This window comes from Octopus sinensis, linkage group LG2 (genome assembly GCF_006345805.1).
Source record: "Octopus sinensis linkage group LG2, ASM634580v1, whole genome shotgun sequence".
Classification (NCBI taxonomy): Eukaryota; Metazoa; Mollusca; class Cephalopoda; order Octopoda; family Octopodidae; genus Octopus; species Octopus sinensis.
The window spans coordinates 68,420,466-68,481,413 of record NC_042998.1 but is presented as its reverse complement, the minus strand read 5'-3'; the positions used below and the strand labels follow the sequence as shown (position 1 = coordinate 68,481,413).

The 60,948-nt window shown below is 37.7% G+C and overlaps 2 protein-coding genes across 3 annotated transcripts in view; both read left to right on the top strand.

The window, feature by feature from the left end:
* The first annotated feature begins 1,058 nt into the window (after positions 1-1,058).
* LOC115224844 (centrosomal protein of 290 kDa-like) lies at positions 1,059-42,561 on the top strand. 2 transcript variants are annotated; one of them, XM_036513863.1, is made up of 15 exons: positions 1,065-1,169; positions 4,274-4,415; positions 10,117-10,151; positions 10,958-11,104; positions 13,880-13,933; positions 15,804-15,959; positions 21,810-21,923; positions 23,637-23,705; positions 28,916-29,005; positions 31,428-31,550; positions 34,263-34,380; positions 35,960-36,051; positions 38,987-39,055; positions 41,943-42,013; positions 42,407-42,561. In XM_036513863.1, exons 1-15 carry the CDS (start codon positions 1,080-1,082, stop codon positions 42,480-42,482), a joined length of 1,446 nt encoding a protein of 481 aa, XP_036369756.1. In that variant the 5' UTR covers positions 1,065-1,079; the 3' UTR covers positions 42,483-42,561. The 2 variants fall into 2 exon arrangements, with proteins under 2 accessions (XP_036369761.1, XP_036369756.1); XM_036513868.1 differs by lacking the exon at positions 10,117-10,151 and having other exon boundaries at positions 1,059-1,169.
* A 5,278-nt stretch (positions 42,562-47,839) lies between these two features.
* LOC115229996 (thymidine phosphorylase) overlaps positions 47,840-60,948 on the top strand; it is a 27,873-nt gene continuing 14,764 nt past the window's right edge. The window contains exon 1 of the mRNA XM_029800249.2: positions 47,840-48,021. Coding sequence (XP_029656109.1) covers positions 47,895-48,021 — 127 coding nt within the window. The 5' untranslated portion in view covers positions 47,840-47,894. The remainder of the gene's footprint in view (positions 48,022-60,948) is intronic.

Genomic DNA, 60,948 nt, shown 5'->3' with positions numbered 1-60,948 from the left:
ATTAAAAACGGTTTAATGGAATTATGAGACATGTTTGCGCTATAGCCTGACACCAACAGAAAATTATGAAAGACTGAATTAGTCGGCAAATATACCCCGATGATGTTCGTATAATTTCCAATGCTTTTGAGAATTTTGATGGTCTTCATTAAATTTTGGTGATATTTCGGTTAGTATAAATAATTTGTGTTACTTTTATATCTAAATACAACTCAAAACGTTTACTTTTACCTTTGTGAAATGTTCATATTTATACTTCGAGGAAATTTCTCTGCACAGTTGTTCGATCTGTTAGCAATGGCAGTCCAAATATCCTCCATATCAAAATGTCAGCCCCTGACCCTTTCCATGCACACGCATGCATACATACGCGCTCACACACGAATTCATACACACACATATTCACATATATGTGTATGTGCACATATATGTATGTATGTATGTATGTATGTATGTATGTATATATATATATGTATACACACACACACACACATATCGTTTGTGGAAATACATAAATCCAGAGGAGAAATACACACTAAGCTGTAGAGGCAGGGAGAGAGAGGAGGAGAGAGAGTGGGGAGAAGGAGAGAGTGGGGAAGAAGAGAGAGAGACAGAGGTGTGAGAAAGTAGGGAGAAAGACATGAGGGGGAGAAAGAGAGAGTATTTCGTTCAGTTGTTCTAGATTGTGAGTTGAGGTCCAGCCAAGGACCAATTTAATTTTCATCTTCCTGGGACTGATAGAAGAGGTACCAGTAATACGCTGTATGGACTGACTACACATAATTTTTTACTTCCTACAATCATTCAATTACAGTCATAACGGAGATATCGTTTCCTCGGTTTTATCTATTTTATGGAAGATAATCCAAAGTGTTTTTACCAGAGTTATTTCCCTTGGTTAAAGCTTATCCATAACTATAACAAAGTATAGCACATTATATCGGCATTCATAAAAAGAAATACATGCACCCCCCCCCCCTATTTTTTAAGGGAGACTTCTGAGTCAGATTTCTCATAGATGTATATAAATCTCCTTTCAGAATCTAAAACAAAAAAAAAAAAAAGAAAGGAAAGAAAAAATGTATCCCGTGAAATTGGATGCGTTATTGTCGGTGGATAAACGTACTATAGAAAGCGATGCAGACACTTATTTTGAAATTATTCAAGATGTAAGTAATATTCTTTCACATGCATACATTCAAACATATTCTGTATATATATATATATATCCTTTCTGGTTTTCTCTCCTACCCTTCCCTATTCTTCTTCTCTCCTCTTCACCGTTCCCTCTCTCTCGCTCTTCCTCCTTGACTCTCTCGTCACTGACACGTGACGAAAGGGAATCTATCTTTCTGTCCATTTCCTTCCTAAAGACAAGATGTGCTTATACCAGTCTCCTCTCATAAGCTCGTCTTCCTAGCGTTCATAATAATTTTTCTATCGTCTTGGCTTAACAGAACTCACTGCTTGTTTTTACTGTCTTGGTCTCACTGTCCTATTCTTGTTACCACTTTCACTTACTGAAAAAAATCCCAAATTTTATTTAATTTGCTTTGCAGGAAGGACTGTTTCAATGAAATCGCGTTTTGTCCTATATATATATATATATATATATATATATATATATATGTGTGTGTGTGTGTGTGTGTGTTGTGTGTGTGTGTGTTTGTGTGTGAGTGTGTGTATATATATATATATATATATATATATATATATATATATAATAAACCTTTACATAAATAAATAACGTGAAATACACGAAGGGACGAACATAACAGACAACGGGTCATTCAAAGCCTTCGTTCTTCAGTCAGAAACTGATTCCTCATCGCAGATTTCGGCTGTTTAATTCTGAGATCCGCTCTGAATCAGCCAGCCACAGAAGGAAAGAATGCAACGCAACGGAGATGAACATGGAACGAAAAAAACTTTTTTGGAGACAGTAACGGTTAAAAACATGGATGACACAGGCGCCCTACGGCTTTGAGACAAAAAGAGACACAAAAACAATATCAACAAGCGTGGAAAAATAATTACCTTTTCGGTGATGAGACATGTTGTGTGTGTGTGTGCATGTATATATGAATGTATCTATTTATAAAATTTTATTTCTTAATAGCCTTATTGAAAAACCCTACCTTGAATATATTAAATACTGGTTCCAAATATCATGCCTCCTAGCATTTTGCTCAGCGTGCTAATGGCTCTACCAGTGCACTGTTTTAAGTATATTGGCTTTATATTTTGATCCAAAGTAGCAGTTTCCGGGGTGGAGATAAATTGATTACATCGACCTCAGTGCTCAGCTGGTACTTATTTTATCAGTCCTGAAAGGTAAAGCGATCCTCGGCAGGATTTGAACTCGGAACATTGCAACGGGTGAAATACCACTAAGCACTTTGGCCTAGTGAGCTAATGATTCTGCTAGCTCACTGCTTTTGCTACCTTAAATATATTAAATATCAAGTTATGATTTATTTAGTCTTGTTTTGTGTTTATTTAAAGCCATTCATCCTTTCAGGGTTGATTAAATAAGTACCAGTTACGCACTGCGGTTGATGCAATTGACTTAATCCCTTTGTTTGTCCTTGTTTGTCCCCTCTGTGCTTAGCTCCTTGTGGGCAATAAAGAAATAAATATAATGTTTGTGTACTCTTCTGTGCTTGCATGGATCAGATAGAATTTGCTGGGGTAGATTTTCTATGCTTGGGTGCCTTCTTGTCACCAACCCATATCTATTTGCAAGCAAGATAATATTTCTCCATGACATGATATCACAGAATTTTGTAAAATAACAATATTGTTAATTAATTAATCTGTTGTTTGGAACATAAATTAACATGAAATTTTGATGGGAGGTTTTAATTTCGATCATTTTAAAACCAGAAACTTCTGATGCCATCTCACATATGAGTTGGCATCAGAAAAGTGAACCCTTTTGTTACCATATTTCCATTGAAATATTCTTTGTTTCAATTAATTTTGAAAATAGTGAAGAATTTAGTAAAATAATATATGTCTTAACCCATTGCCTGCTATGAACCCCATTTGGGGATCTGCTAAAAATAGTCTCACTGCCAGTTGTTCGTTGTATTTAAAGTGAATTGCTTATGTACATTGCATATGCAGAGGTGTGTTTAACAATATTTAGTTGTTAAAGTTTGTCATTATTAGCTCTGGCTAATTCTAGAGGACATTTTATGTCATAAATCACAATTTTTGAACTACAAAAATATTAACTGTTTTGAAAATGTTGTTCTTTTATTTACATTTCCTGTCTATATCATTCATCGATATTTCATATACATTCGTATTTGATACCATAGTTTAAAAAAAAAGTAAAATGTTTATTACAATTGAATAGAAAAGGAAAAAGGATAAATACGCTTTTTTTCTGCGATCCCCATTTGGGACTTTTCAAAAAGTTTATCATAATTTCCAAAATAATTCACATATGAAGAAAACTTAAATACTATATATTATTTTGACTCATAAGACCCCTGGCCAAACCCAAAAATATAAATAGAAAAATTTGGCAGTTAATGGATTAATATAAAAGAGGCATAGGGTGGTGAGCTGGCAGATTCTTTAGCATGCCGGGCAAATGCTTAGCGGCATATTGTCTGTCTTTACCTTCTGAGTTCAAATTCCGTCGAGGTAGACTTTGACTTTTATTCGTTCAGAGTCGATAAAATAAGTATCAGTTGTGTGCTGGGGGTCGATGTAATCGACTTACTTCCTCCCCTCAAATTTCAGGCCTTGTGCCAAAATTTGAAACCAATATAAAGATAACGTAACAGACAAGAGACACCAATCATTGCAGCGTATCTGCTTAAGCTATAGAAAATTGTTTGGTACCTTTTAGTTATCTCACCCCCATTAAAAAATTGCCATTAAAAAACTGGGTTATCTCCCCTCTAAAAAATTGAGTTAATGCGGCGACAAGAGATTAGATTAAAAGATTCAATACTTTAGATTCAATACTTCAACACATTGTTGACGCTTGGCCTCCTCAATAGGAATGGTATGGTTTATTATAAAAATATTATCAGATTCAATAAGATGTTTCATCTTTTCACTTTTGTTTTTTCTATCTTTGTTTTATCAAGGATTAAACAATCTTTTTAGTTGAGGGAGATAACCAACAGTACCGATATTTCCCATAAACCGTGGGGAGATAACCCAATTTTTAAAAACCAAAAAGTACCAACTGGTATTCCTGTAAGTTGACGGTGTTTGGTTCCATTGTGTTTATTTACCATTCTTTATTTAGGTGAAACCTAGAGAGATTTCTGATGTCAAACAATTGAGGCAGCTTTTCATAATAACCCGAATTTTAGCAACCATCAAGGAATGCCAACTGGATGAAGCTATAAAAATCACATTACAAGATGCTAAAGACGGAGCTAAAAGAGGTATGAACTTACATTTTGTTCTTTATACATTGTCTTTCTTGCCTTTCATAATTTTCTTTTACTTGTGTCAGTCAGTAGACTGCAGACATGGGGCACCATTTTGAAGGGTTTAGTTGTACAAACCGTCCCTGCACTTATTTTAGGCCTGGTGGTCTCTTTTCCTGAATAGCAAAGTTATGGGGGATGTAAACAAAGCAACGTTGGTTTTGAAGTAGTGGTGGGACTGACAAGCGCCGAAGCATATAGACATATTAATAGATAGACAGATTGTTTCTGTCTACCAAATCCCTGTGCTGCAGTGGAAGACACTTGTCCAAAGTGCCACATAAAGGGAGTGAACTGGAAACAACGTGGTTAGAAAGCAATGTCTAGAAATAATTTTGTAATAATGAATCATGAGATACATGTAGGACAGTAAAAGACCAACCAAGTGATGAATGAATGTATGTATGTATGTATGTATGTATGTATGTATGTATGTGTGTGTGTGTATGTATGTATGTATGTATGTATATGTGTGTGTGTGTATGCATGTGTGTGTATGTATGTATGCATGTGTGTATGTAGGTATGCATGCATGTATGCATGTATGTATGTATGTGCATGTGTGTGTATGTATGTATGTATGTATGTATGTATGTATGTGTGTATGCATGTATGTATGTATGTATGTATGTATGTATGTATGTATGTATGTATGTATGTATGTATGTGTGTGTGTATGTATGTATGTATACATGTATGCCATTATTCGGTTTATTTCAAGATTTCTTGCTAATAGAGAAGGAGCTAGTTTCTAACCTAGATCCAAGGCTCCTTCATTGGAATTTCAACATCAGCAACAGGGTATTTTTGATTGTATGTCTGTCTGTCTGTATGTACGTACGTACGTATGTATGTATGTACGTACATACGTATGTATGTATGTATGTATGTATGTATGTATGTATGTATGTATGTATGTATGTATGTATATGTGCAGATTTGTATGTTTTATGCATGTATTCTCATGCATAAAGTTGCATATCTAGACATGCTCATATATTTAGTTTCCTGCTACCAAATCCACTCACAAGGCTTTGATCGGTTCAAGTTTATAGAAGATGCTTGCCATGCAGTGAGACTGAACCCGGAGTCATGTGGTTTGGAAGCAAGCTTCTTACCACACAACTATGCCTGTGCCAAGACCGAAAAGGCGGGTTAGGCTATGTAAGTGCTATGGAAGGAGCGCTGTTAAGCTCCCGGTCCACTAATAACAAGAGTGAGGAGGCTAAGGCAGGTCAAGTGTGGGCATGTGTATGGTGAATAAAATGAAATGAGATAACAAGGCAAAGGCTATTGGATACTGCTAGGAATATCAAATTGCCTTGGCCTTGTTATCTCATTTTATTTAACACACACACACACACAAACACACACACTGACACACACACAGACACACACAGACAGACACACACACACACACACACACAACACATAATGCAGATACAGACTGAGACACATGCACACACAGACACAGGCACACACACACATGCACACACACACACACACATACACACAGATACTGACAGAGACACATGCACACATAGACACAGGCACACACACACACACATGCACACACACACACAAACACATACACACAGATACAGACAGAGACACATGCACACACAGACACAGGCACACACACACATGCACACACACACACACACACATACACACAGATACTGACAGAGACACATGCACACATAGACACAGGCACACACACACACATGCACACACACACACAAACACATACACACAGATACAGACAGAGACACATGCACACACAGACACAGGCACACACACACATGCACACACACACACAAACACAGACACACACACACATGCATACGTACATACATGCATACAAGTTCAGGCTCATACCTGTAATTATTGGGGCCCTGGGATATATAACACACTGCCTAAAATATCAATCTTAAGAAATTAGGCTTCTCAAAACCAGAAAAGAGAAAGCTGATTCGAAGACTACAGATCCAGTCCATCACTGGAACTGTAAAAATCTGTAAAACTTTCAAGAAGTTTATCATTTAAATATATATGAGCATGTCTAGATATGCAACTATATGCATGAGAATACATACATAAAACAAAACATACAAATCTGCACATACATACATACATACATACATACATAGATATGATGATGGCTGCCTCCTCGTTATCAGGTATGGACATTGCAAGAGGCTTAACTGTTAATGGTGCTGTGACTGAATGTGACTTTTTAGCCCATTTAAAGATCTACAATGTCTTGGATGGAATTGGCTGCTAAAGCCTTTACTGGCAATAGCCAGCTGCAGTTGTAATTGGGCTTCATGTACCTTTGCATGTCGTTTAAATCCTCCCACCGAATCACACTCACTTCCACATGCCTGACAGATATGATTAGTATGGTGTGTAGCTCCACCACCGGCAGCCTGGTAGTCAATCATTGGTCTCGCTTTATGACTACGAAGGTGACTCTTGAGTCTAGCTTTACTGAGGCAGAGTCTTGCACAGACACTGCATGTTGATGACATACATACATACATAGATACACACATACATACATACATACATACATACATACATACATACACACACACACACACCCACACTCACACACACACACACACACATGCACACACACACAAATGAAAAATGTATAAACAAACAACATAATGTATATTGAATGTAAAAATGATCGGGAGATAAACAGAAGGTCCATAATTCTTCATCAGTTATTGACCAATGGTACTGTTCAGTTTTGAACCTTTAACGATAAGACTGAGTGCCTTCCAATTGGTGATGCCCGCAAACTCCGCACCAAAAAAAAAACAGTTTCTTGCAGAGATGTATTATGTATGCATGTATTATTCTTTTATTTGTTTCAGTCATGCTGGAGCATCGCCTTTAGTTGAACAAATCGACCCTAGGACTTATTCTTTGTAAGCCTAGTACTTATTCTATCGGTCCCTTTTGCTGAACTGCTAAGTTACTGAGGACGTAAACACACCAGCATCAGATGTCAAGTGATATTTGGGGGACAAACTCACACACACAAACACACACACACATATATATATGGCAGGCTTCATTCAGTTTCCATCTACCAAATCCACTCATACGGCTATGGTTGGCCCAAGGCTATAGTAGAAGATACTTGCCCAAGGTGCCATGCAGTGGGACTGAACCTGAAACCATGTGGTTGGTAAGCAAGCTACTTACCACACAACCACTCGTATGCATGTATCTATGTATTCTTTTTCCTCTGAATGTACTTATGTTGTTATCAGTCACATGGGTGATCAAGCTTTGGTAGTACAATATCAAATGCATTCTCTTTGAGTAGAGGATACTAATAACACAATATCCACAGGATATCTAATACCGGATTATGGTTGCTTTTCACCTGTCTAAGCACCTGGTTATATTCGTTTCACACCCAGATCGTTTTACCTATTTGCCTTCTCTACAGGTGCAATATATACCTACAAGGCTGTGAACTGGATAGATCAATTCATTTAAAGGATTTTGTGGTCCTTTTTAACCCATTAAGTCCCAGAGTACTTAAATTTCTGAATATTACTTTTAAATTTCTACAAATGATTAAAAATAGGTTAAAAGGAAAAAAATAATTAATAAAACTCCTGGAAATACTCGGTGTCCTATAAATAGGACACTGAGACAATGTGATATAGCTTATTTAATGTTCTCATTTAGTGTCCTATTTATAGGACAGTGTGACTTAATGGGTTAATGTACCCTGATATAATTACTGTCTGTTTCAGTGTTTGTGTATATGCAGACACACATGCATATGCTTGTGTCTGTATGTTGATGCATGTGTACTTGGCCTGATCAATATGTATTGGGACTGTTACCATAGTAACGAACTAAACTATGCAGAGTGAAGCCACTTGGCACAGATTGACCTTGAACATACATACACACATAAATAAATACATATATACATACATACAAAAATACCCTGTTGTTGATGTTGAAATTCCAATGAAAGAGCCTTGGGTCTAGGTTAGAAACCAGTCCTTTTTCTATTGGCAAGAAATCTTGAAATAAACTGAATAATAACATACATATATACAAACATACATACAAACGCATATACAACATCCAAGCCTATATCTTTTTCCTCTGAAGATATGCTCAGCTTATCTCTCTCTATATAAACGGCAGTTTGTCTGTGTGTGTTTCTGTGTGTCTGTTAGGTTGTACCCTCACCCTGACCACGGCTTTCAACCGATTCTGATGAAACTTGACACACACATAGCCCAATGTCATAATTCAAAACTAACGCAGCGAAAATTTTGAAAAGTTCCCCCAGTTCTGAAAAAAATCGATAAATTCGACATGGGGTTGAGAATTAGAAACACAAACCACAGACTGTCTAGGGGACGCAACTCGACCTTTTTTAACTAAAAAAAAATTTACCATGATTTTTTTCCCATTTTTTGGCTATTTTTTGGCTATAACTCTCTAAAAATGCTTTATAGTTATTTCCCTTACAAACCTGAGCAACGCCAGGCGATACTGCTAGTATAAATATAAATCTAATATTTACTGAGTATTAATTGAAACAGCTGTTTGTGAAGATGATTAATTTGCTGTTAATAATAAACAATTATTAACTTCCCAATCTCCATTTTCTTTTTTTTTTTCTTTTAAATGAATAGAAACTATATGTTTTTATATTTTTACCTATTATTTTAAGGAAATTAATTCCCCCAAAATATTAGACCAGGATGAAACCATCCTCTCATGAGGTTAACATAACCTCTGATTTAATATATATATGCATGTGTGTGTGTGTGTGTGTATACACAAACACACACACGCATATATATATATATATATATATATATATATATATATATAATATATATATATATATATATATATATATATCGTCTGGCACCTGTGTCGGTGGCACATAAAATCACCCACTACACTCTCGGAGTGGTTGGCGTTAGGAAGGGCATCCAGCTGTAGAAACACTGCCAGATCTGACTGGCCTGGTCAGCCTTCGGGCTCCCCAGACCCCAGTTGAACCGTCCAACCCATGCTAGCATGGAAAGCGGACGTTAAACGATGATGATGATGATGATGATGATGATATATATACATATATACGACGGGCTTCTTTCAGTTTTTGTCTGCCAAATCCACTCATAAGGCCTTGGTCGGCCTGAGGCTATATTAGAAGACACTTGCCCGAGGTGCCTCGCAGTGGGACTGAACCCGGAACCAAGTGGTTGTGAAGTGTGCTTATGTGCTTGTATGCGTGTGCATGATGACATTCATGCGTGTACATGCAAGTAGATATATTTTATATATGTGTTTGTATATGTATCTTTAATCGATATATTTTACTAGTTTCAATCACTACACTGCGGTCATGCTGGAGCACTGCTTCGAAGAATTTTTAGTCAAACGAATCAACCCCAGTATTTATTTCTATTTTAAGCCTGACACTTATTCTACTGGTTTCTTTTGCTGAACCATTAAGTCATAGGGACATAAACAAACCAACACCAGTTGTCTGACCAGGAAGTGGAAAAAAATATAAGATTTTTTGTTCTCTCATAATTTTTCAAAATGAACGACAGCCGTATTAATTTGATTAATGTATATATATATATTACAGTAATTAAAGAACAGAAACACAAGGAGCTTCATGCGGTATCTATCTATCTATCTATCTATCTATCTATCTATCTATCTAATCGCCTGTTCTCTCGCTTTGTCTGTCAGTCTCTGTCTCCCTATCTATCTATCTATCTATCTATCTATCTATCTATCTATCTATCTATCTACCAACCTACATCTATCTATCTAGCTGTCTGTCTGTCTGTCAGGGTTCTCATTCCTAAGGTATTTTTTGATATTATTATTATTATTATTGTTATTGTTCAAGTCACTGCTTGGAATCGAACTCGGAATCTTGGGGTTAGTAGCCCGTACTCTTAAACACTATGCCATGGGCATATGGCGTAATGGTTAAGAGCGCAGGCTACTAACCCCAAGATTCTGAGTTTGATTCCAAGCAGTGACTTGAACAATAACATAAACAACAACAACAACAATAATAATAATAACAATAATAATATTAATAGTAATAATGATGATAATAATAATAACATAAAAAAATACCTTAGGAATATTATTATTATTATTATTATTATTATTATTATTATTATAATTCAGGTCAAGATTCCGCGTTCGATTCCAGGCAATGACCTGAATAATAATAATAATAATAATAATAATATAATATCGAAAAATACCTTAGGAATGAGAACCTAGGTTAAAAATTTTCCCCAAGACACCTGATGAAGGCTGGAAGGTATATCAGCCAAAACGTTGTGTTAACAACAAACGAGATGAGGACAACTATCTGTCAAATGTAAATAATGTTTTTTTTTTTACTTCATAAATACAAAGAAAGAACCATAACTGATGTGTGTTTCTCTACTTAATTTATTCAGCAATTTGAACCTTTCATCAGGCAAGCAGACTCGGTGTCATTAATTAGCAGTACTGATTACAATGTGGAAAGTCATATTAGCAAATTGAATCAGGAAAACCTACAACTTGAGCGGGAACTGAAATTACAGAGAGAAATTGCTGAAAAGGTTAAGGGAAAATTTATTCCTAGAATTTTTAATTAACTTGTACTGGATTAAAATGTTTGGTTATTGGCTTGGATCAGTGGTCCTCAACTTTTTTTTTTACCCTATCGAGCACCTTGAATCCCCATTTTACTCAGATGCACCCCTTATAACCGTTTGATTTCTTTCCTTTTATTTCTTTTACTTGTTTTAGTCATTTGACTGTGGCCATGATGGAGCACTGCCTTTAGTCGAACAGATCAACCCCCAAGACTTATTCTTTGCACGCCTAGTACTTATTCTATCAGTTGCATTTACCGAACCACTAAATTATGGGGACATAAGCATGCCAACATCTGTTGTCAAACACACACATACACACACACACACAAACATATGATGGGCTTCTTTCAGTTTCCCTCTACCAAATCCACTCAAGGCTTTGGTCAGTCTGAGGCTATAGTAGAAGGCACTTGCCCAAGGGGCTGGACATGGAGCCATGTGATTGGGAAGCAAGCTTCTTATTTCTTTATTGCCCACATGGAGCTAAACATAGAGGGGACAAACAAGGACAGACAAAGGGATTAAGTTGATTACATCGACCCCGGTGTGTAAATGGTACTTAATTTATCGACCCCGAAAGGATGAAAGGCAAAGTCGACCTCAGCAGAATTTGCACTTAGAACCTAAAGACAGATGAAATACCACTAAGCATTTCGCCTGGTGTGCTAACGTTTCTGCCAGCTCGCACACAAGTGGCTTGCACACTTCTGTGCCTATGCATACACATATTGTTTTCTTCTGTTGCTTATTTCAGTCATTTGACTGTGGCCATGCTGGAGCACCACTCTTAGTCAAACAACTCAACCCCAAGACTTATTCTTTGCAAGCCTAGTACTTATTCTATCGGTCTCGTTTACTGCTAAGTTACGGGGATGTAAACACGCCAACATCTGTTGTCAATCGATGGTGGAGGGACAAACACACATACACACACATGCACACGCACACACATAAAAGGCTTCCTTCAGTTTCCATCTACCAAATCCACTCACAAGGCTTTGATCAGCTTGAGGCTATAGTAGAAGACACTTGCCCAAGGTGCCACACAGTGGGACTGAACCCTGAACCATGTGGTTGGTGAACAAGCTACTTACCACACAACCACTCTAGTTTGATGTTTAAAAAACCCTTTTATCATTAAATATTATCAGGAATTGAATTAAAAGATTGTTAAAATATTTTGCATAGAAATATAAGCAATTTATTGCAGCTAAACTTTAACAATAAAATTTTATATGGATCCCTAAGGTCCATACGAACCCAAAGGATCATATGGACCTCAGCTGAGAACCACTAGCATAGAATATGAATGCATATAGTCTAGTTACTCTTTACTTGTTTCAGTCATTTGACTGTGGCCATGCTGGAGCACTGCCTTTAGTTGAGCAAATCGACCCCAAGACTTATTGTTTGTAAGCCTAGTACTTATTCTATCGGTCTCTTTTGCCGAACTGCTAAGTTACAGAGACATAAGCACACCACCATCGGTTGTCAAGCAATGTTGTGGGGGACAAACACAGACACGCAAACTTATACACACATATACATATACATATATATATATATAATGGTATTTTAATATAAGCTTATGGCGATGATTGTGCAATGACTAAGGAAAATATTCTAATAAAGAGGCATACAAGCCCTCAACAGAAACTAAGAAGACGGATAGGAAAGCCTTTTTTCTGTTGAGGGCTTATACGAACCCTTATTAGACCATTTTCCTTAGTCATTGCACAGTCATTGCCATAAACTTTAATCTTATATAAAAAAACCATTGTTATTATTTACAGGATTATAAAAACGGCATCATATAAAAAAGAATTCGCACCAATATATATATATATATATATATATATATATATATATATACACCAAGTAAGTTAGGGGCTGTGGATCCAATCCACTAAGGGATAATACCCAATTATTATGCAGAATAATAATGTAATAACTCTTTATTAATTGTATGATATATGACTATATTGACTGTGATTATAAAATTAATAAGCTTATATTTTTCATAAATATCTGTTTATATTATATTATAGTATATTCTATATTTGAATTTCTTATACTATGTTTTGTGAATAGATGAATACACAGAATCTAATATTGTTAATAATGATAATAATAATAACAATAATATTAGTAATAATTAAATATTATATGTGTACTCATGGATAAGGATGTATATGTATGCTCCAGTATATATAATTAATTGTCTATATGCTTGTATATATGTATAATTATGTCTATTTATATATTTATGTAATTTATGTACACGTATATGTGTATATATATGTTTATGTATGTATATGTATATATATATATGTGTATATATATATATATGTGTGTGTGTGTGTGTTTATATATATATTAAATTGTGCGTGTATTTTATTTCATCTATATATTTATATTTTTATGATTGTACTTTATAATCTCTGACGAGGCCTAGGGATATATATAAATACCTCATTTTCAACTGCTTACCACCTCAATACACCTGACTAATATAGGCACAATGTATTTCTATTATCCATAGGCTGAAACAGCTGTAATTGATTTTAATAATTTACGAGATTCAGGTTTTTTAATAACTACTTGTATTCTTATCTTATATGCATTGAATAATATACTATATGTATGTTGTTATGATGGTTGTCGTTTTGATAAATATATATATATATATATATCGTAGCAACACACTTCTTACCTGTTGTCTGTTCTAACTTGCAGTATAGCAACGAAATCACTCAATTGAGTCGGACTAAAGAAGCTATTAGACAGGAGGTAGGTTGATATCGTTCCCAGTATCTTATCTTTCAAATGAAACCAAAAGAAGCTTAAAGGATTTACTTATCTTTTATATCTTTTACTTGATTCAGTCATTAGACCGTGGCCATGCTGGAGCATCACCTTGAAGAATTTTAGTTGAATAGGTCAATACCAGTACTTATTTTCATTGTAAGCCTGAGACTTATTCTATCGGCCTGTTTTGTTGAACTGCTATGTTACGGAGACAAAAACACACCAATACTCGATGTCAGTCTGTGGTGCGACCAACCACATGGTTCCTGGTTCAGTCCCACTGCGTGGCACCTTGGGCAAGTGTCATCTGCTATAGCCTCGGGCCGACCAAAGTCTTGTGAGTGGATTTGGTAGACGGAAACTGAAAGAAGCTTGTCATATGTATATATATATGTGTGTGTGTGTTTGTCCCCAACATCACTTGATAACCGATGCTGGTGTGTTTACATCCCCGTAACTTAGCAGTTCATCAAAAGAGACTGATAGAATAAGTACTAGGCTTGCAAAGAATAAGTCCTGGGGTGGATTTACTCGACTAAAGGCGGTGCTCCAGCATGGCCAAAGTCCAATAACTGAAACAAGTAAAAGAGTGTGTGTGTGTGTGTGTATATATATATATATATATATATATATATATATCATCATCATCATCATCGTTTAGTGTCCGTTTTCCATGCTAGCATGGGCTGGACGGTTCAACCGGGGTTCTGTCTGATCTGGCATTTGATTTTTTGATGTTGATGGTGATGTACTTGATTCAATAGGTCTCCTCAAGCACAGCAAGTCGCCCTCCAATCCAAGGTAAGTACAGCAGGCGATCCTGCGATCTAAGGCACTTTGGAAGGGCTGGGGCTTTTATGTGAAGCCGGTGCAGGAAACAGCCACAAACTCACATTATTTGTCGGGTCTTCGCAGTCACAGCATATCTCCAGAGGTCTCAGTCTTTTGTCATTGCCTCTGTGAGACCCAACGTTCGAAGGTCATTCTTATTTCAATTTAAAATTATTGAAATCTTTGTGCTGATGACGAGAATGTTGGAATAGAGATGTAATTCTTGCATCTCTATATCTAACTAACTCAGAAACGCGTCCACAAGTAATCAAATGCTGGGTGAACTTTCGTTATTTTTCTCTCTATGCCTACGTGTATTGTTTTTAAGTATACATTGTCTGGGAGAATATTCTTATAGTAGAAGAAATAGCTAAGTTCTTTGGCTGCTATTTCTAAAAGTTTGGTATGTGGCAAAGCAAATTTTTTTGCTGAACCCTAATTATAATTATATTCATAATTATATAAAGTAATATATATATAATATATATATATATATATATTATATATATATATATATATACGAAAGTTCAAAAAGGTCATATTTTGGTGGTATATATATATATATATACCACCAAAATGTGACCTTTTTGAACTTATAATTTTCTGTGTATATATACATAGATACCTCCAAACAAACATGATTTTTAATGAAATCCTAATATTTTTAACGAACTTTTTAATATTTTTTCAGAATTTTTCCTGTAAACTGTTTTTAACATTTTCTTATTATTATCAAAGAATGTATATATGCATTGTAATATTTTGTGACAACCACTCTTAATACAACAAAGCTTTTACATTTTACTTTTGACAATCTTTTTCTAAAAAAAGTGAATCCGGTCAAGTGAATAAATATCTTTTAAAATTGCATTTTCAAACCTTCTTTCATACATATTTCCACTCGTGCAGTACCTTACAACTTCACTTTGTTATATATATATATATATATATATATATATATATATACATTCATCATACCTTCTTAATGATTCTATTTTGTATTCACCTTTCTCTCTCCCAGAAAAACCTGATGCGTGTTGAGATCACTGAATACAAGTCCCAAGTGCATCTACAATGGGAGCACTTTTTACACAAAATGTCTGAAGATCTGAAGGAATGTAAGGAGAATCTCATATTTAAGGAAAAATTGTTGAAGGTTTCTACAGCTGAAATTGAGGTATTATTTTATTCATTTAAGCCATTAGCTCCCCATGGTGCATAGTTCATTGACGACTTTTCTCTACTTTTCTCAGCTCTGGGCTGTTTTTACTGCTTCTCTCCAACTGAATCCAGGCTTTTCCAGTTCTACCACTTTACGTCACATGTTGCATTAGGTCACATGTTTACCTGCGAAAAGGTTTTTCTTTCTCAGATCTTGTTGGTTTTGAATTGATATTGATGCTAGTGAAACTGCTTTTTTCTAGGTAGGGGTGTTGGTCCTATGCAAACCAGCCTTTTACTCTCATTTGAAACATGGACCATACCCATCATTTTTTTTTCTTGAGTCAGTTAGGCCATTTTGTGGCGAGGGAGATGTCACCGCTTGGCTACAAAAAATTAAGTTGGTGGCAAGACTCCAATGTATAGATGACTTAGCGAGTTTCATATTGTTGTATATCAATGGATCAGCATTGGCGCTATGCCTGGAAATGGTGAAAAAGGATGGAAGCGAAGAGAGAATTGTGGTAGCCTTACCTGTCAGTTTGGAAAAAGGGTCACTTTTAACGACCACGTGTTCTGTCTCGATCTCCAAGATTCAATGTCCACGTGCACGTTCCATCGCTGTACAGTGTGACACATGTCTGCTCTGATGTGCTGTTTGCCACCGACTGCCTCCTTGCACTTCACTGACCCCGCATGCCACCCGTGGCCATTTTAGCGGGATCCACAGGCCCACATGCCTACTCCCTCACTTCCGATCCTTCCCTACAACACAGACTGGCTCATAACACCAAATAGAATTGAAATTAAAGGGCTCAATAGGTACAGAATGGTTGGTCTATTCTTTTTCCACTGAGTGGTGTTCTACTTCATATTTGTGACGTTCTATATTTTTCCTAATTAGGTCAGACTTTTGCATGTAACTTTTGGTACTTTTTGGTTGTCTCACCCCCATTAAAAAATTGCCATTAAAAAATTGAGTTACCTCCCCTCTAAAAAATCGAGTTAATGTGGCGACAAGAGATTGGATTAAAAGAGTTAGATCCTTTTGATTCAATACTTCGACACATTGTTGATGTTTGGCCTCCTCAACAGGCCTGGTATGGTTTGTTATAAAAATGTTATCATATAGGCACAGGAGTGGCTGTGTGGTAAGTAGCTTGCTTACCAACCACATGGTTCCGGGTTCTGTCCCAATGTGTGGCACCTTGGGCAGGTGTCTTCTACTATAGTCTTGGGCTGACCAAAGCCTTATGAGTGGATTTGGTAGACGGAAACTGAGAGAAGCCCGTCGCATATATATATATATATATATATATATATATATATATATATCTATATTATATATATCTGTGTGTGTTTGTGTGTCTGTATTTGTCCCCAACATCGCTTGACAACCGATGCTGATGTGTTTATGTCCCCTTAACTTAGCGATTTGGCAAAAAGTGACCGATAGAATAAGTACTGGGCTTACAAAGAATAAGTCCTGGGGTCGATTTGCTCGACTAAAAGGTGGTGCTCCAGTATGGCCGCAGTCAAATGACTGAAACAAGTAAAAGAATGGTGTAAAAGAAGATGTTTAAGTTTTTCAAATTTCATATTTTATTAATTTTTTCTTTTGAGGGTTAAACAATTTTTTTTAGTTGAAGGAGATTACCAAAAGTACCAATATTTCTAGTATCACTAGTATGTTTCCATAGTTGTATTTTTGAAGGAAGGACTTGATTTTGTTGAGGCATTCTTCAAAGCACTTTAGAGGTGCTTGGGGAGGCCTGTAAAGACCAACAATGATTATGTCTTTGGCCTTGTTGAAAAGTGATATAGATTCACAATAGCCATTGGAAAATATGTCCTTGGCATCAACTGAAAAGGAGTCATGGATAAAGATGGCTGCCCCCCCCCCTTTATTTCGGTATGTGCGATCTGCACGGACGATGGTGAAATCTGTTATTTTCACCTCGGCATCCATATGTGTGCTATTTAGGTGAGTTTCAGTAAGGATAAAGAAAGGGAAGTAATGTTCCATTTCGGCAAGCAAACTCTCTATATATGGGATCTTCCATTTTGGGACAATGATTGATGGGTTGATGCCACATACATTTAACAAGAATGTCGAGGTAAGGGTAGTTTGATGTTTGCATTGTCCTATGTTTTATGTTGTTCATGGTAGCAATGAGGGTAGTTCTTGTATGGAGCTGTGTGTGTATGGTTTTCTATTTGGTAGTGGGTGTGTGTTCCTTGTGATTTGCATAAATGGTTGCTGATAGCTCATTGGATCTCCTGGCTTAGGTCGGCCTTCATATTTTCTAGATAAGTTAGTAAAAAAGAGTTACCTCTTTGGTTTGTCACTTGGTCTGAGGATACATAGTTCATGTTTATGTTATTTGGTGTTATGGTTTTTTCCATAGTTCTGTCTTCGCTGTTTGGTTGTATTTTGTTTTTGTTGTTGTCGTAGGTCTCCTCTATTGCTGTTTATATTTATCTTTCGATCGTTTTGTGCCCTTCAGATGGTGGTGGTTGCATTCTGGGCTCAAGCACATCCTTAGTAACACAGAAGTTTGGCACAGTTTAGGATGGAAGAAGGTGCATCCATTGCCTTTTGAGCATCCATATTTAGGATCAGGGCCATGGACTCTGTATTTAGGACAGTATTTGGGGTGGAGGTGAGGGAAGTTTTTTCTCCGTTATACCATATGGACAGGTGCCCTTAACAAGTCTACGGCATAAGGTTGTATGGAAAAAAGCCCAGCGTCCCTTGTTATTGGTGCCGCTGGGGCCAAATTTACAGTTGCCTTGAGAATGATAATGACAGGGTTTTTGATGTGGGTATAGTAGAGGTTTTTCTAAGGTCAGATAGCGATTTCAATGAGGATGTTGTTTGTTGCTAGCTAGCGGGTTGCTGAAGTGACCCCTGACCTGTTAGAATTGAGTCAGTTGGTGCACTACATCCGTTGACAAGTATGGCTTCTAGTGTTGCCATGTGCGAGTGTAAAGTATGAAATGATCTTGTGATTTCTTTTATTTTATTTTCGAGCTGTTTTATAGATCTGTAAAAGGATTGTGACGCTAATTTTTCAACGATTTTACCGTAGACATTAGCTTTTACACAATCGTTATGGTGAGTGTACCAAACCTGATTTCGTTTTCTACCCAGTGGCGTTTTAGAATATTATTGGCCATATTCAGTGGGACAGTATTATATACTGTACGTCAGTTGTTGATGACTTGATGTATAATAGTGAATGCACCACTGAAAAGTTTGTGTCGATATAATCGGAAATGCATAGCTATATCTGGGTGTGTGTGGAAGAGTTCAGTGTATTTAGGACAAATCAGAATGAGCGGTGTGTTTAATACAAATCAAGAGAAAAGTATTGTACTCACGGGACTAGTTTTACAACTAATCTTGGGTTTAGTTTTGGTTTATATTTGTTTCTCCAGGTTGTATATAAATTTGTGTAAATAAAAGTAAATAACACTACTACTACTACAACTACTACTACTACTACTACTAATTTATTCTTTTATCAGCCACAAGGGCTCACTTACAAAAATATTAAAAGACATACAACAACGTAAAAGACAAAAACAGGATGATACAAAGGGTTTCACAGTGTGTACACAAATTAAAACTTCCAATAAGGGAGGCACTTTTCCTTTCTTCCATAGGCACAAGGCTTCAAATTTAGGGGAGGAGTACTTAATTTATCAGCCACGAAAGGATGAAAGACAAAGTCGATCTCAGTGGGATTTGAACTCAGGATGTAAAGACAAGTGAAATACTGCTAAGTATTTTGTCCGGCGTGCTAACGATATAATAATAATAATAATAATAAATGCCCTGATGCAGTACCAGACAGTGGCTCTCATGGCTTCTGTTTTTAACTGATTGGAAGTGTTATCATGTACATTGTTTTGTCTTGGTATAAAATATGGGCTACAGCAAATATTCTGTTCAATATCACAGATTTGCTTGTCAGTTGTTTGACCTTAACCAGTTGACTATGTCCCTTAATGGCTGACGATATGTGCATCTCTGATCACAAGCAGAAGTAGTGGGGGAGCATCATAGCCATGTGTTGAGAGGAATTCTTTGGGGTTTGAATAATTCACCTTTGGAAACATGGAAACATCCTTAAACAACCCTTATTCAGGGACCTTTTGAGCGGGATGGGTTACTCGACCAAAAGAAAATTCTAACTGCTGTTAATCTTGATATGAGATCACCATGTGGTGCACATATGGTTGTGATGCATGTGCTTAGTGTACCCTTATCAGACGGGTAGTCATGATGAGTATATTTGTACCCAGATGTCACTTTGATGGCGTGCACTGCTCTCTCACTCAATAATAATAATAATAATATAATAATAATAATGAAGAAGAAAGAAAAGTCGATAGATATAACAGATTAGCTTGGGAGGTCAAGCAGTTGTCGCTGAAAAAAGTGGTAGTAGTACCAATAATTGTTGGAGCCATGGGAATAGTGAGTAAAGATCTTGAGAAGTACATGGAACAAATAGGGGCTGCAATAAGAGTGGAGCACTTTCAGAAAACAGCACTGCTTGGGACCGCTCGATACTTCGGAAGGTGCTTGAAAAATAAGTGATGTTACCTTAGTTCACTGGTAGTTAACAGCTGGCACCGTAGTACACTCCCAGCGTCAGAAGCTGGGCAAAGACAATAATAATAATAATAATAATAATAATGATAAGTGGTCCGTAGCAAACAATCTGATGTAGACCAGAAGCGCAATCATCAGTGGCTACAGAGCTCAGTGCTAAAGGCAGAGAGTGAAGGCTTTATTTGGGCTGCTCAAGATCAGAGCTTATTGACCCAGAACTATCAAGTCAATGTGATAAAAATAGAGTAGACCCGAAGTACCGATACTGCAACGATGAGATTGAAACAGTGGACCACCTAATCTATGGCTGTAAGGTTTTAGCCACTGTAGAGTATAAATCAATACATGACAGAGTTGACCAATATCTACAATGGGTGATGTATCGGCATTATAAAATCAAAACTGCTAACAAATGCTACAAGCACTATCCTGAGGCTGTAAATGAGGGAGAGAATGTAATGATTCTTTGAGACTTTTCAGTATGTACAGATCAGACAATCAAAGCTAATAAACCAGATATTGTTGTGAAGGACCAAAACAATAAAGTCTGTTTATTGATTGATATGAGCATACCCTGTGACCATAATATCTCGGCAAACGAATTTGATAAGTTCAGAAAATATTATAAAGATTTGCTAAAAGAAATTGGAATGATGTAGCATCTCAAGATGGTTACAATACCTGTGATTGCTGGAGTACTTGGAATGATAAAAAAAGGAACTGAAAATTATTTAAGACTGGTTCATCACACGTACTGAGAAGAGCATTGTTGCTGTGAATTTTCTTTCCCTTTCTCCCTTTATTTTATTTATCTACTTTTTTCTTTGGCTTTTTTAACATTTTTCTCTCTGTCTTTCTTCCCCCTTTTCTCTATTACATGACTTTATAAATCTGGTATGTTTATTTTAATGGCCAAGCAATCTATACAGTGAGTTTCTCTGCCTTAGGTGTCAGGAAGACACTCGGCAAGAGGGGACGTCACTAAAACCACCCAAACGGCCAATTGTCGATGTTAAACGGGGCAGCGATCAAGTCCACTAACTAACAATGAAGCATCTGCTCATTTTCGGGTTATTTCCCTTCATCAGCACAGAATAATTGTTCGGCTAGAGGTGGCGCTGCCAAATTCCCATTCGAAAATTATTAAATGATTTGAAATTTGGTAAATCTTGTGGTTAAATTTAAAGCGTTTTAAACCATTTTCTCTTTTCTTTCATAAATGTAAAACAACAACAACAACAGAACCTGAACAGTATAATTCAGCAACAAGGAAAGATGAAACAAAAGCAGGTAGCTGAGATGAAAGAAATGAAAGCAAAACTAAATTCGATAAAAGAATGCAATATGAAGCTAGAGGTGAATGGAAGCATGTTACGTTAGGCTCTTTGAAACACTCAGATTTATCTCTCGCATAAAATCACTCTCTCTCTCTCTCTCTCTCTTACACACTCTCCCTCATTTCAGTTATTTGCTTTCCTATCACATTATCACTTTTGCCCTCTCACTCTCTTCCCCCCATTATACTATTTTATTATTCAATCCCTTTACTAACAACAGATGAATAGGTGCACCTCACTGTATCTCTTCCATTACTCCTTCTATCTTCTCACCCTATCAACCCTGTTCTCTACATCATAATATCTCTTCCGTCACTCTCTCCCACCCTGGTTCCCCACTCTCTTTTTCTCTTTCTCTTTCATACCATCTCAACTGTATAAATTATAACTTACTTTCCTCAATGGAATTCCTGTTTACAGACTTTTACCATTCTCTCTCTATTTTTCCCTTTTTCACCTTCTCTCTCTCTCTCTCTATACATACATACATACATACATACATACATGCATACATGCATACATACATACATACATACATACACACACATACACTTTCATACAAATGCATATGTATGTCATTATTCAGTTTTATTTCAAGATTTCTTGCCAATGGAGAAAGAATCGGTTTCTAACCTAAATCCAAGTTACCTTCATTGGAATTTCAGCATCAACAACAGGGTATGTATGTATGTATGTATGTATGTATGTATGTGCAGATTTGTATGTTTTATGTATGCATTCTCATGCATATAGTCGCATATCTAAACATGCATATATATATATATATATATATATATATATATATATATATATATATATTTGAATGATAAACTTCTGAAAAGTTTTACAGATTTTTACAATTCCAATGATGGATTGGCTCTGTAGTCTTCGAATTAACTTTCTCCTTTCTGGTTTTGAGAAAACTAATTTCTCAATTAGAAAATTACTATTTTAAAATCTCACAACGTGAGATATTCATCGACAGTAATTTGTAGTAAAGATTGTTTGCCAACATAACATGGCAGTCCTTGTTTAGGACGAATGTTGCTGTAATTTAGCCCCAGGAGACATCGTCTCCAACTGGCTATACGACACGATCTGTGTCCATATATTTTTGAACAAGGGAATCTAGCACCCCCACTCAGCTCAAAACAATATCTGTGTGTCGCGATTTCCGAGTTATTTCTCTTCATCAGCACAGAATAATTGTTCAGCTAGAGATGGCGCTGCATAATTCCCATTCGAAATATATAGTTTTCAAAGTGACAACTAATTACTGATTTATAAATTAGAAAATTACTATTTTTATATCTCACAATGTGAGATATTACAGCAACATTCGTCCTAATCCAGGACTGCCATGTTATGTTGGCAAACAATCTTAACTGCTAATTTCTCAAGATTGGTATTTAGGCAGTTTGTTACATATCCCAGTGCCCAAATAATTACAGATATAAACCTGAACTCGTAATCTAGATAGAGTAACTGCAGTTTTTTCAACAGTTCAGATAGGTGTATGTAAGTATGTATGTATGCGTATATATAAAAAGGAATACAAAGAATGGGACAAGAACGCAAAACATCCAGACAGATGATAGAAAAAAGGGACAAGAAAAAACAAGGACGGGTCATTCGGAGTTTTCTTTCCTCAGTCGAGTTCCAGATTATCTTTGCAATTTCGGTTATGTATGTATGTGTATAAATATATGCATTTCTAATTTCGTTTTCATAGCAACTGCTGCAGGAGGAAGATGCCAGCAATAAAGAACTGAAGAAAGAAAATAACAGGTTAAAGGAGGAGGTTAGAGTTTGCTACCAAAACATTTCGGGTGCTAATGTTGACATTCATATTTATTTGACTTTTGGAATAAATGCCAGCTTTTGTTTAGTCCTAAAGCAGCCCTGGTCAAGCATACCTATAATCGAAAGGTATTCTGTACGGAACTGTCTCGCCTTTTATGTTTTTTCTTTAATATAATATATCAAGGATCACAATATCCATGTGTTACTATTTTAAGGTAGGGAGTGATTTGAAGGAACGAGATTCGTTTGTTTTTCTAAGCTGGTTGAACGACCATCTGGAACCTTCCATGCCGACTCATACACATACCAGTAATACCAAGCGATCGAATTAACCAGCTATAGATAAATATTATATATATATATATATATATATATATATATATATATATATTATATATATATATATATATATATATATATATGTATATATATATTATTTTCTCTCCCTGTTTATTTCTGCGTTCCTTTTTGTCGAAGAGCATAGGCTCGAAACATAAAAGACTTTCTTATATCCCGAGCGTTAAACTAATACATCTGTTTGTTATTTACACACCAGTCTTCGTCTTTTGTTTTTTGTAAATTCTCACTATATATATATATATATATATATATATAAGAATCCGGACTGTTGCTATATTAACGAAGTTAAAGCATGCCGAGTAAAGCCACTTGACACAGATTGACCTGAGACTCTGCTGTGCACGACCACAAACTTTTAACGTTCTAGCTCACTTCTACTGTTTATAGTAATGCTTGGAAGGAAGGTGTGTAGCGTGTGATCGTTGCAATGATCACAGCAGTGAGAGCTGAACAGAGAATCTGCATTAAATTTGACCAAAAGCTTGGCGATACCTGCTCAGAGGCCTGCGCAAAGTTTTAAAAAGTCTTCATCGTTCTTGACACAATCAAGGAGACCTTGTGCAGCTGAAACTTGGGTGTCTCTTTGTTCAGCTGAAAGCAGTTTTGGCACAAATTTGGCAGACACGCGTCTCATACCCAAATTTTCACAGATAATGGACTGAACAGAGCCGAACTAATCTGCACATCCTCAGATAATGCACGGATGGTGATTCGACGATTTCCCCTCACAGCTGCACGCACATCTGCGATGTTTTTCTCAGTTATGCTGCTTGCAGGTCTGCCAGAACGTTCGTCAGTATCGACATTTTTCTGTCATCTTGGAAACGTCTGAACCACTCGTACACTTGTGTGCGGCTCATACACTCTTCTCCATACACTTTCTGTAACTTTGCGTAGGCCTCTGAGTAGGTATCGCCATGACAACTTTTCTGTCATGGTCAATGATACGATCACATGCTACACACGCTCCTTCCAAGCACTGCTGTAAATAGTGGATTTGAGATAGAACGTTAAAACTTAAGTGCGCATGCACAGCAGTGTTCATGGTCAATCTGTGCCAAGTGGATTTACTCTGCATGTTTCAGCTTCATTGCTATGTCAAAAGTCCGGATACGTATTGATCAGACCTCGTGTGTGTGTATATATATATATATTATATATATATATATATAATATATATATATATATACACATATATATAGTTACTCCAAACATGAACAAAGAGAAAACACAACAACGTGAGGACGTGGAACAAGTATAGTGTTATTGGACGCTAAGGAAAGGAAAGAAAGAACGAGGATTTAACGTTTCGAGCGGAGCTCTTCGTCAGAAACAGAAAAAGGAAAGGTCCAAGGAAGGGGAGACGGAGAAAGAAAATCGCTAACGATACACATGCGGTCACATATTGAACTGACCGGAAAGGAATGGGTGAAAAAAACTTCTTTCAAAGAAGGAGAGTGCAAGAGAAGGAGGTATGTGTGTGTAACGAACTTGGTGTGAATATCTTTTGTACTTTCGGGGTACAAGAAAGCAATCACTCGCCGTTGCTTTAATAATCCAGAATTCTACTAGTCAGAAACAACAAGACGCAGACGTAAAATATATATATACTACTTTATTCTCTTTCTTGGTAACAGTAACAATAAGTGGTTATCTGATGTCCTTGGTTCTGGGCGCGCAGGGCTGAAAGTTAATCGATTGTAATATTTACAATGTTCAGCCGCTAAAAACAGAACGGGTTAAAGATGGCGTCGAACAATGGAGACGATGTTGCTCTGCAACAATTTGGTTAAAGGCCTTTTGGTAAGGACTGCTAGAAGCAAGTTCGAACGGAGAGAAAATATGCGTGACCGTCGCCTTCAGTCGCTAAATCTCAAGTCCCCGCTGACTGCTGCTAGTGGTCAAACGTTCTACGACCCCCTTGCCTTGGCTAACTACCACGTAGGCAAAAGGGTCGTGCTTCCGGTGGTTCGCGCATGCGCGAGAGGGCCCTTCCTTTCTGTGCCTTGGTGAAGGCACCAACACTCGCACGCGCGAAATAGAAAATGGACGGTGCGCGCGCGCGCACCGTTATAGGATCACTACATGTGTGTATGTGTGGGTATGTGCGTGCGCACAGGTCTGTGTGTGTGTGATGATAGCACGTGTGTGTGTGTGTGTGTGTGTGTGTGTGTTTGTGGCTGTTTATCTATGTGCGTAGTTGGGCTTAGTATCGTTTAAGGTCATAGGAAGAATTTATAGTAGGAGTGGCTCTTGTGTGTCTATTTACACATGTGCGTAGGAGAATGGTCAGTGGAAGGTACTGGTAGTTTGAAGTGTGTGTGTGTATGTATATGTAGTGCGTGTGTGTTTTGTTTGCTGTGAGTGTGTGTATATGTATGTTTGTGTGTGTTCGTGTGTGTATGTGTGAATGAGTAGGGGTATGTGTCGGCAGTAACTGTACTTTACTTTGTGTATGGGTAGGTGTGTGCTTGTATGTGCGTATGTTTGTGTACATGTATGTATAATTGTGTAAGTGTATGTATGAATGTGTGCTGTGTGTGTATGGGAGGTATGTGTGGGTTCATTTGCGTGTGCGCGTATGTATATACTCGTGTGTGCGTGTGAGTGTACGTGCGAGTGTACACGTGTGAGTATGTGCGTGTGTATTTTTTTTGTGCATGTACATGTGTGTGTGAACGAGGGATTGTGTAGGGGTATAGGTGCGTTTTTGCGCGTGTATGCATGTGCGCGTGTGTGTGTGTGTATATGTGCGTGTGTATGTGTGTGCGTATATGAGTGTATATACGTGTATGCGTGGGGTTGTGAGTGTTAGTATGTGAGCATTCGTGTGCGTATGTCTGCGCATGTTTGTGTGTGCGTGTGTGTGTCTGTGTCTATATGTGTATGTGTGTGTGTGTGCGTGTACGCATATATTGTGTGTATGTATATGTATGGGTGTGTATGTAAATTTGTGTGTGCGCGGGTTGTATGGGCTTTTATGTGGAGTTTGTGTAGGCGTATATGTGCGTACCTGTATGTATGTGCGTGCGTGTGTTTGTGTGCGTGTGCTTACGCGCGTGTGTGCGTGTATGTGCGTGTGTGTTTGTGCCCATGTGGGTGTAATTGGGTACGTGTCTGTATGTGTACTGTGTGTTCGAGGTATATGTGCGAACCTGTGCTAGTGTGTGTGTGTGTGTGTATGTACGTGTGTATATGTGTGTGTGCGTGTATTATGTGCGTATGTATGTGTGTATGTGTGTGTGAACGTGGAGATGTGTGTCGGGTTGTGTGCATTTTGTTGCGTGTATGCGCGTCTGCATGAGTATGTATGCGTATGTGGTTGTGTGTACGTTTATGTGTGTATATAAAGGTATGTGTGTCTGTGTACGCGCATATGTGTGTGTGTGTGCGCGTGGGTGTATGTGTGTGTGTATGTATGCGTATGTGGTTGTGTGTGGAAGTATTTGTGTGCATATGTGTATGTATGTGTGTGGTGTGTGTGGAAGATATATGTGCGTTCCTGGATATGTACGTATGTGTGCATGTGTGCGTGTATATAGAAATAACAACAATAATTTATAAAAACAATAAATTATAAACAATAAAAAAAACAAAAAAATTATAAAAACAATAAAATATAAAAATTAAGGTTGAAAGGAGATAAAGAAGTTAAGGCAATATAAAAGACGCAATTACAAGTAAAAATGAATAATAAGAAAAGAAATTAAGTTGCTTGTTGCGGGAGGTGTAGAGGCAGTCAATAGGAGGAGGGGGTTGTGTTTAGTCCGTGGGGATAGTTGTCTGTAAATTAAAGATATAGTGCTCTTCCAGGCGGAGTCGAGAGTATATATATATATATATATATATATATTATATATATATATATATATATATAATATATATATATATATATATATAATCCTCATCATTGTCGTCGTCATCATCGTCGTTTAACGTCCGCTTTCCATGCTGGCATAGATTGGACGGTTTGACTGAGGGCTGGCGAGCCAGAAGGCTGCACCAGGCTCCAATCGATCTGGCAATGTTTCTATAGCTGAATGCCCTTCCTAATGCCAACCATTCCGAGAGTGTAGTGGGTGCTTTTTACGTGCTACCGACATGGGGCCAGTCAGGCTGCACTGGCATCGACCACGCTTGACTGGTGCCTTTTACGTACCACTGGCACGAGTGTCAATCAGGTGGTACTGTCATTGGCCACGGCAATATATATATATATATATATATATATATATATATATATATATATATATAAAGATAAATAAATAGATAGATAGATATGGCCAGGTATGGGTGGTATTGGGTGACTGGTCATTATAGTCACGATGGAACACGCAGATATGATAGGAAATACTTCCTTTCATATGAGCAACGATTTAAAATTTCACTTCTGCTGTTCATACACCCACTCTACTCACAAATATACGAGTGCATTTTTTCCTGATTTATAGATTCCTAGATGGCCTCCATCTCAACGGCATCATTGTGCACCAGCACTCCTCACTGTGACGAAGCCCCACTTGCTAGATTAACTGCTTGCTTGGTTTCAGTCACTATACGTCTAGCCATTACTAATTGTCTCTATTTAACCATATCCACTGGCTTGCCTTCTCCACTGTAGCCTGGATATCGCTTATGATGGTATTTGTTTCACGATATTCTATGCCAAGCGACAACGAACACAGCCACATGCTGCTTCTAATGAATCCTACACGTCCAACTTCGATTGGATAATATTCTGCTTTATAGCCTGCGTCTTCATTTTCCTTTATCTAGTTAATCTTACACACACATTTCACGTTTGTAAAAAAATATAGTGGTTCCTCAGCAAGAATTCTATATTTATAGATGTTAAAACTGAGAGAACGCCTGAAAAGTTGCAGTGCTACTGATAAAGCTATTTCAGATCTGGTTGATAAAAAAGTTGAAGAATGGAAGGTAGGTTTAACTTCATAAACATCTTAAGGAATTTCAGCTACATGTAACATAGACTACAGTTTATAATGTTTTCGCCATGGAAAGTAAATAAATATCAATCCATTTCGTTATTCTCTTCGTATATAGGAAAGTAAAGGTGATTAACGCGACACATTTCTTAAGGTATTCATATGTTTTTTTTTTCACAGCGATGGTGATATAAACTGTAATTTGCTTTTAACAATTTGTCTTAGAATTTCCTATACGAAATGTTTGTGCATTTGTAACATTCTTGCTGTGGGTAGTAAACAGAAGTCAATACATTTTGTTATTCTCTTCGTACATAAAAAGTAAAGATTGCCACTAGATGTTTCATGATGTATTTACACCTGTTTCTTTTTCCACAGCGAAAGCATTATAAACTGTAGTCTACCTCTATTGATTTACCTTAGATTTTTTTACTACACATTTGTGTATAAAATATTTATATATCTCTTATGAATAGTAACCAATTTTCACACTCATCTGTTTTTACTTTAAATAATTGTCATTTCTGTTAATCTCTGATTAATATCTAACTAAGTTATCACCAAGCACGAAGCTAAAAGACACGAAAAAATATATCGCAAGTAGACTATCTTTAATTTATTCTTAAAAAAAAAAAAACGCCTGGACTTCACTCCTCAGAAACAGATTGTTAGAGGAGCATAGGCTCGAAACGTCAAAGTCTTTTCCATTTTTCCTGAGCGTCAAACTAATACAAATTGTTTGTTTTTTCCTCACATATATGTTTTTTTTCTACAATTTCGAACCACATACATGGTGGCTGCCTCCTCGTTATCGAGTATGGCCATTGCACGAAGCTTAATCAATGTTGTTATCGTGCAATGCCTGTGGAAGATTTTTTTTTAAAGTGAGAAAAGGCTGGGCACTGAGTCAATCCCACTCACTAAGCAACAGCAGCCATAATCCGAAAAGAAGAACAAGTTAACATCATCAGTAACCACTGAGCCGCAGGTTTTATATCGGGGTTATCCCAGTTACCTGAGTTACCTTCTCCTAGAAGGATGCCCTAACAAAGGCTAGGAGTCCTTCACTCACAATGGTTTAACCGCGCGATCGGGTATTCAGTCCGATTATTTCTATGTCCCCGCGCATGATCCAGCCTTTTGGATGGCCGTTGACTCTCAAGAGTTCCTCCGCCTTTTGACGGGTTTTTTTTTTCATTCCGCAGGGTGTCCGATAAACACCCTCCTCACCAAGCGAGATTGGTGAGGTTGGCGGTTTAGTCGCCGACGACCCGACCATGCAACAGATTGTACTGGGTTACATGTTACCAGTAGCACTCAAAAGTGACATGACATACATACATACATACATATTTATACGTGTGTGTGTGTGTGTGTGTGTGTGTGTGTGTGTGTGTGTGTGTGTGTGTGTGTGTGCGTGTGCGTGCGTGTGTGTGTGTGTAAAGTTGAGCCGTCACTAACAAGTGAGTATGACTTGGTTGCAGTTATCATGCTTTTGCCAGATACATCGTTAATAAATGATTGGTTCTTTGACAACATGTAACCAATGACAGCATTATTAATCAATTGTGATAAAGGAAGAATTAAACAGATTAATGATTCAGCAACATCATGGAAGAGGCATTGAACAACACGCTGAATTTACTGAATTCAGTTGAAATTTATTTCATAAGGTGTCAAAGCCAGTCAATTTGAACAAAATAAATACGTATAAATGAAGTGAAATAAATAGAAAAAAACCCATGCGTATGACATGGTTATCAACAAAATTTCAAACAGTTGCAATGAAACTGTATAAGTTTGATGGAGGGAAACTGTGAGGAATCCGTCAAATGGGTTATATATGTTCTTGAGTGATAGACTTAATATACCATGCCTGGACCTGACCCCTCGAAAACATGAACCGATAGAATACCAGGCTTTAAGAAAAAATATAAGTCCTAGGGTTGATTTGTTTGACTAAAAAGTTTTTCAAGACAGTGCTCCAGCATGACCACAATCTAATGACTGAAACCACAAAGATAAGAAAAATATAACAGACACTTCGTGGAATAAATTTAAAGGAAATTCAACAAGCTCGTTGTGTGTTATTTAATAGTGCTACCATAATGTAGTCCTGGTATGGGCAACCTTTCCCAAGAAATGGGCCGCACTACTAAAATTATTCAAGGTAATTTTTCGTTGGTGTGCCATTCAGAAAGTCCCGTGGGCCGCAGTTTGCCCATGTTTGAGTTGTTGTTTCTCTTTCATTCCACATGGAACATGTACGAGCAGGAAAGACAAAACTAAAAAAACAGTAATTCAACCACTTGAATTAGTTTTCTGGCAGACATTTTTTTCTTTGGTATAAAAAAAATCTCATCACTCATCGATTCCTATGGAAATTTTTTATTTTTTATTTTTTTACCTTTCAGCAATTTATTGAAAGTTTGAACAGAGAAACTGATTACTACAAAACACAAATTCAAATACTGAAACAGAAATTGGAGAACGATAAAGAAATATTCAAACCATCTTCTATAGTGACTTTGTCTAAGGTTTATACAATTATTTCGCAGCCTCCTCCTCCTCCTTTTTTTCTTCTTCTTCTTCTTCTTCTTCTTCTTCTTCTTCTTCTTCTTTTCTTATTATTATTATTATATTATTATTATTATTATTATTATTATTATTAAGGCGGTGAACTGGCAGAATCGTTAGCGTGCTGGACGAAATGCTTAACAATATTTCGCCCGTCGCTACGTTCTGAGTTCAAATTCCGCTGAGTTTGAATTTGCTTTCATCCTTTCTGGGTCGATAAATTAAGTACCAGTGCAACATTGGGGTCGATGTAATCGGCTAGTCCTCTCCCCACCAAAAATTTCAGGCCTTGTCCCTATAACAGAAATGTTTATTATTGCGGCGAGCTGGCAGAAACGTTAGCGCGCCGGACGAAATGCGTAGCCGTATTTCGTCTGTTGCTACGTTCAAAGTTCAAATTCCGCCGAGGTCGACTTTGCCTTTCATCCTCTCGGGGTCGATAAATTAAGTACCAGTTTCGCACTGGGTTGATGTAATCGACTTAATCCATTTGTCTGTCCTTGTTTGTCTCCTCTATGTTTAGCCCCTTGTGGGTAGTAAAGAAATATATTATTATTATTATTATTGTTGTTGTTGTTGTTATTATTATTTTATGTTTGACCTTTTGCTTTACAATCGTACAAGTTGGCTCCAAGTCTCACCCAGAGACCTCAAGAGACAACAAGTTGGAAGTTCATGCTGGTGTTATACCTTGGGTGCCATATATTTGGTTTTGTACATAGTGTTGTTCTAGAGAATGTTTAAGAAACTATAAGAAAATTATATTTGTTTTAAAACTTGAGATTACCTAGAAAGTATTTTGCGTAGCATATGGGCAGTTACTATGAGTACTATCTTGTGAATTTCTGCCACTTTGGTGTTTCCTGGTATCTGAGCTAGGTAGCAATCATTTTGCTAATTTCTATTTCAAGATCTTTATATTTGCTCAGTTTCTGGTAGGTCTTGACAGATACGTATATATCGAGTGGGACAGTCATATCAAAGAGGAAGCATGATTTTTGCCTGAAGTCTTTCAATATGATGTCCGGCATATTCGCATCTATCTTTCTGTCAGTTTGAATAGTGAAGTTCCAGAGGAGTGAGATATGGTCATTTTCAAGCACTGGAGGTGGTTTGTGTTCCCACCAGTTTTTATCATGGGGCTAGTCCAAGCTTTTGCAAATTACCCGGTGAATATATTGTGCAGCTCTATCATGCCTGTTGAGATACTCTGTAAGCGCAAGAAGACTGCACTTGAAAACAACATGATCAATGGTTTCATTTTGTTGTTGACATACACATGTTGGGCTACTGCCGTTCTTTAATATGTTGGCCTGGTAGTTCCTTGTAGGTAGGCATTGATCTTGAGCTGCTATGATAAACCTTTCTGTTTCAGATTTTAAGCCAGAGGTCATTAGCCATTGATGGGTCAGGGCTTTGTCAACATCGGCATTATTCGCTCTCTTTGGGTTATTATTGTTATTATTATTATCGTTTTCACAGGTTTTGTTGGAGCTTCTGGAGTCTTGCATGCATAGCGAGCTTATGACCTACAGCCTATGTTACCATGCTATTCGTTCTTTTCAGCTATCTAATACTTTCCTGATTATTCTGGCCGTGCAAAAGAGGCAAACCATTTGTAACAGTTCTACTGGGCACTCTATTCCAATTTCCTTTATATTCCTCATGATACCTTCTGATACTGTTCCCAAGGACCCGACAGTAATTGGCACTATCTTCATCTTCATTTTCCATAGCCAGGCTATTTCGTACTTAAGAGGGTTGTATCTATCTATCTTTTCACCTTCCTCCTTGACTATTCATGGCATGCAACGTCAACTACACAGCATATGTGGTGCACCTTGTCGACCACCACTTGGTCCGGTCTGTTATGCTCTAGCACCTGATCTGTTTGAATTAGAAAATCTCAGAGGATTTTGCTTGTCTCCAACTCTTCCAGTCTGCGGTTTGTGTTCCTACCACGTCTTGCCTCTCTCTCTAGCCTCCACTTTTCGCAAAGTTTCCAATGTAGTACTTTTGCTATCTGGTCATGACGCTACAACTTGTAATAGTTTGGGGCAAGTCTAGGGCATTCGTTCGTGATATGGACAATGGTTTCATCTACTCTATTGCAGATGAGGCACAGTGGAGACACTTGCTCATTCCTAAGATTGACATCCCAGTTCATGGCCAAAGCTTGGTTTGCGCTACCAATTTAATGTAATCGGTCTCTTTTTTTAGTGTTCCTTTCATCAGCTAATCCTCCCTTATTTTTTCCAGCAACTTCTGTTATGGCTACATGGAATTGGTTGTGTAGTCCCTTCTTGCGTAATCCTTCTTCGTGTCCTTTTTGTACCTCTTCCTTTGTTTTCCCTTTTTTCTCTGCTCTCAATACTCCCTCTTTCGTAACTGTCACTAGCAAGGTTTCCTTACTTTGGGCCAGGTATCTCATTAAGCTCGCGAGTTCGATACGCGCGCAGTCTTCCACACTTATCAGTCCCTTTCCTCTATTTGCTCTCTTCATGTATAAGCGATCAGTGACTGCACATTATTATTATTACTATTTGATAAAAAAAAACAAACTTTTTTTTCTTCCTTATTGCATACCTTGTTTTCAGTAGGGTATGCTATATTATTTTTATTATATAATTTAAGAAATACCTCAGGAAACACTATGATTCTATTATTTTCAGGTAATTGCAGAAAAGGATCAAGTAATTGACAAGCTGAAGAAACAAAATGAAGAAATTTCCTTCAAGCTAGCAGAGAAGAAACGATTCTCTGGGATAACACCTCAAATGCTCTTCAAAGGTAATAGGATGTTACGTTAGTCTTAGATCTAAATTAGAAACCACCTCCCCATCATCATCATCATCATCATCATCATCATCATCATCATCTTCAACAAAACGGCGAGTTGGCAGAATTGTTAGTACATCGGACAAAATGCATGTCAGTATTTAGTTCGGGTCTCTGTGGTCTGAGTTCAAATTCTGCCGCGGTCGGCTTTGCCTTTCGTCTTTAAAGTTAATGAAATAAAGTACCACTTAAGGGTTGATGCAATCAGTTTGCCCCTCCTCTCAAAATTACTATCCTCGTGCCAATATTTGAAATTATAATTATTATCAACTTTTTCGATATCGCTCCATTCAACAAATCCCGCTGGGTGTCAGCTTGGTACTTGGTGCAGGTCTTGTCATCTAATGGTCACATTTCATAGCCTAGCGAATCTGTAAAAGAGTATAACATTTATTTACTCTTAATATATGGGAATATGGGTTTAAATAATTCTTTCTACTATAGGCACAAGGCCTGAAATTTGAGGGAGGGGAGTTAATCGATTACATTGACCCCGGTGCGTAATTGGTATGAAAGGCAAAGTCGACCTCGGCGGAATTTGAACTCAGAACGTAGCGATGGGCGAAATGCCGCAAAGTATTTCGTCCAACGTGCTAACGATTGTGCCAGCTCGCCTCCCTAATACAAGTTTAAATAATTAGGAATAAAACATTGATGTATAAAGTGTGTGTACGTTTGCATGTAAGTATATTGAAGTTATTATCTGAGCTCTCACGTTAAACACTCCCGTCTCTAGCTGGCTATACGACACGATCTATGTCCTTATATTTTCGAACAAGGGAATCTAGCACCCACACTCAGTTCAAAATAATATCTGTGTATCGCGATTTCTGGATTGTTTTGAGCTGAGTGGGGGTGCTAGATTCCCTTGTTCGAATATATAAGGACACAAATCGTGTCGTATAGCCAGCTGGAGACGATGTCTCTTGGGGCTAAATTACAGCAACGTTCGTCCTAAACCAAGACTGCCATGTTATGTTGGCAAACAATCTTTACTCCAAAGTACTGTTGCTGAATATCTCGCGTTGTGAGATTTAGAAATAGTAATGTTATACAGTTGTCCAACATTTAATTGTTTGAGGGAGGTTTCTACTGCATCAACTACTACACCCCCGTTTTGCTGGGGCGTGTGTAGCAATGTGTGTGCAGCATTGTGTGTTCTTTTCTGCTATTAGTTTATTTTTTCTCTTGAAGTGTGGTGCAGACTTTTGTTATGTTGCTGCTTGTATTGTGTGTCGAGTGTGTAATGCGTTGGTTATCTAGGTTGCTGGTGGACGTTTATTTCACTGATTGCTGCATAGAGTGTCTTGTGTTTGTGGGTTGTTTTGTTTAGGTTGTATTATTGGATTGATAGTGTCTTGCATAGGATGTGAGCTGTTCCTAGCAGGGTTATTTTTTCGGATAGTGTGAAGTGTTGAAGATCTACACACTATCCGAAAATTATTATTATTATTGTCGTTGTTGTTGTTATCATTCTGAATTTTTCCCTTTTATTTTGAATAATTAATTCTTTTGCTGAATATTTTTGTAGAAAGTTATGGTGAAAAAGCTGTCGAGCCTGCCAATGAAACATGGCAAAGTTTGAGACAACAGGTATTAGATGCAGAGAAATCCAGACAGGAGGTTAGAATTTTAATGAAGCTGTTTTTGTAATTTACAAAAATTGTTTATGTTTAATTACATTTAATATCACATTTTGTAGAAAGGTATCAAATTGGCCGATCATTAGCTTGATTTATTCCACAACCGGTATGCCGCGGCACACTGGTGTACCACGAGACGATACTAGGTGTGCCGCAGTGTAACCTGAATATAATTTTTTCCCCTATATTTTTAATTATGTTTTTAGTTCAGTTGTGCCGCCGAATTTTGAAAAGAATATAAGTGTACCGCAAGGGGAAAAAAAGGTTACGGAACACTGTTCTAGACGAAGAGTGCGACTAACTATATTTCCCACAAGGGATCTTTCTTCGTGGGAAATATATTGTTTCCCTGCCGGTGTTTACATCTTTGACCTTTATAGATTGATGAAAGACACATGCATACACATAAACACACACTCACCTATATATATATATATATATATATATATATTATATATATATATATATAAAGTAGTTAGTTAACTACTTGATAAATTCTTATGAAGATTTTATCCTATTTTTAAATTATATATATATATATATTATATATATATATAATATATATATATATATATTATATATATATATATATATACCTGAGAATTACAAGGATACACATGTCTTTGGAGTACTTAACAACTTGCACTTTAATTCAAAGGTTGGGAGTTTGGTTGACCGAACTGAAAACTCCTCGTTGAAATAGACGGAGAACCATGTATGTATGTATGTAACGGTATGAGACGGTAGTCACATGACAGGCTGTGAAAGGGACCCTAAGTCGCCTCTTCCGTCCATAGACTGAGGTGGAACTTTGGGCAAGTACCAGCAGCCTTTAACTTCTCGTGCCAGGGATACGGTGAAGACATCGGTAGCAGGATGATAGAGAACCGACAAGGCTTGAAGTTATTACGGCCAAGCGGAAGACCTGTATCATCAGACAATATTTGGGCGTCAGCTAGCAAGTAAACTGCTCCAGCTAGGCAGCTTGATCGTCGATCATGCTCGTTGCACTCATGTACACCACTTGGTTCTTGGCATGGAGGCCCGGAGAGGCAATCTGGTGGGTGTGGGGAACGATGACACCAACTGCTTTACTCACCGTCCAAGGGCATTTTGTTGACGAACAGATGATTTATGACGGGCAGTCAACGACCATGTGTTTATGATCATCTGGTTTACATTGTTGAGATTTCCTATTAGTTGAGAAATGTTCCGGCTTGAAACCTAGAAGCAATGCTCTAACATTGGAATTTAGACAGTATCGACAAAGTAGCTGTCTAAACATGCATTCAGTACGTCTATGGTTACACACACACACACAGAGACACAGACACACACACACACATGTATACACACTAGCAGAGTTACCCGGCATTGCTCGGGGTTAAAATGGCATAGTTTGTATATAATATATTACAGTTATGTTGAAACAGGTGATATGGGAAAGTGCAGCATTGACAACAAAATTTTTGTGGAGTAAATTCTGGGCTAATTTGACTAAGCAACATGCTATGCGTCCATTTGGAGTATTTCAGGCCCTAACCTATCATGGAAAATTGGAGGTGGGGGTTATGTGATTTTTGAACGCACCGAAAAGCTGTCAGTGGATATACTCTCCTTTTCAGCAGTTGGTGCTGTGTCTAACAGATCCATCATCTAAAATTTTGACACGTCCGTCGGGTTTGTTGTCCTACATCACTCATAAAGTAAATTTGGAGGAACTGTGGTTGTTCATTTGCGGGTAACAGGGAACCAATGAGGTGATAGACTTATCTACATCAACTGGATAGCTAACCTCTATGACGGCACGTACTATTTGTTGTCCGTCTCAGACAACATCCAGTTTGCTCACCGAGGTCGACTTTGCTTTTCATCCTTTCGGAGTCGATTAAATAAGTACCAGTTACGCACTTGGGTAGATGTAATGGACCCTTTGTCTGTCCTTGTTGGTCCCCTCTATGTTTAGCCCCTTGTAGACGATAAAGAAATAAATATGTATGTATATTATTAGGCAGTTTATTTCAAGATTTCTTGCCAATAGCGAAAGAACCGGTTCCTGACCTAGATCCAAGGCTCCTTCATTGCAATTTCAACATCAACAATAGGGTATTTCTGCTTGTATGTGTGTATGTATGTATGTATGTATGTGTATGTAAGTATGTTTGTAAATATGTGTGTGTGTGTGTATGTATGTATGTATGTATGTATGTGTGCGTGTATGTATGTATGTATGTATGTATATGCAGATTTGTATGTTTTATGCATGTATTCTCATACATAAAGTTGCATATCTAGACATGCTCATATATATTTAAATGATAAACTTCTAGAAAGTTTTACAGATTTTTACAGTTCCAGTGATGGATTAGATCTGTAGTCTTCGAATTAGATTTCTCCTTTCTTGTTTTGAGAAGCCTAATTTCTCAAAATTGGTATTTAGGCAGTGTGATGTGTGTGTGTGTATGTATGTATGTATGTTTGTATGTATGTATGTATGTATGTATGTATGTATGTCATTATTTAGTTTATTTCAAGATTTCTTGCCAATAGAGAAAGAACTGGTTTCTAACCTAGATCCAAGACTCCTTCATTGGAATTTCAACATCAGTAACAAGGTATTTTTTTTGTATGTATGTATGTATGTATGTATGTATGTATGTATGTATATGTGCAGATTTGTTTGCTTTGCTTTATGTATGTATTCTCATGCATATAGCTACATATCTAGACATGCTCATATATATTTAAATGATATATGTATGTATGTATGTATGTATGTATGTATGTATGTGTATGTATGTATGCATGCATGCATGTATGTATGTATGTATGTACGTACGTACGTACGTACGTAAGTATCTTCGTATCACTTAAATGTTATACACTATATATGTATATTCTATATATTTTCCCAGGCTGAAAGACATGCTTTCGAAAAAGATAAAGAATTATGCAAAGCCCAGAGGTTAATAAGAAAATACGAAGTAAGTCATATTCTATTCCAGAAAATTCTACATTGACTGTTTGTATAAAAACTTATCGCGTGGATATATCTGTAATTCAAAAATACCAACTTGTTATAAACTTTGATACTCTTATTCTACCCGAAAATTAAGGGCGCAGATTTTCCCGTGGAATACTGAGCCACTTATAAGTAAATTCAATGAACAGGTAACTCAGTTGATCTGACTGCTATGTCCTCATCGTCCCCCTCCGATATTTATTATGTTTTTAGCATAGCGTGTCCATAACTGATGCTGTCTCAAGACAAAAACAACATTTATTGGCGTATCAACAATGTTTATATTCTAAGTATGATGTGTAGCTGTCGGTTTTGATTAAAGGTTGCCTCAGTTGCGTATACCGGTATTTTATTTAGCCGGGCGGCTATTCGCAACATCAGTGAATGCCCTATTCACTGTTTCCTATATAGGGTAACAACTCACTGCTAGGCATGTGGCTGGCTGTGAGTACGCGTCATTGAAAAGGGTTCCAAAGGCCGAAATGCACTTGGTGTTCTCACTGGCTTTTACTGGGATGAATTTTCATTTTCTTTTAACACACGACGTCCACTTCGCCTTTCATCCTTTCAGGGTCGATAAATTAAGTACCAGTGAAACACTGAGGTCGATGTAATCGACTAGTCCCCTCCCCCCAAATTTTAGGCCTTGTGTCTATTGAAGAAAGGATTATTAGGAACTGTATAAAAAATTCTTAGAATGTTTTGTGTATTGTAAACAGAAGTATAATCAATTTATTGCAAATATATTTTAACAGCAAAATCTCATATGGACCCTCGAGTGCCATATGGACCCCAGTTGAGAACCACTGCTTTAGATAGACTAGCCAGAGGGGTTGTGTGTGGTAGGATACCTAAATTTTAAAGGGTGGGGGATATGGTACTGAGATATAATGCATTTATGTATGAGGGTGGGCCAAAAAAGTAATGCCATTTTGTTTAGGACAGGTATAATTATCAACACAGGAACTTGTATCATACATCAAAATGAAGCTGGTCCTCTCTGGATATCACATCCCCACTTCTCAACATAGTCACCGTTTCTCTCAACAGTAATGTTCCACCTTCGAATGGGAGCATGTATCCCTGCCCCGTAAAATTCCGTTGACTGTTCTTTGAGCCATTTCTTCACTACAGTTTTCACCTCCACGTCACTGGACGGTGACTATGCTGAAGAGTAGGGATATGATCCACAGAGGACCAGCTTCATTTTGATGTATGATACATGTTCCTGTGTTGGTAATTATACCTGTCCTAAACAAAATGGTATTACTTTTTGACTCACCCTCGTACAACTAGCTGTATAGTATGTTGAGATAAGCGGTCAATATAGTGCAGGTGAGAAGAAAAGGGTTAAGCTAAGAATAGAAAAAAAGGAGATTAGAAGAAAAAATAATGGAAGTTGAGAATCATAAATTATTTTTCTATGACAGATTGCAAAGTCTTAATGGGTCAGTGGTAGTTATGAAGTTGATAGGAATTAATGCTTACAGATTATAAAATACATAACGAAGTCAAGGAGTGCGTTTTGGACGTACTTGATGGTCACTAGAATACTGAATGCATTTATTGTAGAAATGAAACTGTTCATATTCAAAATTATAAATTTAATGATTAGTGCTGGCATCATGTAAAAAGTACCTGCATTAATGCCACATAAAAAGAATCTGTGCTGGTGCCACGTAAAAAGCGTTGGTTCCACGTAAAAAGCACTGGTTCCACGTAAAAATCATCCAGTACACTCTGTAAAAGGGTTGGCGTTAAGAAGGGCATCTAGCTGTAGAAACCAAGCCAAATCAGACATTTGGAGCCTGATACAGCTCTTCGGCTTGCTAACTCCTGCCAACCCGTCCAACCCAAGCCATCATAGAAAACAGACGTTAAACGACGACGACGACGATGATGATGATGATGGGTAAATGTTAGTAATGTAGCAACTTATATTGGAAGTCCGAGCAAATGAAATTTGGAAGGTGGAAGTAAATGAAATTCATGTTAGTGGTAATTTTAAAACGGGAAATAAATAACGGATTTCAGAGATGTAAATAAAGTAATAATGATTAATCGTAATATAAAGTGAGGAATAGAGGAGTGTATGAGGGATTTGATTAAATTAAATAAGCATATAATGCTGTTATAATTTATGTGGGTGTGAGTTGTGTAGAGGGATTCAAAGTGCGACGTTTAGCTTTATGATAAAACTGGAATGTTTTGAAGAATGTGAACACGAGTGGTAAAAGCTTCGTGTTGTTGGCCTGGTAGGGGTTAATTTAATAAGATATGTAAATATTCTTTTAAGCATAAACTACACAGAGCGTTGTTTCCCTGGTATGGCATTCCAGTGATGATTGTTGATCACATTATATTGTATTGTACATTATTTTCCTTCAAGTAATGTATATGATTAGCTAGTGAGACAGATTTACTGTTTAACAGAGTTTAAAAGAGCTCAAGTGGGCGAGGTATCGACGTTTAAAATCGACGGTAGCACTGTTGTTTGTTAAGGACCGTGCGTATATGAACAATGGCAAGTCTATTAATGGACAATAATTACGCCTTGTAAAGGATTTTTACTTCCACTATGTTTCTGTGAGTTTTGATGTCACAGCTTGAAGATGGTCTTTATACCATTTGTCAGCGGTTTTGATTTTATAATGCCGACATATTGTCCAGTGTAAATACTGGCCGACTCTGTCATGTCTTGCTTTATATTCTACAGGTGCTAAGACGCTACACCCTGAGATTAGGTGGTCTATAGTTTCAATCTGTTTTTTGCACTTCCTGTAGGGACGGTAAGCCTGGTATCATTTTCAAATAGGTTTCAGTACAGTTTATTATTATTATTATTTCAGAAAGAATACGGGATCGAGGAGGCAAAGAAAGAAATAGAAAATCTAGAAAAGAAATTACAAATGAATGACAGGTGAACTTTAACACTTCTGTATTGGTATTACACACTCGTCATCACCCCCACCACTACTCTCTTTACCATTTTCATCATAATCATCACCATCACTATCACCTTCTTTATCGTCATCATCATCTTTAGGATCATCACCGTAACGTCTCCGTCATCGAAACTATCAGAACCATTGTCACTAACACCAACACCACCTTCACCAATGCCATCACCACCGGCGTCACCACCACTGTTAACACTATTACACTACCACACCATGTCGCCGCCACCACCACCACCACAACAACAACAACACAAACACCAACAACAATTATTACTAAGACTGCAAAATCGCCAAAACCATACTAAACCATATTCTTGACAATTTCAAGAGTTCTTTTCCGTTTCTCTCTCCAGAAAAATAGAAAATTTAATCAAAATATTGAACCAAGAAAACATGGCAGATGATTTTGACAGTATCATCGATCTTTGAAAATGGAAGGAAAAGAACTGGCAAAAAATCAGTTTCAGTTCAAATCGAGGTAATGACCTGCTCTCCAAAAATATGCCTGATGAAGAAATAAATTACTTCTTTTAGGGTTTAACGGATCAAATTTCCCTGTGGATCCGTTTATGTTTGATGTAACGGAGAAGAAATTCATAAAATAAAGGAATAAACGCTTGACGAAGAAATAGACTCTTTTAGTGATTCATTCTCTTAGACTGGATTTCGGACATTGGATTTTTCTGTTTGGTTGCCAGCAGCTCCAAAAATTAAAGTTTACCGAAAATTTTAAAATTTGGCACAATAATACACTAGCCCAAACTGAATTGCTGGCGTTATTCCATTTTTTCCAGAAAAATACTTTTAAAAAGCTATAGAGGTTTAAAGTTTGATAATTTTCACCCGGTCAGGAAACAGGGTTTGGAAAGCTGTCATTTTGTGCGTGACTGCACATTTTGTCTTTAACACCCTGAAAATAGCATGTGTTAATATTTGTAAACAACACATGTTATGTCACCGGTAATTTTCTTTCATGTAAATAAATCTTATTTAGCTGTGAGGCCCAAAGTTCGAAGATCGTGTTTCACCACTTTGTCCCATGTCTTCCTGAGTCTACCCCTTCCTCATGTTTCCTTCGCAGTCAGAGATCGATACTTTTTTACACAGCTGTCCTCGTCCATACGCATCACATAATCATACATAGCATAGTCGTCTCTCTTGCACACTACATCTGATGACTCTTATGCCCAATTTTTCTCTTAAGATACTTACATTCCGTCGTGCATGCACACTGGCATTTCACATCCAGCGAAGCATACTAGCTTCATTTCTTTCAAGCCTGCGCATGTTCTCGGCGGTCACAGCCCATGTTTCACTGCTGTGCAATGTGGCTGTTCGCACACAGGCATCATATAATCTGCCTTTCACTCTGAAGAAGAGAGGCTCTTTGTTACCAACAGAGGTAGGAACTCTCTGAACTTTGCTCAGTCTATTCTTATTTTTGCAACTACGCTCTTGGAGCATCCACCTCTGCGACTGACTTGGTCACCCAGATAACGGAAGTTATCAATTACCCTTAATTTACCCTTCTGGCAGTTGATGGAATCTATTTTCTGAATATTTTCAGCATTTATTGTACCTGTGAACCTTCCATGCACGAAAACTATTTCCCCTGTTAACCTTCCTCTGCACCTCTTATGTGCCCATAGCTTGCACAGGGTACATCTTATGGAATTACTACCTAAGCCTCTCCTATAGATCGATCAGGGTCATCTACCTGAAGGCATTTGTGATTTGTCTGCCTTCCTACTTACTAAGACTTTGGTTTTTACTAGGATAAAAGTAAGTCCCTTCGATTCTGGATCTTGCTTCCACGTGAATTTGTCTCTCTCTCTCACACACACACTTATTCTTTTGTCTTTTTAATGATTTCAGTCATAGGACAGCGGTCATGCTGGAGCACTGCTTTAACTTATTTTCTATCGTTTATATTGCCATTTTATGGCAAGAAGTTGGTCACTGGTTGAGTTTGTAGCAGCTGATCTTCCCTGAATGTATCCTCGCATGTTTCGCTGGTCTGGTATCGTCCTTAGAAGCTTCTCAAATGTTTCAGTAGATGTTCCTTTTATTCTTTATATGCTTCTGATTTCTTTAGGTTGGCAGTTTGGTAAAATAGAGTGTGTTTTTTTGTTCCCACCTTGTGCTGTCCCCTCTATGTAAGGCCTTTATGGCTAATTTTCATGAAATAAAGAAGCTTGCTTCCCAACAACATGGTTCCGGGTTCAGTCCCACTGCGTGACACCTTGAGCAAGTGTCTTCTACTATAGAAGCCTTGTGAGTGGATTTGGTAGATGGAAACTGGAAGAAGCCCGTCGTATTTATATGCCATGATAGATCGCTAGCCACTAAACTTTTTTCTATTTTCTCTCCCTGTTTATTTCTGTTCCTTTCTGTGGAAGAGAGCGTAGGCTCGAAACATAAAAGACTTTCTCACTTCCCGGGCGTTAAAGTAATAATCTGTTTGATGTTTATATACCCATCTTTTGTTTTTTTGTAAATTCTCACTATACACACACACATATATATAAAGTTAATCCAAACATGAAAACACAACAGGAGAACGTGGAACAAGTATAGTATTATCGGACGCTCAGGAAAGAAGGAGGGTTTAACGTTTCGAGCGGAGCTCTTCGTCAGAAACATAGGAAAAGGAAAGATCCAAAGAAGGGAAGACGGAGGGAAAAATCGCCAACGGTATACACGCGGTCACATTTATATATATGCGAGGATACATTCAGGGAAGAATAGCTGCTACAAACTCAATCAGAGACCAACTTCCTGCCATAAAATGGCAATAGAAACGATAGAAAATAAGTTCAGGCAGTGCTCCAGCATGGGCGCTGTCCTATATATATATATATATATATATATATATATATATATTGAGAAGAAGACCCATCAAGCTGAGCAAAATCGCAGTCGTGGCAGATACCAGTGTCACACAAATTGGCACCCGTGCCGGTGACATGTAAACGCCCCTCGGTATTACGCAAATGGCACCCGTGCCGGTGGTGCGTAAAAGCATCCATTGCACTCTCGGAGTAGTTGGTCTTAGGAAGGGCATCCAGGCGTAGAAAACAATGCAAAATCTGACTGGAATCTGGTGCAGCCTGCCACCTTGCCAGCACAATCAAACCGCATGGACAACGGACGTATGATGATGATGATACATATATGTATATATTTTTGCGCATATGAGTTTCCCCACATGTGACTGTGTTTGTCCCCGTAACTAAGCAGTTCGACAAAATAGGTCGATAGACTAAGTACTAGGCTCACAAAGAATAAATCCTGGAGCCGATTTCTTCGACTAACGCCCTTTAAGGCAGCGCTCCAGCAGTGCAGTAGTCAAATGGCTGAAACAAAGAAAAAGAATATGTAGTGATCCTATAACGGTGCGCGCGTCCATTTTCTATTTCGCGCGTGTGGTGTTGGTGCCTTCACCAAGAGAGAGGAAGGGCCCTCTCGCGCATGCGCGAAGCACCGGAAGAAGAACCCTATTGCCTACGTAGCAGTTAGCGAGGCAAGGGGGTCGTAGAACGTTTGACCGCTAGCAGCAGCAGCGGCGACTTGAGACAGCAGCGACTGAAGGCGACGGTCACGAAATATTTTCTCTCCGTCTGGACTTGATTCTAGCAGCACCTTACCAAAAGGCCTTTAACCAAATTGTTGCAGACCACATCTCCCTGTTCCGGACGCCATCTTTAACCCGTTCTGTTTTTAGCGGCTGAACATTGTAAATATTACAATCGATTAACTTTCAGCCTTGCGCGCCCAGAACCAAGGACATCAGATAACCACTTATTGTTACTGTTACCACATTAGAGAATAAAGTAGTATATATATCTTTTACGTCTGCGTCTTGTTGTTTCTGACTGGTAGAATTCTGGATTATTAAAGCAACGGCTAGTGATTGCTTTCTTGTACCCCGAAAGTACAAGAGAGAAGAGATATTCACACTAAGCCAGTTACAAATAAAAAAGGAAGTAAGCTGTCTGCAACCCGCTTTTTTTAAATTCTTGCTGTGAGAAGCATTGTATTGCCAGAAAATATTTCGAAAAACAAAATAGGCAGCATATGGCCTGATGTGTCTTTTTCCACGAAAACAAGTGGTTAACTTTCATTTCTGAGGTCATTAACGCTAGCGAGAAAAGCTCTTTGATTGACATTTCACTGGAACTTTCTTTGGTCGACACCGCAAGTTGACTATAGTGGTATTAGAACTCACAATTGGGTGCACCACTAACAGGTCCTACCTATCCACTGGCGAAGCATGTTGTCTAATACACTGTAAATTCTGGTCCCTAATTTCTATTTTATAAGACGAATTAATTTCCGTTGTTTGTATCGGACCCAACAAGCCAAAACTACATCGGCATTCATTATTCACATGTAATTGAGAGCAATTATGAAGTTATTCGAATGGCTAGAAATAGCAGCCAAATCTCTCTTAGAACGTTTGACTATTACTAAAAGAGTAAAAGGGGCTAATGTAATTTCACATCTCTCCTTGAAAAATGCATTTTTTCGGAGATTACGAATAATGCAATACTACTACTACTACTACTACTACTACTAATAATAATAAATAAAATTTTGAACCCCGCCCCATTTAAAATTTTGAACTTTTTCGAAATTTTTTTCGCGCTAGCTAGTCGTGACTAGTCGATCCTAAAACACAAAATAAATAAGTTTTTACACAAAGTAAATAATTTGGATCTTTTTTTTAAACAAGGTAAATAAAACAAAAACACAAAGTAAGGATCGACTAGTCACGACTAGCTAGCGCGGATGCGCGAGTGCGCGCATCGGGACCAATCTTCTTAAATAGTACCTTTTTTTCCCCATGATTTAGATGACGGAGATTTCGAATATGCAAGAAACCACGTTTTCAAACTTCTAAATTCAATAAGCATATAGATATGTGTAAAAGATAGATATGAATGTCTTCCTGGGACAATAAACAACAGTAACACTGTCTTCTATAGAACTGCCGCATTTAGTTGACAAATGTATTTTAATATGAGCCCCTTATTAAACTTTATGACAATAATTATTAAACATTAATGTTTGTTTCTCATAAAATAGTGTATATTTACTTTACATTAAATTATTATTTACGATTATTTAAGGCAGACACAAGTAAAACGAAAATTCTTTTCACTTTAATGTTTTTGTTTGCATTTAATTTCGATTTGCACCTGTTCGTCAATTTGATACGATCTCTTTAAAGTAAACACAATTAAAAATTGAAAAGGGAGGAGAGGTTGGGGGGTGGGTGAATTAAGAAAAAAAATTTTTTTTTTGCATATTCGTAAACTCCGACATCTAAAACATAGGAATCCGAAAACAATTTTCCAATAAAAGAAAAAATGCATTTTTTCAAGGCGAGGTGCGAAACTGCATTACCTCCGAATAAAAACCCCAAAAGGAGATATTAGACAACGTAATTTATTTTTTTATGCGTAAAAAAAAAAATGATTGGATGGAAATGTTTTCGTTCAAGGAGCTTTTAATGACCCCAGAAATGAAAGTTAACCATTTGTTTTCGTGGAAAAAGGCACATCAGGCCACATACTGCCTATTTTATTTTTAGAAATATTTTCTAAATAAGCTTTTCTTGGAAAGAAGGATCTACTTACCAGGAAAAATAGCGATAGAGGCGAAGTAGGAACAATGTACTTGACAAGTTGATAAGCGTACTGGCATTATAAAGGTCACAAATAAATAAAATGTAAGAGAAAATAAAAGTAAACTTCTTAGCTCTACTAAACCCACACACCTCTTCCTCTCGTCTCTATATAAATACGACAACCTAATTTCGCCGTCACTCCTGGCACGATGTCGACGAAGGAAATCTCTAATATTATTCTGAAGAAAAGCAGTGGCGGTAGATTATCCAGTCATGAAATACAACTATTTGTCAAAGATCTTTCAACTGAAAACTATGTGACAAAGGCACAAATAGGTAAGATATGTGTTCATTCTTAATCGTCAACAAGTTTACTGTTTCTAAATTTTAATTTAAAAATTCCAGGACTTTAAACTTGTTAGGGGAGAAAAACAAAAACAAAAAAAATATACTTTTTTCCTTTTGTTTATTTTTTCCTGGTACCTCTCAGTGGTTTATAGGTTTCTATCGCAACCGTAACTTATACAAAAGTTTTTTAATAAATAAAGAAAAAGAAAATGTTTGGCGTAACCACAGTTATGTGCCTCTGTCAATTTGTTTTTCTAATTACATTCGTTTAACATTCATATTTTTAAACGAAATGTTGGGAGATTCGTTTTGCATAACGTCATTGGCGAGGGTAAAGAATACACTCACCCGGTGTTTAGAGTTACGCAGAAAACGGGTTGTTTTATTATTACCCACAAGGGGCGAACATAGATGGGACAATACAATCTGATGATGGGGTCAGACACACGAATGGGTTTTTACAATAAATCGAATTTTTATATCCTTTAGACTTTGCTTCCTTATAACTCTCTTTAAAAATCGTATTTTTTAAAAAAATGATGTTAGCGGAGGTAAAGAATACGCACACCACCCGTTTTCTGCGTAACTCTAAACACCGGGTGAGTGTATTCTTTACCCTCGCCAATGACGTTATGCAAAAATACTTTTTCGAGGGTGTAGATTACATATAGACTTGAAACCAATAAACAAACAAAAAGTAAAACGTGCTTAAGCTGCAGGAATTGTCATGTGTGTCAGTAAGACCATTTCTACACCCCTACCATATTAAATTCCGATAGAATCGTCATCTACAATCTCTGAAAAGTATGAGTAGAAGAGTTCATTAAAAAATATCAATTTTTCTGAAAGTTATGGGGTAGCAAAATCTGAGATGGGGTACACTTGTGTAGTTGTGCTGATAAAATCGACTTGTCCCCTTTCCTCAAAGTTGCTGGCTTTAGTTCTATCAAACGTATTATCAATGAGGTTTAAGTAGATATAAACAATTAAACCGAAGGATTGCCACAGTTTTAATAGGCAATTAACTGTATACAGTTATCTTCGCCATCTGAACGGTATCTGTAGAAAATTTCAATGAGAATATGCGTTTTTCGGGAAAGTTACGAAGAAACAAAATCGCGAGTAAGGAACAACACTTGTGTAGGTATGCGTATTTTTATTTATTTCAAGTAAAGTCAGCTTTAACTGAAGGCACTCACGAGATAATTAATTGAATTAATTAGATTTAATAACTGGGTTAATATATAGATCCACGCCCAGGTGGCAAGAATGGAAAAAAATATGTGTAACAGGTGTAAGGCATCGTATATTGAAGGAATATGACGAAAAAAAAGCGCGCTGAGAAACTGGGGGTGGGGAGGGGGCTCGGAAAATTCCCACGATCAACCGTAGAGGATCCGAGCAATAAACCTCAACGCCCGGTTTCAGTTAAACTGCAACCGCAAAATGTGGGAGTAGTTAGGAATCTAAATCGTAGGAGACAGACACTCACACAACTACAGTTTTATATATAAAGATATATCCCCCTCAAGCCGGCTATTTTCATGCTAGAAATAACAGCCAAATCTCACTAAACACAATGAAATGAATTGTGTAATGAATCTACTCACCTTTCTGCAAATATTTCTTTCGGAGTATTTTCCCCACATCAATATGAAATTAAGGTTTTTTTAAAATTATTTTATTTGAAAGTTACAAAAAAATATGAGTTTTGTCGAGCACTGCGTAGTACCTTGGTCAAGTGTCTTCTACTATAGCCTCGAGGCAGCAAAAGCCTTGTGAGTGGGTTTGGTAGACGGAACCTTTAAGAAGCCCGTCGTATATGTATATATATATGTGTGTGTGTGTTTGTCCACCCAACAATATTTGTTGTATATACATTGCATGAGAAGTATTTAGAGTCTATTAGACGGTTTCTGTTGCGCGCCTGCGACCGGGCGTTGAGGTTTATTGCTCGGATCCTCTACGGTTGATCGTGGGAATTTTCCGAGCCCCCCCCCCCAGTTTCTCAGCGCGCTTTTTTTTCGTCATATTCCTTCAATATACGATGCCTTACACCTGTTACACATATTTTTTTCCATTCTTGCCACCTGGGCGTGGATCTATATATTAACCCAGTTATTAAATCTAATTAATTCAATTAATTATCTCGTGAGTGCCTTCAGTTAAAGCTGACTTTACTTGAAATAAATAAAAATACGCATACCTACACAAGTGTTGTTCCTTACTCGCGATTTTGTTTCTTCGTAACTTTCCCGAAAAACGCATATTCTCATTGAAATTTTCTACAGATACCGTTCAGATGGCGAAGATAAGGCTTAGATCGGAATCTCATGTAGGAAAGAAAAAAAAAAGAAGAATCGACGGGTGTCTACTCTTACATAACTGACATGCAAAAATGGGCACCGCTAATCGAAGTCAACGTCGATTACTGTCAATCAGTTAATTCTTTAAAAATGTAACAGAAGTTATCGATAAACTGTGAACGTTAATATTTATCATATATCCGCCCCTCCCAGTTTTTGCTCTAAAAACACCTTTTAATAAGTGCCAAACTATAAACTCCGTTAACTTCAATTCAATTGAAGTTAACAAAAGTTAAATGTAACGGAGTTAGTCCGATAATGAATTTCAAAGTTAACTTAAAAGTTAAATCGTTAACGAAAATGTCAATTTCGTTAATTAACGGATTAACGTTTTGGTGACCAGGTTTACTATCAAGCATTACATATACACAAACACATGAAGATTTGAAAAAAAAAATATGTAATGTTAGAATGTGTTGACGCCCACCAATTTTTATCGTACATTAAATTCTCAAATGCAGAACACTGGACTTAGGAAGCATGAAGTTGGAATTTCTCCGTTTTGACGGGGATTTTTCAGATTTCTCTTTTCCCTGCCCATGGAAATGCTCTGGACCATTATTAAAAAAAAATTAAAATTTGCGAAAAATAATCCTTCCCCCCATCCTCCTCTCTCCGGACCGATTTTGGTCGATTTTATGGGCACTATATACAGTGACTTTTTTGGGGTGGGGGGCACTACGCACTCAAAAACTTTTGAAACCTTTTCGTTAAAAAAAATATTTTCAAACGAAAATGTGTGATGAAAGGAAGATTTGGCTGTTGTTTCTAGCATATCCCATGACCTTGTTTCTGATGTTTTTGAACATTTTCGCTTCATTAAAAGAATAAGCTCATGCTATTAAGAAAAGATTTTTTGAAAATCCATGATTTTTATCAACACTAGAGCTTACCAATCAATGGGATATGTTAGAAACAACAGCCAAATCTACTTTAAATCACATTTTTGTCTGAAAATATTTACTTTTTTTTTTACCAAAAAGGGTTCTCCTATAGTTTATAAGTGTGTATCCTCCTCCTCCTCATCATCATCATTTAACGTCCGTTTTCCATGCTAGCATGGGTTGGACAGTTCGACCAGGGTCTGGGAAGCCAGGAGGCTGCACCAGGCTCCAGTCTGATCTGGCAATGTTTCTACAGCTGGATGCCCTTCATAACGCCAACCACTCCATGAGTGTAGTGGGTGCTTTTATGTACCACCTGCATGAGGGCCAGTCTGACGGTACTGGTAACTGCCACGCTCAAAATGGTGTTTTTTACATGCCACCTACACGAGTCAGTCCAGCGACACTGGCAACGGCCTCGCTTAAACAATTTGTTTATGTGCCAGTAAGGCAACACTGGTTACGACCACGCTCAAATGGTGCTTTTTATGTGCCCACCGGCATGGAAGCCAGATGGATGCTCTGGCAGTGATCCCGCTCGGATAGAGCTGTTAGCACTCCACTGGCATGAGTGCCAGTCATCGAATTTGGTTTTCATATAAACATGCGATATGTTTTTCATATAATCATGCGATATGTTAGAGTTTATATCAATACCTGTGATATTAGTTGGTACTAAAAGTAATAAATTTCTGGGTATTTATCAAGATACTTGAATAAAGTTATACATGTATGTATATTGTTATAATTGTTTTTTTTAAAAAATAAATAAATAGACATAATATAATGTCTAAAAGTTGTTGAATACCACTTCTTGATCATCTCCATTTTCTTATTGCCGTATAAATTAAGAATAAAAAAACTTTTTACCCTCACCCTTTTATTACAATCAGTAGTGTAATTGCAATGCAATGAAAAAACACTTGTGTATTAATAATTGGGTTTTCTACCAGCAGTATATTGGATAGATATTAATCCCTTAGTTGGCTGGACTCACAACCTCTAACCCTCTTGGAATTATATATATATATAGTGTTAGGTATCGTGTACAGAATTGAATATTGAGAAAAAAGGTCGACAGATTATTGGAAAAAATCTTTTTATTTATTCATTATCATTAGCGCTTTTGTTTGTTTCTGGAACTTGTGAAACAGAATTTTGTGAACATACAAACAGCTTGTTCATTTATATAAAACTGATGTTTTTTTTTTTTGCGGGGGGGGGGTGTTTAGAAGAGGAGAAAATTGTTTTTGTTTTTTTGGATGAGCTTCCATGATAATGGATAGATAGATAGAAATATAGGTAGGTAGATAGTCAGGCAGATAGGTAGAGAGAATGAGAGAGAAAGGGGAGCCCCTTCCTATTCACCATTCATTTATTTATTTATTTAGTGACCTCTTCAAAAAAAAAAAAAATAGGTGTAATGTGGTCATCACTGAAAGTCTTTTTGCTTTCTTTCTCTCCTCCCTTCTTTCTTTTCTCTTTTCTTCCTTTTTTCTCCTCTTTCCTTCTTTTTTCCCCACTTTCTTTTTCTCCTCTTTGAATTATATTTAGAATACAAAATGTACTATCTCTGCTTTACTTTTAAGCATTTGATTTTGGAGTGAATTTTTTGATGAAATGTAGTTCTGAACATTCGTAGAGAGGAGCCACATTTGGAATAAAAAATGCAAATTCTCCAGTTTCCCTTCAAACATTCAATTTTGGAGAGACTCCCTTGATGAAGTGTGTGTATGTGTGTTTGGGAAGTGGGACTGAACCCAAACCGAGTGGTTAGGAAGCAAGCCATTTAAATCATACAGCCTCACCTGTTTGTACATTCACAAAATTCTATTTGACAAGTTCGAGAAATAAATGAAAATGCTAATAATAATGAAAAAAATTAAAAAAATTTTTTCCAAAATTCTGACAACCTTTTTTCTCAATATATATATATAGATGCAGGCATGGCTGTGTGGTAATAAGCTTGCTTTCCAACCACATGGTTCTGGGTTCAGTACTGCTGCATGGCACCTTGGGCAAGTGTTTTCTGCTAGTCTCAGGTTGACCAAAGCCTTGCGAATGGATTTAGTAGACAGAAACTGAACGAAGCCTGTCGTGTGTATATATATCTATGAGTGTGTTTGTGTTTGTCCTTCCTCAACATTGCTTGACAACTGATGTTGATGTGTTTACATCCCTGTAACTTAGCAGTTCGACAGAAGAGACCAATAGAATAAGCACCAGGCTTACAATGAATAAGTCCAGGGGTTGATTTCTTCGACTATAAGGCAGTACCCCAGTATGGCCACTGTCAATTGACAAACAAGTAAAAAAAAAAATAGAATATGTTTTAATACTTTTAGAAAATCAGTGACTGTCACCCTTCTTGTAAATATATGATAAATATACAAGGGAGTGCTAAAAAGTTTATGGTTTTAAGGGTGTCACAAAAGGCCTGGTTGGGGGTTCAATCTTCTGAGTTCTTTCACAGAACTTAGAAAAACTGAAGGCCTGGTGCAATAAGTGCTTGAATATGAGAGGGGAATATGTTGAATAAATTCATAATTAACTGATCCTTTTTCTCAAGCTTAGTATTTTCTTTTACCCAAAGCCAGGAACTTTTCAGCACCCCACCCTCGTATACTCTGCAAAAAGGATTACACAATTCTAAATAATATTAAATTGTTTTTATAACTCATTACATAAGCATGCACACATGTATGTTTGCAGGTCTGCATGTTTGTATGTATGCATGGATGGATGTTATCAGACAAGTCAATGAGAGTGCCTTGGTTGTTCAATGTGCAAGAACTAGCTGTTAAATTTCCCTTAAATCTTTGGTAGACGTTTTGGAGTTTTGGAATAGTTGTCTATGAAGTTCTGTACTTCTTGGGAAGGGAAAGGATCATTTTTACCTCCCTCCCTAAGAAATGAAACTGGAAATATTGTTGCTATTTGACAATAGGCGCAGGAGTGGCTGTGTGGTAAGTAGCTTGTTTACCAACCACATGGTTCCGGGTTCAGTCCCACTGTGTAGCATCTTGGGCAAGTGTCTTCTGCTATAGCCCCGGGCCGACCAATGCCTTGTGTGTGGATTTGGTAGACAAACTGAAAGAAGCCTGTCGTATATATGTATATATATATATATAAGTGTGTGTGTATATGTTTGTGTGTCTGTGTTTGTCCCCCTAGCATTGCTTGACAACCGATGCTGGTGTGTTTACATCCCTGTCACTTAGCGGTTCGGCAAAAGAGACCGATAGAATAAGTACTGGGCTTACAAAGAATAAGTCCCGGGGTCGATTTGCTCGACTAAAGGCGGTGCTCCAGCATGGCCGCAGTCAAATGACTGAAACAAGTAAAAGAGTAAAGAGTAAAAGAGTAAAAGAGTATATCCTCGCAAAGTGTCCAATAAATGCTCCACCCATTCCTTTTTTTTTCTTTCTTTAGATTCCTGTTTTCAACAATTAACTAGAATTAAACATTTTAGCAGTAAAACAAAAACTCCCTCTAACAGGGAAGAGATATTCAAATACAGAGAGAGAGAGAGAGAGAGAGAGGAGAGAGAGTGAATAATTTAGTAATTAAACATGATTGACATAAATATTTTCCACATTATACACACAGAGAGAAATATACTCGCACAAATTAACAGGGACACAGACAGACAGTGAGGGAGAAAGAGAACAGGAGAAATGTTAAAATGTCTCATGTGAGCATCAAATCTGTGTTGCCAAATGGGCAGCACCAAGCTGGTTGTACCAAAACATCCTGTATCCACTTGAACAAACCTGTTTTCTTGTTTCAGTCAAATTACCGCAGCCATGCTGGAGCACCGCCTCTAGTTGAAGAAATTGACCCCAGGACTTATTCTTTGTAAGCCTAGTACTCATTCTATCAGTCTCTTTCTGCCGAACTGCTAAGTTACGGGGACATAAACACACTAACGTCATTTGTCAAGCGATGGTGGACACACACACACACACACACATATAGATGCAGGCATGGGTGTGTTATAAGAAGCTTGCTTTCCAACCACATGGTTCTGGGTTCAATACCACTGCGTGGCACCTTGGGCAAGTGTTTTCTACTAGTCTCAGGCTGACCAAAGCCTTGCGAATGTATTTAGTACACAGAAACTGAAAGAAGCCTGTCATGTATATGTATATATATATATATGTATGTCTATGTGTGTGTTTGTGTCTGTTTGTCCCCCCTCAACATCGCTTGACAACTTGTCAAATAGAATTTTGTGAACGTACAAACAGGTGAGGCTGTATGATTTAAATGGCTTGCTTCTTAACACTTTGGGGTAACATTGATTGATTAATTAATTACCCTTTATTATTATTATTATTATTATATATATACGACGAGCTTCTTTCAGTTTCCGCCTACCAAATCTATTCAAGGATTTGGTTGGCCTGAGCCTATAGCAGAAGAGACTTGCTCAAGGTGCCACGCAGTGGGACTGAACTCAGGACCATGTGGTTGGGAAGCAAGCTTCTTACCACACAGCCACTCCTGTGCCTATATGATCAACTTCAACAAAATACTTTTAACCAATTAAAAATACAAAATCTTAGTAACAAAGAGAGCAGAGAAGGTCATATCTGGAATGAAGTGGTATAGAACAGCAATGGGGTGATACAAGAAAGACAAAATGGGTCAAAGTGTGCATTAAGACCTGTCACATTATTTACCATAAAATACTTAAAATTTTGCAAGATAATACATTTTGTTGCTGATATGGAAGATAACAGAAGTTCCCATTTCTTGCGTAACCCAGATTATTTTAATTTTTTAATTGCATTTTTTTCAGCAGGTGTAAAAATGATGGCTGGAGGAATTAGTAGAGAAAAAAATTGTTAATGTATGGGGGATAGAGTAAGGTGAGGAGAAAAGGGGTTGCACATTGTAGGGCTGAGAGGAAGGAGTGTACGTCAAATGAGTAAGGGGTGGGAGCACATTGTAGAGCTGAGAGGAAGGTGCGTATATCATATGACTAAGGAGTGGGAGCACATTGTAGGTCTGAGAAATGGGGTTGCAGTGCAATAGAGCTGTAAGGAGGAGGAATATATTATAGGCCAGGAAGAGGAATATGGTTTAGGGCAGAGAAAAGAGGGACACAGGGCACATATTGTAAAGATGGAATCGGGGGAAACACATTGTCGGACTGGGATAAGTAGCATAAACTGTTGAGTTGGGAAAAGGAGCAAATGTTGGGTTGGAAGGTGGTGGCACAATGGGCATATTACAGGGCTAAAAGGAGGAGGGGTCACAGAGAACATACTGTGTGACTGAGAGAAGAAGGGATACAGGGTACACATTGCAGTGCTGGGAAGAGGGGCTACACATTGTAGAGCTGAGAGAAGTGGCACACAGTTTAAGACTGGCATAGTGCTTGTGTGTCTCTGTATGTGTACGGTGTGTATGTATATGGATCTTTTAACTTAGCTGTTCGGCATAAGAGACTGACAGAATAAGTACTGGCTTTGATTCGTTTGCATAAACTTCTTCAAGGTGATGCTCCAGCATGGCCTCAGTCTAATAACTGAAACAACTAAATGGTGAAAAACAAAGCCTGAGCACGTGCCTTCTCTCCCTCTCTCTCCCTTGTTTTTTATTTCCTTTCTTTGAAGAGGCATGGAGACAGGGACTGAGGTCATTTGGCATTATGCTAGGCTTGAGAAGAAGACCCATCAAGCCAAGTAAACCCACAGTCATGGCAGATACTGGTGTCATGCAAATGGCACTCATGCCGGTGGCACATAAAAGCACTCATTACTCTCTTGGAGTGGTTGGCGTAAGGAAGGGCATCCAGCCATAGAAACCATTCCAAAATAGACTGGAGTCTGGTGCAGCCTTCCAGCATGCCAGCCCTGGTCAAACTGTCCAACCCATGCTAGCAGGGACAACGGATGTGAAATGATGATGATGATGTAGTTGGTAAGGCCCGCAATTTTTGGGAAGGGGGCCAGTCGAATAGATCAACCCCAGTATATAACTGGTACTTAATTTATTGACCCCGAAAGGATGAAAGGCAAAATCGACCTTGGCAGAACAGGTATATCATATATATTGATATACTTACATGTTGTGTGTAATAGATACAGGTGTCGCTGTGTGGTTTAAACGGCTTGCTTCCTAACCACTTGGTTTTCGGTTCAGTCCCACTTAGTGGCACCTTGAGTAAGTGTCTTAGCACAATTGAATTTCATTAGTAGAAACTGAAAGAAGCTTGTGTGTGTGTATGTGTGTCTGTCTCTCCATCTGTTCTTGTTTTGACATTGCGAGATAGTCGTAAACGAGTATCACTGTCTGACATGCAGTGTCATTCATTTCCAATATATTGCAAAAGCTTGTTTGGCCTAAGAAGAAATATTACCTTGCTTGGAAACAGGTGAAGATTGGCAGCAAGAGAGATATCTAGGCAGTGACACATATTCCAAGTGTGCCAGGTGTGTGCTGCACACCCTTCAAAAATGACAAATCCATTATAAATACTTTACACCTCTGCGGGCGTAAGCTATTAGGTGCAGGAGTGGCTGTGTGATAAGTAGCTTGCTTACCAACCACATGGTTTCTGGGTTCAGTCCCACTGCATGGCACCTTGGGCAAGTGTCTTCTACTATAGCCTCGGGCTGACCAAAGCCTTGGGAGTGGATTTGGTAGATGGAAACTGAAAGAAGCCCGTCGTATATATGTACATATATATGTATGCGTGTGTATATGTTTGTGTGTCTGTGTTTGTCCCCCCACCATCGCTTGACAACCGATGCTGGTGTGTTTACATCCCTGTAACATAGCAGTTCAGCAAAAGGGGCCGATAGATTAATTACTGGGATCGATTTGATTCGACTAAAGGCGGTGCTCCAGCATGTCCACAGGCAAATTACTAAAACAAGTAAAAGAAAAGAATAAGAATATGAATATTAGACTTACTCATTAATTTAACGAGAAATATTTATGGAAACCTTTTCTTATATCCCTGCTTGAAATTTGGTGGCATTATGTGTGACAGTACTCCCAATATAACACCCACCATATGCCCCTGTATCTAGGCATAGAGAAAAACCCTTGATAAACTCTTGATAAACTCTTTCTCACCCAAACAAGCATAAAAAAGTAGACATTTAAACAGTGGTTGCCAACCTTTTCACTACTAAGGACTCCTTTTATTTAAATGAGTTTTCCCACAGACCCCTGGATATTGAAAGGTCTTTTTTTTTTTTATTTCTACTCTAGGCACAAGGCCTGAAATTTTGGGGGAGCGGGCAGTCGATTAGATCGACCCTGGTATGTAACTGGTACTTAATTTATCAATCCCGGAAGGATGAAAGGTAAAGTTGACCTTGGCGGAATTTGAACTCAGAATGTAAAGACAGATGAAAGACTGCTAAGCATTTCACCCAGCAAGGTCTGTCAGCTTAACATAACATGTTCATGGACTTCCAGTACCACCTTTAGGGACGACCAGGAGTGTGTGGCCCACAGGTTGGGAATCATTGCATTAAAACAATGATGATGCATATCTATTTGCATAAATGATTTTGTATGCACTACCTGAACTGTAGCTCAGGTCCACATTCTGAAACTTAAGTTCAAAAAATATCTTGACAAGTGTATTGTATGTACCATTTCTAATTAAGAAATGTTGTATGAGATTAAACACTTTGTCAGTTACAGATATCAACTACCTTTACTCTTATGGCGTGCCTAAATAAATATTTTAAATAGATAATTTACTGTATAGATAATGTCTAGAATGAATAGTATTAAGTAAAAGTTCAAGGTTTTGTGGTGTTTTACATCAGGTCAGCTTTTTCATAGGTTAAACAAACTTATGATCAACTATTAAAAATGGCCAAAAAAACTGTTACTCATCGGTTACGATGGATGAGTGTTTCAGTTGATCTCACAGAACAGTCAGCTCATGACATTAATGTGCAAGTGGCTGAGTACTCCACATACATAAAGACCCTTGCTGTAGTTCTCGGGGTGATTCGGCTTGATGTCAACCACTTTACTGGGTTCTTATTATGTGGCACTAGCACCAGTGCTTATTTACCTTGCATGAGCACCAATACTTTTTACATGGCACCAACACTGGCGCTTTTTTATGTGGCACCAACATTGACAGGGTTGGCCAGTAACTAGCATGGCAAAAAAGCCTCCTCAACTGGGAGGAGGGAGTAGTAGTGAGGGAGATGGTAGACTTGTGCCATACATACATGATGATTGCTTCATCTTGAGAGATGATAGCTGTCCCATCAACACACACACACCACACCCCATCACACAGCATAATCATTCTGTTGACAAGCCCTTAGATGACAAGACCAGCTGCTGACTGACAGGGCTTAAAACACAAGTGACAGATATTATTCAAGTTTCTTCTATATCTTCGCCCTTGCCTGGGGTAGGTCATTCTGTTTTAATGCCTCATTAACACACACACCAGTTTGATTTCCACTCATTTACTTTTTTTGTTAATTCCAACATTTTCGTTGCTTTTTGCAATGACTATTGAAGGGGTTGCAAGAAGCAATGAAAATTATAGAAAAAATAAGTAAGTAAATGAGTGAAAATCAAACCAGTGAGTGTGTTAATTAATATGGCATTGATACAGAATGACTCTCCTCAGATACAATAAAATATGTTTCAACACACAAATTCACATAAAGAATCTTGCAAACCCAATACAAAAATGAAATATATAGGCACAGGTATGGCTGTGTGGTAAGTAGCTTGCTTACCAACCACATGGTTCCGGGTTCAGTTCCACTGCATGGCTCCTTGGGTCAGTGTCCTCTACTATAGCCTCGAGCTGACCAAAGCCTTGTGAGTGGATTTGGTAGACGAAAACTGAAAGAAGCCCATTTTATATATATATATATATATATATAAATATATGTATGTGTGTGTTTGTGTCTGTGTTTGCCCCCCGCCCCCCCCCCCATCATTTCTTGACAACCGATGTTGGTGTGTTTACATCCCTGTAACTTAGCGGTTCAGCAAAAGAGACCGATAGGATAAGTATGAGGCTCATAAAGAATAAGTTGGGGCGGGGGTGGGGGGTGCGATTCATTCGACTAAAGGCAGTGCTCCAGCATGGCTGCAGTCAACTGACTGAAACAAATAAAAGAATAAAAGAAAAATATATACAAGGTGTGATCAACAAGTATAAGGACTTTTGCCATAGTAACAAAGATAAAGCATATGAAGTGAAGCTATTTTACACAGATAGACCTAGAACTCGGCTGTGCATACATTCCAGCTCACTTCTGCTGTTTACAGAGTGCTTGTAAGGAAGGTGTGTGGCGTGTGACCTTTGCATTGACCATGATAAAGTTGTCATGGGGATACCTGCTCAAAGGCCAATGTGATGTTGAAGAAGGTTTATGGAGAGGAGTGTATGAGCTGCACACAAGTGTACGAGTGGTTCAGACGTTTTCAAGATGGCTGTAAAAATGTCAATATTGATGAGCGTTCTGGGAGAAATGCTTAGCGGTATTTCGTCTGCCGTTATGTTCTGAGTTCAAATTCTGCTGAGGTCGACTTTGCCTTTCATCCTTTCGGGGGTGATAAATTAAGTACCAGTTACATACTGGGGTTGATGTAATCGACTTAATCCCTTTGTCTGTCCTTGTTTGTCCCCTCTATGTTTAGCTCCTTATGGG

Coding starts and splice junctions, on each gene's coding strand:
- LOC115224844 (XM_036513863.1), top strand. CDS start 1,080: ATGTATCCCGTGAAATTGGATGCGTTATTGTCGGTGGATAAACGTACT. Junction 11,105..13,879: donor AGAGAGAAATTGCTGAAAAG/GTTAAGGGAAAA, acceptor TCTAACTTGCAG/TATAGCAACGAAATCACTCA. Junction 23,706..28,915: donor ATAACAGGTTAAAGGAGGAG/GTTAGAGTTTGC, acceptor CTATATTTATAG/ATGTTAAAACTGAGAGAACG.